Source organism: Pinus tabuliformis, chromosome Q (assembly GCF_031772625.1).
Source record: "Pinus tabuliformis cultivar Carrire ecotype Pingquan chromosome Q, CPIR1, whole genome shotgun sequence".
Lineage (NCBI taxonomy): Eukaryota > Viridiplantae > Streptophyta > Pinopsida > Pinales > Pinaceae > Pinus > Pinus tabuliformis.
The window spans coordinates 550,948,021-551,020,109 of NC_142296.1; positions in this window are offsets into that span (position 1 = coordinate 550,948,021).

Here is a 72,089-nt window from a genome sequence, read left to right on the forward strand (position 1 = left end):
TTTAATAAATTAATGAAATAATATCATTATTTAAATAATTTTCAAAAACTAGCTGTTTAATATAGCCCTTACTTAATAATATTTGTTTTTAATATATTAAAAAATTAATATTATAATTTAAACAAAATTGTTCAAATATAGTCGTTACCTGAAATTGTGTCTCTACATTGCTCTCTATTTAAACCTTTGCCATGGTCAACCTCTTCATCTGGTCTTGATGATGAACCACACTTGTTGGTTTGAAATGCGTAGCCAAAAAATTCTCCATGTGATTTCTACCAAATGACTTTGTTTAATCAATAATGATATTCTTTGATGGTGAACGGTTTTGACCTTACAAATAGAAATTTATTGAAGTGACATTGTAATCATTGAAAATGAAATACTCTTATTTGTCTCGATGTTGGATTTGTATAATTTTAATTTGTTTATTTTATTTTTATGATATTGGTATATTTATAAATCTATTCAATGAAACCATTTTTTAAAACATAGCTAATGAAATTATTGTTAACAACAACCTACACCGGTCATACAACACATATTAAATTTTTTGAGTTTTTGAAAACTCATTGTTGAGAGCAAGATCAGTCTTAGTGAACTTAAATTAATTGTACCACGGAATTGTTAATTGTTCATATATATATATATATATATATATATATATATAACAACTCATGGATATTCTTTTTATTTGTTTGACAACTTTTGAGGGTTATTTCATCGAGGGTTCATGTTATTCGAAAACATAAAATTACAATCGATAAATGAAAATTCCTTGCACGTACATGATTACCTTTACTGCTCAACTCATTTATCATGGTATTTTCTATTGCTCTTTTTTTATATGAAATCCTCGCACTGGCCCATCTAATTATATCAAGTAATTATAATTTATTATGTTTTTTTTTTTCGAGAGAAAAAACATGATGATATTATATTAAGGAAATATAATGAGCATATACATATAAAGCCATATGGAATGTATGTTAGGGATATTTAACTTTGGTATTTTGTTTAATTTACAAAGTGATTTCATGAGGTGATGGTAATCTACTCATAAATCATTTTCAAGAATTGATTAATATGTTATTGAATTAAAAAAGAATTAAAATAATCTATTCTAAGTATAAGGTTCAACTCCGTGCACATTCACACCAATACCAAAAATTTACGTTGTGGGTCAAAATAACCTCTCTTATGTGGGAAATCAATCACTCTCCAGGAAAGCATATCACCCACCCACTTTCCTAAGGGGCACAACCTAGTGTGTATGGATTCTATTTTAAATAATGATTGTATGGTGAAAACAACATAAACTAAATTAATGCATATATGCTGGTAAGTCAAAAACATGGTGGGTCCAACTAAGCTCCATGAAGCTCAACATGTTGATCATAACATTTGTGTAGGTCTTTTGTATCATCCAAACCTGTGTCTTCTACCTCTCCTACTACATAAGAAAATTTACAAATTGTTAAAAAGACCATTGTTCCCTTTCCTCTCCTGCTACATAAGGAAATTTACAAATGGTTAAAAAGACCATTGTTCCCTTTCTACGATTTGCTCATAATTTAAAAGTTCCCACTCTTCCAATGGAATTCATAGAAAAAACAAACTACCCTGACTTGGTGTTGTTATGACATATTTTTTGCAGATAGTGTTCATGCATTTTCCATGTTTTGACCACCATTTGACCTTTACTCTCTCTGTTTTCACCTAATTGTTGGTTACTTCTGACTTGTAAATTACTTTGTGCATCAGAAAAAATCGATTAGTTACCATCTTTGGGCTCTGGTTTTTATCTCCTTCCGATAGTCGCCACACTCCTTTCCAAACTTGAGGCATGCATCTTATTCTAGAAGGGAAGAAGCAGTTGAAATGGCAAAGAAAAAGTCATCGTCATTCACTACCACGGTAAAAAATGTTAAAATGGGATGAGTTCTTTGGCAATAAACAAATTGTTCAAGTATTCAAACACTTGAAATGACTGTAGGTTTGAAACTACTCAAAAATAGCATAAATGATTAATCTTTCACAGTGAAATAATTTTAGTTTCGTACCAAAAATAATATAGAAGAAAAAAAAATGAAAATATCATCTTTGTTCACTGGAAATATGCCGAGCACCTCCTCTGACTCATCAATTGGATATTCAAAGGGACCCAACTTCCTTCTTTGAATTCAAAGAAATACGAAAGTGTTAGCTGTAATAGTAATGAAACCTGCCACAACAAATACCTTCGATACATTTAGGCGGAAAATTGCCATCTCGAGCAATGTGTTTAGATAGCTCTTTTGTTCAGGGTCAGTGGTAGTCAAAACAATAGAAACAGATGAGGAAAGATGGCCAATATGTTGTCAATCTATGTAATTTTAACCTGTATTCAGACTTTCAATTCTATAAATACCTTTACCAAAAAAATGGCATATCCTTTAACTTTGTGATAACAAATATCATAATTTGAAAATTCTCCATCTCAAACATAAATTAACTTTCACATTCGTTAGAGAAGTCCATTTAGCCTCTACAAAACTTTCCAATTCAATGAACGTGTTAATTTATATTTTCATTCAAACTTTAAGAAACTTCCATTTTCATGGATTTTCTCCTCTTCTTTGAAAAATTCCACTCACTTCTTTCTTTTGCCTCCTATAACTCATGCCATTCTTTTACCAACTAAAAAGAATCCAAAGGCGTGGTATTCCCAAGTCTCTCATTGGTTAAAGAACGATCCATATTTCTCCTTTTGTAGAAAAATAAACTAAAAGGATAAAGCACACTTTCAACGATCTAACTTCTAAATGGTCTAAGCACACATTCAACCCTATAACTTCTAAATGGTCTAATCTCACCTCCAATCACGCAATCAATTCGCAATAAATGAGAAATGGCCTACTCATAAATGAAGCGTACATTCAATCGCAGAACCAAATTACAGTAAGTGAGAAATGGTCTCCTCATTTATTAATGTAGAGGACATAAATTATAAATACAATTTATCACCTCTCTGTTATGGTCCCTAATTATTTCTCAACCTGCGCTCTGATTTTGATACAATGACTATATTAACATGATTGTGCACCTGATTAGATTGCATACTCTGGTCCTATTCCATGCTACTTAATATGATTTGAATTTTAGAGAACTGCATTAAGGGTAACCTGTCATCCACGTTTTGGTCCACACATTCGGTTGAATAGTACACCACAAACATTCATGACTATAACTATTACTATACTTATTATAAATCAAACAAAAAACATGCCATCCTCTCCATGGAATATTTGCACACTATATTAACCATGGTAAGTTCTCAAGGGAGTTGTAAACAACTACTTGTGTTATGTAATTAAATTACAAAGTTAATGCTTAATGTCATCAAAATTTGAAGATATGGAAGCTCAATTAAATACCAAACTTAAGTTAGAAATTGCAATTGTTATACTAATACAAATTTAACCTGCAACTTTGATATTGTTATGAATCTTTTCTCTTTGACGTAGATGGTTAGGTTGTGGCCCATCACTGCCAAAACAAAATAAGTCAAACTTTAAACCTCTCGAACAGAAATGAAGAAACTTAAACACTCAAAGGTCCGACAACCAAACGTCACAAGAGTGAGGACATCAATGTATAATAATAATAATAATTGTTATTATTGCTTCTCTTGCAAGGATTTAAGTGTGAGTTATGTTTGGTAAGTGGAAAAGGCTAGAGCTCTTTGGGGAATCAAAAAAAAAACTCCCGCCACTAAATGGGCATCCATAATGGAAAAAGAATCGTTATCGACCAATTTCCTCATTCCTTTTCAAGACCTCTGGATCTACGAATTTAATTAACCTCTGTGATATCAAAGGCAGCTAATTTAACTCTTAATGTATTGTATTCCACATGACTACATCACTATTAACACAAGTTTTTCTTCAGATCTCAAAACTCGAGAGACAGATTTCAATCCCATCCCTCGAACTGATCACAATGGTGATAAACAAACCTAACAAAATGTCGCAGGTGTTGGGTTCATACAAAAGGGCTTTAAAGCCAATGAATATCGAAACTCTGAGTACTGGTAGCCGACTTGAATTTGGCTTTCATGCTAAATCATGTTAATGATATTCTCAAATGGGTCCTTCCACTAGTAAACCCATCACACTGAGGACAATTGACAATGATGGAAAGGGACGGGCATTCCAGAGCCGGCCCCATGACCTCTCACCCATCACAAGACTCCAAATGCCACCCGTCCTGCGATTAAATAAACATTGCAAATATAAACATCAGTCCACTGCAGCGCTTCCCACCGTCTCTTCAAGCAAATAACGCCACCAACCTATCTAAATCTTGCTTTGTCTCTTGCAAACACTAGAGATAATTAGAAGCGTGGATAAATTAGAATAGAGATGAATACATATGCTTGCTCAAGCCTGAGCACAACCTACAAGTGTATAGTCTATCTCTCTACCTGATTGATTGACTCTAGCCAACATTTAGCCAATTTTCAAGCCCTCCAAGATCCTATTTCCTTGCGTTGTTCCTTGAGGAAATTAGCCCCTATTATTTAGTAAGTTCCCTCAATTGGATTATGCAATTCCCCAGGTTTTTCCTCTGACTGCATCCACCACCTGTACACTTCGGAATAGTCTACAACTAATAGTACATTGCATTGGAATCTCCATATCAATTGGGTAACTCGAATTCTCTACATGAGTCAGTTATTTTGGGTTGATTTATTAGTTAACTGGTTGATCATTAAGTGTGGTTTAAGTTACACTTCCACAAGTTGACCTCCACTAGTTCCTCCAATAGTTAGAACTAGTTTAACTAACCATAACTCAATTTAACTGAAATAGATTGCTACAAATTAGAAATCAATCATACTGAACTAAACTCAAGATTACCCAACTTTAATTAACTAAGTTAACTGAGTGACAAGTGCCATGTCGCCTTAGTTAACTACCTCCAAGATTTCTACTGAAATGGAAATTTGAGCTTTCTCTAGTTAGACCAAGGCAGAGTCAAACTGAGATTTTCTTGTTGCATTTTCAATAGAACCTAATCCCAATTATTTTCCTACATGGTCCATCACTCCTCGTATTCCATGTGACTCCCTCAACAATGAGTCTTCTTCTCACCAATCCATCTTGGAAGTCATGAATTCACTTGCTAATCCCAAGGAGGTTGTGCCTTTTGATGCCTATATTCTCCTGTTAGATTGTGTTGTTTCTTGTACATATGTATTTTATTTTTGGTTTGTGTATGATGCGAGCAATTTTCTAGTACATCATATATGCCAAAAAATCCAAAAAATATATAAAACTCTAAAAATAAAAAATAAAAATATATGGTATTGTTTTTGGCCAATCTATTTTTAATTTATTTCATTGTGTGATTGAACCATGGGTCTAGTCCTTCTTAATGATTTCTACACAATAGGGTGGATTTTTTATTGCAGCATCCAATGGACCTTAGGTGTTTTATTCTTGAACCTGGCATGTAGGGTTATGTATTTCTCTGCCATTTTTTTACATCCTTGACCATTATTGTTATATTCATTATGTCTTAGGTTTGATCACATCCAATTATGGCACTATCCACTATGTATTTACCCGTTGTTTCTTGTACAATAGAGCCTTCATTCAAATAGATGGCCTAGTTTAGCACCACCTTGGCATGTTGGTATCCATGCTACATCTTTTTATCACTCTTGAATCCGTCCTTTTGATCCACCATGACTTTTAATCGAAGCCTCATTTCCTCCTTTTTCATCTTCTGGCTATATACCAGGAGGATTCTATCGTTACCTTTTACCTTGTGATTGCTACTACATTTAGAATCGCTTATGCATGTTGATATGCCTTGGTCTCATCTCATCATCAAAATCACACTATCATTTTCCCTTTGGCTCACTTTCACTTGGTGTTCTATCTTTCCTAGAGGGACCACTGGGATGAATGGTTTTTTTTGCCAGCCTCTTTTCTCTTCTTTGCTTAGGCCAGTTCCATCAGCTTGAAACTAGTTGCTACCTTTTATACCACTCATTTCCTTATGATGAGCTTCCTTTGTGTTGTTCTCATGCTTGTTATATGTTGAAGGGAACCGAGCATCCTTTTATCTTTTTTACAGACTTCTTAAAACCTCAAGAAAAAGCCACCTTGTATCGAGAACACAACTACCTTTTCTTCGAGCTTGTTAACACGTGAAGAAGACACCTTATCGAGTATCCTTGTATCTCCTTTTTGGGATCATCAATATTGAACGAAAAAGACACTATTGAGATTACTTTTCTTCTCTTTGATGCTCTTTAAACTATAAAGAAGATCCTAATAAATGAAAAGAGAAAAGGGGAGGGGGGATTACTTTTGTCCATTCTATTAGTGAAAATGATAGCATCAGTCACATTTCCCTTGAACATGTCTAGTTACTCTTCCATTCACTGTGGAGCATGCTTCAATGCCTCCTATTTTGTTGCACAGCATCAGATGGTGCTCATTAGTCAATGTTTCCAGGTCACTTTTGTGTCATGCCATTACAAGTTCAAAGGAAGTCTAATCCTCAATCAGACATATGCAGTCCTTGTTGACCTTCTGTGTCGACCATCCCTATCTGAATTGTATCTTATCACTTCATCCATTCACATAATCTCTTAGTATGTTCCATGTTGATTGATGGGGACTACATTAAATCCCTCCTCTGATGGATCTTCCCCTGTCGACTTCAACTCATTATCTAGGAGCATGATCTTGAAACTAGTGGTACCTTGGAGTTTGCAGATCTCTATGGTAGGATTCATCACGATAGACAATGGGTTTACCTCATTGACTCTTAATCAATCGACCCGTGAGTGTTCGATGTTAACTCATCTATTCACACTTTTTGCTAGGTACCTTGGGGTCCGTTTTCATCATTGATGGGTGCCCTTGTGTCTTTTAATAATATACCTTAATGATCGATAATCAAACAGTTTCTACCATGCACCACATCAATTCATTTATTTTCATGTTGTAGATTTGTGTTGACAGTGTTGGACCCACCAACATTTCAAGGGGATCTCCTCGATAAGAAGTCCCAATTAGACCTCATACCATTTGGTGTAGGAGTCCCAACAGTGGGTGGTATAATGCCTTGACTGCGATGTCGCACAGAGGCAAGTAAGATAACTCTGTCAGTAGCAAGGGTGTGACTGATGCCAAGAGTCAAGGAATGTGTTTGAGAGGTTCCAACACTTCGAAGGGAGAGGATGGTGAAGGTGAGTTCCAGGTTGAAAGGGATCAATCCCAACTCGGCTAGGAACACACCACACAAAGGATGTGCACAGCTTCCGGCGGAGCAGTCCACTTGGATGCGTCAGTCACAACATACAAGGCAAGATAACACGAATAACACTCACAGATCAGTCCAAGACAGGTGTGACGGTTTCTAGCCTACTTTATTCTACCCTGCCTAGCCTAGCCTTGCCTAGCCTTCCTTAACTAGCCTTACCTAGCCTAGCCTAACCTAGCTTACTCTAGCATAGACACTTGTTAGCATAAATTTGTGTAGCCTAACATACCCTACCCTAGCCTACCCTATCTTAGTCTAGCCTACACTAGCCTAGTCTAGCTTAGCCTAGCCTACACTACCCTAGTCTAGCCTATTCTAGCTTAACTTTTCTTACTCTTGCCTAGCTAGCCTACACTAGCTTAGTCTAGTCTAGCTTAGCATAACCTAGCCTACTTTAGCTTAAGTTATCCTACTCCAGTGTAGCATAGCCCAGTCTAGGCTAGAGTAGCCTAACTTAGATTACTCTAGCTTAGCCTAGTCTAGCCTAGCCTAGCCTAGCTTATCCTAGTCTACTGTAGCCTGACCTATCCTACTCTATCCTCACCTAATCTAGATTAACCTAGCCTAGGCTAGCCTACTCTAGCATATCCTAGCCTACTATAGTCTAGGCTAACCTAGCTTAACCCACTCTATCCTAGCCTACAATAGGATACCCTAAAATAGCCTACTTTACTCTAACCTACCCTACTATGGCCTAGCCTATTATAGCCTAGCCTAGCCTAATCTAGCCTACTATATCCTAGCATACCTTGGCATAACCTAGTCTAGCCTACTCTACTCGAGCTTACTTTTCCTAGCCTATCTTATCCTAAGCTAACCTACTTTAGCCTAGCCTAGCCTAACCCACATTATCCTATTCTATCATAGACTAGCCTAACCAACATGATCCTATTTTAGCTTAGCCTTCCCTACCCTACCCTAGCCCAACCCAACCTAGCTTAACCCATCTCGTTCTAGCCAAACCCAGCCTAACGCAGACTAGTCTAGCCTACTCTCACCGAGACTAGCCTAGCTTCACCTACTCTAGCCTATCCTAGCCTAACCTACTCTAGCATAACATAGCCTACTCTAGAATATCCTAGCTTAGCCTAACCTAACTTATTCTAGCATAGCTCAGCCTAGACTAGCCTAGCCTATCTTGGCCTAGCCTACTATATCCTGGCATAACCAAGCCTAGCCTACTCTATCCTACCATAGCCTAGCCTAGCCTACACTATCATGACATAGCCTAGCCTAGCCTACTCTATCCTACTCTTCCCTAAACTAGCCTAGCCTACTCCAATGTATTATAGCCTATCTTAGCTTGATCTAGGCTAGCGTGACCTAACCTAGCCTGACCTGACCTATCCTCCCTGAGCTTATCCTACACTAGCCTAATAGCCTACACTAACCTAGCCTGCCCTTTCTAGGCTAGACTAGCGTACTCTAGCCAATCCTAGCCTACACTAGCCTAGCTTAGGCTAGCTTACTTTAGTGTAGCCTAGAGTAGCCTAGCCTACACTAGCCTAGCTTAGGCTAGCTAACTTTAGCTTAGCCTAGGATAGCCTAGCCTACACTATCCTAGCCAAGCCTATCATACTTTAGCCAATCTTTTCCTTGCCTAGCTTGTTGTAGCATAGCCCAACCTACTTTACCTTAGGCTATCCTACCCTACCCTACTCCAACCTAGGCCACACTGGACTAGCCTAGCCTATCTTAATCTACTCTAGCCTTTCCTTTTCTACTCTATCTTATCCTAGCAAAGTCCACTCTAGCATGGTCTACTAAAACCTAACCTACTAAATCCTAGCTAATGTAGCCTAGCCTACTCTAGCATACTTTAGCCTAGCCAACACTAGCCTACCTAGCTTAGCCTTATCTACTATATCTAACTCTAACCTAGCCTACTGTAGCCTTGTCTATCTTAGCTTACTCTAAACTATTCTAGCCTAGCCTAACCTAACCTATTCTATCCTAATCTAACCTAGCCAAGAATAACCTAGCCTACTCTAACCTACATTAGCATAGTCTACACTAGCCTAGCCAACTCTATCCTACTCTATCGTAGCCTAACCTACCCAGCCTAGTCTAATCTACTCTAGCCAACTCTATCCTAGCATACTATAGCCTAGCCTAGCCTGGCCTAGCCTACTCTAACCTAATCTAACCTTGCCTAGCCTAGCCTACTCTAACCTACTCTAGCCTACCCTAACCTACCCTAGCCTACTCTAACCTACTTTAACCTAGCCTAGACTAGCCTAGCCAACTCTACCCTACTCTAGCCTAACCCATCTGATCCTATCCTAGCCTACTATATCCTAGCCTAGCATAGCCTAGCCTAACCTTGCCTAACCTAGCCTACTCTAACCTACTTTAGCCTAGCCTACTCTAGGTTAACCTCAACTAGCCTATTGCTACTCTAGCCTAGCCTAGCCTAACCTAGTATATCCTAGCCTAACCTACTCTAGCCTATCCAAGCCTAGCCTACTCTATCCAAGCCTAGCCTACTCCAACCTAACCTAGAATAGCCTATCCTAGGTTAGCCTCCACTAGAATAGCCTAGCCTAACCTACACTACCCTAGCTTACAATAACCTAGCCTAGCCTAACCTATGCTACCCTAGCTTATCCTAGCCTACACTACCCTAGTTTTGCCTATCCTAGCTTACTCAAGCCTTGTCAAGTCTAGTCTAGCCTAGCCTAGCCTACTCTATCCTAGCCAAGCCTAGCCTATCATATCCTAACCTACACTATCCTAGCATATCCTTGCTTACCCTAGGATAGTCTATCCTACTATATCCTAGCCTACTGTAGCCTAGCCTAAGCTACCCTAGCCAACTATATCCTACTCTCAACTAGCCCATCCTACCTTAGCCTACTCTTTCATAGCATAACTAAGCCCACTCTTTCCTAGCCTAGCCTAGCCTACTCTACCTTAGCCTATCATACTCTAGCCCATTGAATCCTAACCTAACTTAATCTATCCTAGCCTAGCATAACCTATGCTAACATAACCTAATGTAGCCTTACCTAGCCTAGACTATTCCAGTCAAGTCTAGCCTAGACTATTCCAGTCTAGTCTAGCCTAGCCTATTCTAGTCTCATCTAGCCTAGGCTAACCTAGCCTTGTCTACTCTAGCCTAGCCTAGCCTATCCTAGTGTACTTTAGCCTAGCCTAGACCTACCTACTCTAGCATATCCTAGCCTAGCCTACTCTAGGCTACCCTACTCTATCCTAGCCTAGCCAAGCCTACTCTAGCCTAACCTAACTTAGCCTACTCTAGCCTACTTTATCCTAGCCTAGCCTACTATATCCTAACCTAACATAGCCTAACCTACTCTAGGCTAGTCTACTCTAGCCTTCTCTAGCCTAGCCTACTCTACTCTAGCCTACTTTATCCTACTCTACCTTAGCCTAGTCTAGAATATCCTATCCTAACATTTTCTAACCTACTCTAGCTTCTCCTAGCCTAGCCTTTCCTACTCTATCCCACTATAGCCTTGGTTAGCCTACTCTATCCTAGCTTACTCTAGCCTAGACTATTCTAGCATAACCTACCTTATCATAGCCTAGTATATCGCAACATACCATAGCCTAGCCTACTCACATTAGCCTACTCTAGCCTTCTCTAACTTAGCCTACTCTACTCTACCCTACTCTATCCTACTCTACCCTAGCCTAGCCTACTCTACCCTATAACTTCTAAATGGTCTAAGCTCACATCCAATCACGCAATCAATTCGCAATAAATGAGAAATGGCCTACTCATAAATGAAGCGTACATTCAGTCGCACAACCAAATTACAGTAAGTGAGAAATGGTCTACTCACTCATTAATGTAGAGGACATAAATTATAAATACAATTTATCACCTCTCTGTTATGGTCCCTAATTATCTCTCAACCTGCTCTCTGATTTTGATACAATGATTGTATTAACATGATTGTGCACCTGATTAGATTGCATACTCTGGTCCTATTCCATGCTACTTAATATGATTTGAATTTTAGAGAACTGCATTAAGGGTAACCTGTCATCCACGTTTTGGTCCACACATTCGGTTGAATAGTACACCACAAACATTCATGACTATAACTATTACTATACTTATTATAAAACAAACAAAAAAACATGCCATCCTCTCCATGGAATATTTGCACACTATATTAACCATGGTAAGTTCTCAAGGGAGTTGTAAACAACTACCTGTGTTATGTAATTAAATTACAAAGTTAATGCTTAATGTCATCAAAATTTGAAGATATGGAAGCTCAATTAAATACCAAATTTAAGTTAGAAATTGCAATTGTTATACCAATACAAATTTAACCTGCAACTTTGATATTGTTCCATGAATCTTTTCTCTTTAACGTAGATGGCTAGGTTGTGGCTGGTACAATGCACCAAGTAAATTATTTGTCGAGGGTTCTTCTGGCTGGTACAATGCACTAAGTAAATAATTTCAAGGCCACCATTGTTTTCATGGATGATACATCCATCAAGACTGTCATCAATACAAAGCATCACCTCCCTCCTGTTCATTGTCTTTACGCATTAGATTTGCGAAACGACAGTCGGAGTTTGAATCCTCCCTCCTCTCCTCCCTTTCATTTGCGGCAACCTCGCAACCTCGATACGAGCACTGAAACATTTGTGCATTACGAGCCCATGCAGAGGTCGAGAGGCATAAAGACATAATATGCATCTGCACATTTAGAGCCTCTATCACTATCATAATATCGCTGGCTTTACTCTAGTATACATACGAATATAATTCAAGAATGATAATTGGAATCCCAAATTACGGTTCAAGAGCCTCACCTGCGCTCCCTCTCCCAGCTTTTGCGCTGACACATTCCCAGCTTTTACACTGACACGTTGAACAGGATTTCAAGAATGAACATTCCCGTAATTTACACGAGAAATAGACCACTATGTTTGGGAGATACCTTGCAAGATATTGAATACAAGAGGAACGTTCAAAGAAAGTAAGAAGCCAAGAAGGATCAATCAATAACTCAATATTATGGATGACATCCATTTAGTTGTAAAGGTGTAAGGACGTTAGGATCATAACTGATTTTTTGTATTTAAACTTTTGTAAAGGTGTAAGGACGTTAGGATCATAACTGATGATAATGAAATTTTTTGTATTTAAACTTTTGCGATTTTTTTGTATTTAAACTTTTGCGATCCATAATGAATAGTGGAAGTGGTTCTATTAATAATAATATTGAGTTAAATAATAATAATAATAATAAAAATAATATCACTCGACGTCGTAATAATAATAATAATAATAATAAGGTTAGTGACTCTATTTTCAATTCTGATAATTGTAATAATAATAGGATTGGTAATAAGACTCTAAGTTTGGATTTTATTGGTTGTTCTAATTTTCTTTCCTCTTCTAGTAATAGGGTTATCAATCTCTCTAGCTTTTCTTTTGATCCCCCTGTCTTTAGTCTTTCAGAGAAAGGTTTAAATTTTTCTTTTGCTCCTAGAAAGATCCCAGTCGATGATATCATCTATGACATTGAATATGGTATTAGAGACTTACTGGACGTCACTAAAGATATCATTCGTCAAGACTGTGCGGTTGTCCTTAGAAAGGCAAAGCCCCCCAAGAATAACATAAGAAAACCTGAGTTTGATGCTCTCGAATCATTAAACAATAATAAGAATATTATTTTTCTTAAAGCTGACAAAGGTGGTGATGTGGTTATTCTTGATAAAGATTATTACCGTCGTAAGATGTTGGACCACCTCCATAATAACGGGAGCTATAGGAAACTCAACAAGGATCCTCTGAAGAAGATTTCCAAAAATGTGGCTCTTTCTATAAAGGCTAGTAGCTCGGTCAGCTCGTTCAGTCATAAGCTTATTGAAAGTTGCCCTCTTACCCCTAGAATCTATGGTCTACCAAAGATTCATAAGGAAGGGGCTCCTCTGAGACCCATTGTCAACACAATACGAGGGCCAACTTATCTGCTTGCTAAATATTTAGTGCAAAAGCTTAAGCCCCTTGTTGGTCATACAGAATCCTTCATCAAGGACTCTGCATCGTTTGTTAATTGTTAAATAGTTTCAAGCTTGATCCAGATGACAAGCTTGTGAGCTTTGATGTGGTCTCTCTCTACACTATATCCCTATCAACGAGGCCATTGAAGTCATCAAGTGCATCACAGATCCTGATATGGCTTATTTAGTTGGTATTTGTCTTACTTCTACTTTCTTTTCATTCGATGGGGAATTCTATGAGCAAACTTGTGGTGTCACCATGGGTTCCCCACTCTCCCCTGTGGTAGCTAATCTATTCATGGAGGATTTTGAATCAAAGGCCTTAGCCTCTTCTCGTCTTCTGCCTAAGTTGTGGAAGAGGTTTGTGTATGACAATTTTGTCATCTGGTACCATGGTAAAGAAAAGTTGGAACTATTTTTCCTCCATCTTAACAATCAATCTAGTTCTATAAAGTTCACCATGGAATTTGAATTTAATGGTAGTATTCCCTTCCTTGACATCCTTCTCTCAAGGAATGATAATGGCTCTTTCTCTCATCAGGTATATCGTAAGAAAACTCATACGGAATAATATCTTCATGCTAATTCTCATCATTTCCCAGCTCAAAAGCTTGGAGTTGTCAACACCTTAGCAGCTAAAACTTTAAGAGTTTCTTATGAGAACCATCTCAAGGAAGAGAAAGAACATCTCCTACGTGTTTTCTTTAATAATGGGTATAGTAGACACCAATGTACTAAGGCTTTCCTCAGAGCTTAGAAAGGTCATAGTACTAAGAAAGATACCAAAGATCGATTTTGTGGTGTTCATCTTCCTTTTATCCAAGGGACCACTGACAAGATTGCAAGGATCCTAAGGAAGTATAAGGTGGCTTCAACCTTTCAGCCTTTAAATACCATACATAGCTCCCTTAGATCTGTAAAAGACCCATTGGACCCCAAGAATATGAAGGGTGTTTACGTTATCCCATGCTCTTGTGGGACTCCCTACATTAGTGAGACTGGTCACTCGATTAATCAAAGGATTTGTGAACATGCTACTGACATAAAGCATGGCAAGATCTGCTCCTCTGTTTTGACGGAGCATGCAGATAAATCTAAGCATCACATCTGCATTGAGGAGGCCCAAGTTGTTGCTAAGGTTAGTCATTTTCATCATCGAAAATTGAGGGAGGCCTTAGAAATTGAAAAAAAACCCAATAATTTGAATAGAGATGATGGTTGGAATATTAGTAGAAGTTGGGTCCCTGTCTTGTCCTCCTAGTTTGTTTGTTTTGTTTTTGTTTTTTTTTGTTTTTAATCTATGTAGGTATTGGCATCCTTTTTATAGTATTTGTTGTTGATTTATTCTTCATTAGAGTTTATTTTCTTGATCCTTCATGTTTTTATGTATTTTATCACCCTATTCGTTCTTAACTCCTTTTAGTATTTTTGTTATTTGTTTAATGGGCCTGAGCCCCATATTTTATTGTTGACCCCGTTTTATTTATTGATTATTTTTCTTTGGATATATATCTATATGTTTCTGTTTATATATATATATATATATATATATATATATATATATATATTCACTTGTGTATATTTTTGTTTTATTTTATTTATTTTTCCATTAATTATTTTTATTTTATTTTATTTTATTTCGATTAGTTATTTTATTTATCAAATGATCTTGTCTCGATTAGGGCCTTTACTCGTTTTTATAATTTTTGACTCCCCTCCTTTAAAATTTGACTTTGATTATTTATTTATTTATTTTAAAAACTAGCTTTTTAATATAGAAGCTACTTATTAATATTTATTTTTTTAATAAATTAATAAACTAATATCAAAGTTTATATATTATTTTTCAAAAACTAATAATATTTGGTTTTAATAAATTAATTTAAATATTATTTTTCAAAAACTAGTTGTTTGATATAGTCGTTACATATTAATATTTTAGTAAATTAATAAAGTAATATCATTATTTAAATATTATTTTTCAAGAACTAGTAATATTTGGTTTTAATAAATTAATTTAAATATTATTTTTCAAAAACTAGTCGTTTAATATAGCCATTGCCTGTTAATATTTTTAATAAATTAATGAAATAATATCATTATTTAAATATTTTTTCAAAAGCTAGCGGTTTAATATAGCCATTACATATTAATATTTTAATAAATTAATAAACTAATATCATTATTGAAATATTATTTTTCAAGAACTAGTAATATTTGGTTTTAATAAATTAATTTAAATACTATTTTTCAAAAACTAGCCGTTTAATATAGATGTTACCTATTAATACTTTTAATAAATTAATGAAATAATATCATTATTTAAATAATTTTCAAAAACTAGCTGTTTAATATAGCCCTTACTTAATAATATTTGTTTTTAATATATTAAAAAATTAATATTATAATTTAAACAAAATTGTTCAAATATAGTCGTTACCTGAAATTGTGTCTCTACATTGCTCTCTATTTAAACCTTTGCCATGGTCAACCTCTTCATCTGGTCTTGATGATGAACCACACATGTTGGTTTGAAATGCGTAGCCAAAAAATTCTCCATGTGATTTCTACCAAATGACTTTGTTTAATCAATAATGATATTCTTTGATGGTGAACGGTTTTGACCTTACAAATAGAAATTTATTGAAGTGACATTGTAATCATTGAAAATGAAATACTCTTATTTGTCTCGATGTTGGATTTGTATAATTTTAATTTGTTTATTTTATTTTTATGATATTGGTATATTTATAAATCTATTCAATGAAACCATTTTTTAAAACATAGCTAATGAAATTATTGTTAACAACAACCTACACCGGTCATACAACACATATTAAATTTTTTGAGTTTTTGAAAACTCATTGTTGAGAGCCAGATTAGTCTTAGTGAACTTAAATTAATTGTACCACGGAATTGTTAATTGTTCATATATATATATATATATATATAACAACTCATGGATATTCTTTTTATTTGTTTGACAACTTTTGAGGGTTATTTCATCGAGGGTTCATGTTATTCGAAAACATAAAATTACAATCGATAAATGAAAATTCCTTGCACGTACATGATTACCTTTACTGCTCAACTCATTTATCATGGTATTTTCTATTGCTCTTTTTTTATATGAAATCCTCGCACTGGCCCATCTAATTATATCAAGTAATTATAATTTATTATGTTTTTTTTTTTCGAGAGAAAAAACATGATGATATTATATTAAGGAAATATAATGAGCATATACATATAAAGCCATATGGAATGTATGTTAGGGATATTTAACTTTGGTATTTTGTTTAATTTACAAAGTGATTTCATGAGGTGATGGTAATCTACTCATAAATCATTTTCAAGAATTGATTAATATGTTATTGAATTAAAAAAGAATTAAAATAATCTATTCTAAGTATAAGGTTCAACTCCGTGCACATTCACACCAATACCAAAAATTTACGCTGTGGGTCAAAATAACCTCTCTTATGTGGGAAATCAATCACTCTCCAGGAAAGCATATCACCCACCCACTTTCCTAAGGGGCACAACCTAGTGTGTATGGATTCTATTTTAAATAATGATTGTATGGTGAAAACAACATAAACTAAATTAATGCATATATGCTGGTAAGTCAAAAACATGGTGGGTCCAACTAAGCTCCATGAAGCTCAACATGTTGATCATAACATTTGTGTAGGTCTTTTGTATCATCCAAACCTGTGTCTTCTACCTCTCCTACTACATAAGAAAATTTACAAATTGTTAAAAAGACCATTGTTCCCTTTCCTCTCCTGCTACATAAGGAAATTTACAAATGGTTAAAAAGACCATTGTTCCCTTTCTACGATTTGCTCATAATTTAAAAGTTCCCACTCTTCCAATGGAATTCATAGAAAAAACAAACTACCCTGACTTGGTGTTGTTATGACATATTTTTTGCAGATAGTGTTCATGCATTTTCCATGTTTTGACCACCATTTGACCTTTACTCTCTCTGTTTTCACCTAATTGTTGGTTACTTCTGACTTGTAAATTACTTTGTGCATCAGAAAAAATCGATTAGTTACCATCTTTGGGCTCTGGTTTTTATCTCCTTCCGATAGTCGCCACACTCCTTTCCAAACTTGAGGCATGCATCTTATTCTAGAAGGGAAGAAGCAGTTGAAATGGCAAAGAAAAAGTCATCGTCATTCACTACCACGGTAAAAAATGTTAAAATGGGATGAGTTCTTTGGCAATAAACAAATTTTTCAAGTATTCAAACACTTGAAATGACTGTAGGTTTGAAACTACTCAAAAATAGCATAAATGATTAATCTTTCACAGTGAAATAATTTTAGTTTCGTACCAAAAATAATATAGAAGAAAAAAAAATGAAAATATCATCTTTGTTCACTGGAAATATGCCGAGCACCTCCTCTGACTCATCAATTGGATATTCAAAGGGACCCAACTTCCTTCTTTGAATTCAAAGAAATACGAAAGTGTTAGCTGTAATAGTAATGAAACCTGCCACAACAAATACCTTCGATACATTTAGGCGGAAAATTGCCATCTCGAGCAATGTGTTTAGATAGCTCTTTTGTTCAGGGTCAGTGGTAGTCAAAACAATAGAAACAGATGAGGAAAGATGGCCAATATGTTGTCAATCTATGTAATTTTAACCTGTATTCAGACTTTCAATTCTATAAATACCTTTACCAAAAAAATGGCATATCCTTTAACTTTGTGATAACAAATATCATAATTTGAAAATTCTCCATCTCAAACATAAATTAACTTTCACATTCGTTAGAGAAGTCCATTTAGCCTCTACAAAACTTTCCAATTCAATGAACGTGTTAATTTATATTTTCATTCAAACTTTAAGAAACTTCCATTTTCATGGATTTTCTCCTCTTCTTTGAAAAATTCCACTCACTTCTTTCTTTTGCCTCCTATAACTCATGCCATTCTTTTACCAACTAAAAAGAATCCAAAGGCGTGGTATTCCCAAGTCTCTCATTGGTTAAAGAACGATCCATATTTCTCCTTTTGTAGAAAAATAAACTAAAAGGATAAAGCACACTTTCAACGATCTAACTTCTAAATGGTCTAAGCACACATTCAACCCTATAACTTCTAAATGGTCTAATCTCACCTCCAATCACGCAATCAATTCGCAATAAATGAGAAATGGCCTACTCATAAATGAAGCGTACATTCAATCGCAGAACCAAATTACAGTAAGTGAGAAATGGTCTCCTCATTTATTAATGTAGAGGACATAAATTATAAATACAATTTATCACCTCTCTGTTATGGTCCCTAATTATTTCTCAACCTGCGCTCTGATTTTGATACAATGACTATATTAACATGATTGTGCACCTGATTAGATTGCATACTCTGGTCCTATTCCATGCTACTTAATATGATTTGAATTTTAGAGAACTGCATTAAGGGTAACCTGTCATCCACGTTTTGGTCCACACATTCGGTTGAATAGTACACCACAAACATTCATGACTATAACTATTACTATACTTATTATAAATCAAACAAAAAACATGCCATCCTCTCCATGGAATATTTGCACACTATATTAACCATGGTAAGTTCTCAAGGGAGTTGTAAACAACTACTTGTGTTATGTAATTAAATTACAAAGTTAATGCTTAATGTCATCAAAATTTGAAGATATGGAAGCTCAATTAAATACCAAACTTAAGTTAGAAATTGCAATTGTTATACTAATACAAATTTAACCTGCAACTTTGATATTGTTATGAATCTTTTCTCTTTGACGTAGATGGTTAGGTTGTGGCCCATCACTGCCAAAACAAAATAAGTCAAACTTTAAACCTCTCGAACAGAAATGAAGAAACTTAAACACTCAAAGGTCCGACAACCAAACGTCACAAGAGTGAGGACATCAATGTATAATAATAATAATAATTGTTATTATTGCTTCTCTTGCAAGGATTTAAGTGTGAGTTATGTTTGGTAAGTGGAAAAGGCTAGAGCTCTTTGGGGAATCAAAAAAAAAACTCCCGCCACTAAATGGGCATCCATAATGGAAAAAGAATCGTTATCGACCAATTTCCTCATTCCTTTTCAAGCTTCCGTTAGTTAAGATGTCTCTCCTTTTCACAAGAAGGAAGCAAGGCAATGGAAATAAAGGAATCGGCTCATAGTTCAGGTAGTTGGGAGTTCAGGTGGTCGATAATTCAATTAGGATTCGTTGGTCGGATCGAATGAGTGAAAATATTTCAGTCGTTTAACAATTGATCAAACGGTGCCCAACTATACAGAGTGGCAGTTTAGGGGAGTTCTTCCAAAAAGAACACCTTATGGCGTAATTACAAAATTTCAAACACTCAATCATTAGGCCAATTAAGTAAACTATAAAGGTTTAATAAGTTAGTTTTTGGTAGATTTTCTATAATGTGGCATGCAATACCATATAACAATTGGAACAAATAACATTATAATGATAAATAAGGAAATATTAGGACTCTCAATTAGATATGCAAAAGAATAATATTTTCAATTATGTTTTTATGGATGAAACACACAAAACAAAATTGTTGACATTGGCCCTAGAATTATGGTTATATAATGAAATAAATGATAGGTTTTGATTTTTATTCACTATTTTATGCAATCTCTAATAAAAACAAAATAACACATTAATAAAAGTTTATTTTTAGAAACATTTCAAAGAACTCTAACCCTAATTATCCATAATTTTGGAGAGAAGAGAGAGAAAACATTTATAGAAGACAGATTGATGACCACCATCTATAAAAGTTCCTTGATATAAATAATCAATGGATTTACCTAGGGAAAACCCAATAGAGATTATCTTAACGAAGGAGGTGAGAGGGCTAAATCCTCTTCTTAGAAACCCTAGCATCTTCCTTAAGAGGAAGAGTTTAAATCTAGGAGATGAACAATTATGAACTCTCATGAAGGATTTGAGGAAAATAAATTTTCTTATCATAAGAAATCGAGATTTCAAGATAAATATAGAAACATTAACCATGGTACACATACAAAAAACTAAATCACATTAATAGCATGTAAAATATAAAAGATAAGCAACAAACTTACAAAATAGAAGATACATGAGCAGAAGAAAAATTGGGGGATTGAGGGGGTTCCATCCACTCAACCAATTTTCATCTCATAGAGAAATATTGAATAATGAAATAGGGCCTTCATTTTCCATTCGTTCATTTAAGCCAAGTTCTTGTTTTCCCCATTTTTTGGATTCCCAATGATATTGTAATCTCATATATTGTTTTTCCATTTCTAGGAACCCAGGTGAGATTTGATCAAGTGAAAATGACCATAACTTTGAATAGACTTTAGATTTGTGAGCCTTTCCTTTTTACAAATGGCCTACCCAAACATCTTTTCATACTACATTTTTTATCCTCATTATTTCATCTTACTCCTCATACCCAAAATGTCTGGCTAGACAACAGAGGTAAGGTAAATTGAAATGTTAGTATATGTAGGGAAATTGAAATATTAATATATGTAAGTGATGTAGTAAAAGGAGCACAAGGGAACCCAAAGATTCATAAGATAAATCAATACTTATGTTCCAACCATAGATTATTGAATTGAAGTAATTTTAATTGCTTTATGGTTTTTTTTAAATTGAGTTTAATGTAACAAAAAAAATAGATTATCTTTACCAATACAATTTAAGAAATAAAATATTAAATATATTAAAAAAACATATAACCATATTCTAACTCAAAAAGTTGCACATTTTACAACAGATTCTCATTCTGGTTCGAAATTACAATTTAAATCATTAGGTATATTCAAATATAACCTAACCAAATTGTAACCAAAAAGTTGGCCCATTATACTACAACCCAGGAGTGAACCAGTTCAAGGCCGGCAATATACCATTTGGCTTCCGGGACCGTACGTGATAACCTCTTGCATTTAGCTGGGGTAGCTCAACGGGTAACTCAATGCAAGAGGGAGCATGGTTGTTCAGTTTGGATCATGATTTTCTTTGCATCTGCTGAAGCGAGATAAAAACCAGCCAACCCCAAGCATCATCCCATTACTGTTTGGATCACTATTTTCTTTGCAAGTGAAGGACGCAATAAAAAGTCTTCCAATGCTATCACACGGTTATCCATCACTACCATATGGTTATCCATCACTATCACAACAACAAAGCAACGTGCCACACAACATAACGGAATTGTTCTCGAAAAAGTTGAAAAGGATGAGACTATGGCCGAAGATGACCGGACGAATTGCCCACTCAGCACGGATTTCTCTGTGAAACGGTTGTTCAAGAAAGGAGACATATATCCGTTGAAAACTTTGAACCGACTGGAGATTTTTCTTCGAAACGTTTGTTCAAGAACGGACAGATAGATAGATATCCGTTGAAAGAAACGATATATAGAAGACTGCAGAAATCTGTCAATTGGTCTTGTCCGATATTTCTATGTGGACCGATATGTTTGTGTGCTAAGTCTGTGCGTGTGGGTATGCTTGAGTCTGTATGTATGAGTGAGTCAAGTCGGTCATGGGTCATGTTATATTATGTGAGAGGCGACGAGGCAAACAATTTCCCAACTTCAGCGGAATGGTGACCGAATTGCTAAACAGTCACTGTTCTCCGACGGTAATGCCTTCTTTCTGTTGCATTCTGCTTTTGTCTACTCTCATAGACACCATCGTTTCTTTTTAGTTCATTTCTACAATTGCAATGTTTTATTTCAAATCTCATGCATTCCTTTCATTTCTCTAAAAATTATTCCAGGGATCTGTTAGATTATTTTATGGATTTGAACCTCCAACTGAAGAGCGAGCTGAGTTGAGCTGGTAAGGCATAATCAATGCTCCTTCTCGATAGCTAACAGGGATTCAATTACAGGTGCATTTCCCCTAAACTCTACTTTCAAGGCAAACCCTAGTCATTTCATTTTAGTTTTCTTTCCTGTAAATTTTTTAGCCAGTGTCAAACTGAGGCTTCCTATGTCAAACGACACCAAGATTTTTTTCTTTTAATTTTTTGAAAGCATTTTTTACTGAGAGTTATGGATTATCCCATCCTTCCATTAAATTACTAGGATAATGGATGGATAGCCATAGAGATAATGGCTATCCATACAGATGTTGAGTATGGTGACATCGCATGGACATCATTATTTTTTTGAAATCACATGGACATCATCATTTTATTTTTTCTCTGTGATTCACACACTTCATAACGAAACTTGCAAGTTTCTTGGGTCTTCTGCGTCAAAAAAAATCCTTTGCACTCCAAATCTCCATCAATGTCGCCTCATTTTCTGGTGAACAAAAAATCCTATGCACTCCAAAAAACTTGCAAGATTCTTGGGTCTTCTGCGTGAACAAAAAATCCTTTGCACTCCAAATCTCCATCAATGTCGCCTCATTTCCTGGTGAACAAAAAAATCCTATGCACTCCAAATCTCCATCAATGTCGCCTCATTCTCGGCATAAATTAGGCAGCTAGATTTCATATAGGTCATCTCACAAAGTTTATGATGATCCATAATGCTGGCCCTTGGTGTACGCGCCATGCGCTTTTGATGCGCTCTTCTTGTGAATGATTGCCTTGGCCGGACCAAATTGAAATGAAAAAAGACGCAGAGAGAGTTTAAATTTAGAACCAAAACTTCCTTCCTGGTGTTGTGGTGTTGTGGTTACAGGGAGAATAAATATTGGAACGAACCAACAAACAACTCTAAGACAACTGGCTCATCCATCTAGTTTATCTATTTTTAGGTGAGAAAATCTTTGATAAAATCAATGTTGTAATATTTGAAATAGTACGTCAAATATACTTTAATTTTTAAGTTGTTCACAATTGAACATTTCGGATTGTAGATGTCAATGGACTGTAGAGAGTATTAATAAATATGCTTTATTTTATTGACGGTCGCGAGTACTAGTAAATATGTTTTAATATTTTATTGACGGTCGCGAGTACTAGTAAATATGTTTTAATATTTAGAATTGCGTGTATTTTTTTTTGCTTTGCTTCGAATCAAATCTATGTTTTAATTTTTTTGCTTTGCTTCGAATCAAATCGATGTTTTAATTTTTTTGCTTTGCTTTGAGTGCTATCCATCGATGTAATGCATTGAAACATCATTTTAATGTGTTTTCGTATAATGAGGCGTAGTTTCAGGGTAATTGCAAGTTTTGTTTTATTTAGATTAGTTAAATTTTAGTGTAATTTTGTTTTTACATGTTTAGTTTTTATATATTTTTTTTATTAAATTCGATATTAATATATATAATTTATTTTAAATTGTTTTTTAATTGATATTATATATTTTAATTTATTGTATTCTAATGTTTTTATTAATAATATTTAGTTTAATTTATTTTTTTAATGGATTTAAAATTTAGATAATTGATATGTTATTAAGTTTTACAATATGGTATATATTTTAATTAAAATAATATAATGAAAAAATGTTTGAACTTATATAATATAAAGTGATATTGTTTTTCTATTAAAACTTATATTATAAAATCAAATAGTAATATAAATGTTTTTTAAGATTAATTTTCATCTGTGTTTTTAATGGCCCAACGACATCATGTGTGTATAAATTTCTAGAGTAGGCTAGAGTAGAGTAGAGTAGGCTAGAGTAGGCTAGAGTAGGGTAAACTAGGCTAGGCTAAGTTAGAGTAGGCTAGGCTAGGATAGGATAGAGTACGCTAAGGTAGGCTAGGCTAGGGTAAGCTAGATTAGAGTAGGCTATGCTAGGCTAGGCTAGAGTAGGCTAGAGTAGGCTAGCATAGGGTAAGCTAACCTAGCCTAGGTTATTAGGATAGAATAGACTAAGCTAGGTTAGGCTAGAGTAGACTAGGCTAGTCTAGGCTAGGCTAGTTTAGGATGGAGTAGGCTAAATTAGGCTAAAATAGGTTAGGCTAGGCTAAAGTAGGCTAAAACAGGCTAGGCTAGGCTAGGCTAGGCTAAGCTAGAGTAGGCTAGGATAAGATAGGATAAAGTAGACTAAGGTAGGCTAGGCTAGGCTAGGCTAAACTAGGCTAGTAGGCTAGAGTAGACTAGGCTAGGCAAGACTAATCTTTAGTAGGTTAGGTGAGGATAGTATAGAGTAGGCTAAGGTAGGCTAGGCAAGGCTAGGCTAAAATAGGTTAGTCTAGGCTAGAGTAAGCTAGTGGGATAGAGTATGCTAAACTAGGCTAGGCTAGAATAGTCTAGGCTAGAGTAGGATAGAGTAGGCTAAGCGTGGCTAAGGTAGGATAGAGTAGGCTAAGCTAGGCTAAAGTAGGATAGAGTAGGCTAGGCTAGAGTAGGCTAGAAAAGGGTAGGATATGATAGGCTAGGTTAGTCTAGAGTAGGAAAGAGTAGGCTAGAATAAAGTAGGCTAGGCTAGGTTAGGTTAGAGTAGGCTAGAGTAGGCTAGGCTAGGCTAAAGTAGGCTAGGCTAGGGTAGGCTAGGCTAGGCAAAAGTAGGCTAGGCTAAAGTAGGTTAGGCTAGGATAGAGTAGGCTAGGCTAGGTTAAGCTAGAGTAGACAAGGATAGGCTAAGCTAGGCTAGACTAGAGTAAGCTAGAATAGGCTAGGCTAGGCTAAGCTAGAATAGGCTAGGCTAGGCTAGGCTAGAGTAGGCTATGCTAGATTAGGTTGGGATTGAATAGGCTAAAGCGCGCTAGGCTAGGATGGAGTAGGTTAGGCTAGGCTAGGAAAGAGTAGGCTTAACTAGGCTAGGCTAGGCTAGACTAGGGAAGAGTAGGCTTAGATAGGCTAGGAAAGAGTAGGCTAGGGTATGCTAAGCTAGGCTAGACTAGGATAGAGTTTGCTAGGCTAGGAAAGAGTAGGCTAGGGTATGCTAAGCTAGGCTAAGCTAGGCTAGGCTAGACTAGGATAGAATTTGCTAGGCTAGTCTAGGCTAGGTTTAAGTAGGTTAGAGTAGCCTAGGCTAGGGAAGGCCAAGCTAGGCTATGTTATTCTAGGATAGAGTAGGATAGGATAAGATATGATAGGATAGGCTAGGCTAGAGTAGGATAGAGTTGGTTAGGCTAGTCCATAATAGGCTAGATTGGGCTAGGCTAGTGTAGCTTAGAGTAGGCTAGGATAGGATGGGTTAAGCTAGGATAGAGTAGGTTAGGCTTGGATAGAGTAGGCTAGGCATGACCAGGCTAGAGTAGACAAGGCTAGGTTAGGCTAGTGTACGATAGTAAGTTAGGCTAGGCTAGACGAGATTAGGCTAGACAAGGCATGAGTAGGCTAGGCTAGACAAGGCTAGACTAGGGATGGCTAGGCTTGGCTAGGCTAATGTAGGGCAACCTAGGCTAGGCTAGTCTAGGATAAGCTACAGTAGGCTAAGTTAGGTTAGGCTAGATTAAGCTAGGCTAGGATAGGCTAGGATGGAATAGGCTAGAGTAGGTTATGCTAGGATAGATTAGGCTAGACTAGGCTAGGCTAGGATATATTAGGTTAGACTACACTAGGATAGAGTAGGCTAGGCTAGGTTAGGCTAGAGTAGGATAGAGCTGCATAGGCTAGTCTAGGCTAATCTAGTGTAGGCTATGCTAAAGTAGGTTAGAGTAAGCTAGGTTAGGCAAGGTTAGGTGAGGCTAGGTTAGAGTAGGCTAAGCTAGGGTAGGCTAGAGTAGGCTAAGCTATGGTAGGCTAGAGTAGGCTAGGCTAGACTAGAGTAGCCTAGAGTAGGCTAGGCTAGACTAGACAAGGCTAGAATAGTCAAGGCTAGGTAAGGCTAGGCTAGGCTAGGCTAGAGTAGGCTAGGCTAGATTAGGTTAGGATTTAATAAGCTAGAGTAGGCTAGGATAGGATAGAGTAGGTTAGGCTAGGCTAGGTTAGGCTGGGTTAGGAAAGGAAAGAGTAGGCTTAGTTAGGCTAGGAAAGAGTAGGCTAGGCTAGGCTAGGTTATGCTAGAGTAGGATAGAGTTGGCTAGGCTAGTCTAGGTTAGGATAAAGTAGGTTAGAGTAGCCTAGGCAAGGAAAGGCTAGGCTAGGCTAAGCTATGATAGGATAGAGTAGACTAGGATAGCATAGGATAGGCTAGGCCGAGCTAGAGTAGCATAGAGTTGGCTAGGTTAGTCTAGAATAGGCTAGAGTAAGCTAGGTTAATGTAGCTTAGAGTAGGCTAGGATATGCTAGGTAGGCTAAGCTTGAGTAGGCTAGAGGAAACATGGCCAGGCTAGGCTAGAGTAGGATTCTAGGCTAGGTTAGACAAGGCTTGAGTAAGGTGGGCTAGACAAGACTAGGCTAGGCAAGGCTAGGTTAGGCAAGTTTAGGCTAGGCTAGGCTAGGCAAGCGTAGGCTAAGGTAGGCTACGCTAGGCTCGGCTAGGCTAGAGTAGGCTAAGCTAGGCTAGAGTAAGCTAGGAAATGATAGGTTAGGATGGAATAGGCTAGAGTATGTTAGAATAGGCTAGGTTAGGATAGGCTAGGCTAGGCTAGGATAGGATAGTGTTGGCTAGGCTAATCTAGGCTAACCTAGAGTAGGCCATGCTAAAGTAGGTTAGAGTATCCTAGGTTAGGCAAGGTTAGGTTAGGTTAGGCAAAGCTAGGCTAGCATAGGATAGGCTGGTCCAAGATAGAGTAGGTAAGGATGGGAAAGAGTAGGCTTAGTTAGGCTAGGAAAGAGTAGGCTAGGCTAGGTTGGGTTAGGCTAGCATAGGATAGAGTTGGCTAGGCTAGGCTAGGGTAGGCTAGAGTAGGATAGTCTAGGCTAGTCTAGGCTAAAGTAGGTTAGAGTAGCCTACGCTAGGAAAGGCTAGGCTAGGCTAAGATATGATAAGACAAAGTAGGCTAGGATAACATAGGATAGGCTAGGAGTAGGCTAGGAGTAGGATAGATTTGGCTAGGTTAGTTTAGAATAGGTTAGAGTAAGTTAGGCTAATGTAGCTTTGAGTAGCCTAGGATGGGCTGGGTTAGGCTATCCTAGGATAGAGTAGGCTAGAGGAAACATGGCCAGGCTAGGCTAGGGTAGGATAGTAGGCTAGGCTAGGCTAGGTTAGACAAGCCTTGAGTAAGGTAAGCTAGACAAGACTAGGGTAGGCAAGGCTAGGCTAGGGGACGCTGGCCCCAAACTATTTAACATATCTATATGGGAAAGTAGTTTGCATATCATAGAGACAGGCACATAGTCCCACGATATACATTTGAGTCACCAACATAATAAAAAGTACATAAATCTACACTATAAATGGGAGAAAGTATTATAAATGGTAGTTTTAAGAGTCTACCAACAACTTTCTAATAGATTTCAAATTTTCAGGCCAAGGAAGGAGCATTCTTAATCAATGTTGACCCATAATACCTGACACTTACCTCTTTGTGTGTTGTGGCTTCTTTGCGAAAATGCCCCCCAGAAAGCCCTGAATGTAGTTATTTCAAAACTTTTTTAGAATCTTCTCATTCCAAACAACGAAGAAAAACTCCATCAATTTTGTTTTCTAAAAAGGATGTTATTCATTACATTGAAAGGAGTTTATTTGAGTCTTAATTATTTTATTTTCCTCACATCAAAATAATGAGTAGTGTCATGCGTCGAGAAGATATTGATATCAATATACCATGAGTAATAATTATCTGGAACACATGAAATCTCATTCTAAGTTAAAAATGCTTCATCATTTGAATATAAATCATCGTCATGTGCATAAATAGTATCAACGAATAGCTTACAAATACCTTTTCCTCTAACAATTTGGGATGGTTTTGTCTCAATGTCATATTGCTGGAGAGCTATTCCCCTTCAAAAGCATAGCTCATAAATGTGATAGGGATTTCATCATTTTGATTGTTCTTTTGGGTGATAACAACAAAATATGCACTATCAGATGCAAACGTGTACATAGTGAAGTGGTTAGCAAAATTAGGACTCATTTATCAAGCCACAACAATCAATGTCCATTTCCCTCTAGATGTTGACACTAGAATTAATTAGCCCAAAAGTAATCATCATATAATAAATAGTGCTCCATATATTTTTAAAGGTAATCTTATGCTAATCTATAGGATAGACCATAACCTAGTTGTAAACTAAAAATTTGTCCAATAAAAACAACATATCAGAGCGAGAGACGTGTTGTAAAATCTACTCCATGGGTGAAACATGATAGTTGTCCTTATCTTAGGATTTATTAATATTGAAAGAATGGACATAAAGTTGAATATCACTATTTTTATTTCTTACAAGAACTAGATTTTCTAACCACTGAGTGTGTTAGATAGTAAATATTATCCTAGCTACTAGACATTTATATAATTCACTTTTAAAAGAAGGTTCAAGTTTGGGATTCAATCTTCTAAGTTTCTATTGAAAAGGAGTTGTTTAAGGTTTCATTGCAATCACATTTTGCATTACATTTTGGTTGAAAGTATTTAAATCATCATAAGTCCAAGTGAACACATGTTTTTATTCCTTAAACAGTAGGATGAAATATGACATTTCGTTTTTAGAACAATCAACCCTTAATTTTATATTTTTTGGATTGACTTTACTTCATAAATTGATAGTTTTATATGGCATAGAGGAAATATTTGTTTTAGAATTCGCAACCACTATAAAGTTTTCATGGAGATCATAAAAATTCTCTAATTGGACAATACATTTTAAACCCTAAGCATTTTATAACATTTTAGCAAGCATTTTCTAACCTTTTTTTTACGCGCTTATTAAATTCATTTACTAAAGTGTTATAAAACCTAAACCCTAATCATTTTGTAACATTTTAACAATCGTTTTGTAACCTTTTTTTAAGTGTTTATTAAAAGCCTTTACTAAAATGTTATAAACCTTAAGCCCTAAACCCTAAGCATTTTATAACATTTTAAACCCTAAAACCTAAACCCTAATCATTTTCTAACATTATAACATAAAACCCTTAAGGAGAAATCAAATTACCTTGTAAATGCCCCTAGTCGCCAAGTAAACAAGGAACAAATTCCAACACAAATTGCTCCTTCTCTGTAACCAAGGACAAGGCTTAACGTAGAATGAGAGCAATAGAGAATTTTTTTAATGAATACAAAAAAAATTAGTTTAATAAGTGAGTTATGTTAGATTAACAGATCTAGTATCGAACCTTGGAATTTAAATTGAGATAGAGTGCATAAAAGAACCCATACAAGAAATTACAATGAGTACCAAAGAAAAAGGATGGAAAAACAAGAAAGAAGCATTATAAATTGTTTCAAAGAGGTAAGTAAATACAAGAAACTATATGCATACAAATATATTAGTGAAATGCAAATGAAATACCTCTTCTTTAAGAGCGAAGGATGAACACTACTATTTATAACCAAGTTTTCCACGAAAATATCTAGCTATGAGGAAAGCACATGGCAAGTTTTGAATTGATAACCTAGATAACAATGTTGGTTTTGAACATTGCCAAGGTAGAAAATGTATGATGTGGAAAATAGATTAGTATATAATGGAATAAACCTTGCTTATAGTAGTAAGTTTAAATGTTGCTTGCTTGTAATTGACTTGGAGTCAAGGGAACCTTGAAAAAGGTAAAAAGGAACAAAGGTGATTATAGTGAGTAGAGACAATATAAGGAACTAACTCTTTAGAATGGAAAGTATATATAGGGAACAAAAACATAAACAAAGTGGTGTTATACAAGGAGATCTTGTAGTTAAATTATAACCATATTAAATGAAATTGATGTCTTTTGCAACAAACAATGTCAATGGATAATAATGTGATACATTAAATCAATAACTATATATAGCCAAAAATTGAATTCCTTGTAACGTAATGAAAATTAATAGCTTATACTAGTAGTATATGACATGGAAATGGGGTAGATAAAACAATATAGAATACTAATATTTTAGATTCATGATAAATTTTAGTAATGTTAACAAACTTTTTTTTTAGTATGAGATGGAAGTATGTTACACTTAGCTTACTCTAGCCTAGCCTAGCCGAGCCTGCTTTAGCAAAACTAAACCTATTCTAGCCTAGCCTAATTAAGTCTAGCCTATAGTAACATATCCTAGTTTATTGTAGCTTAGCCTATCCAACTCTAGCCTAACTTACTCTAGCATAATTGTTCCTAGCCTACTGTCACCTAGCTTAGCATACTCTAGCCTATCCTAGCCTATCCTAGCCTAGACAAGACTAGCTTCAAGTAGGTTGGCCTACCCTAATCTATCCTAGCTTAATTTGGCCTATCCTAGCCTCATCTATTCTAAGCTATCATGGCCTACTTTACTCTAGCCTAGCCTATTGTATCCTATTGTAGCCTAGCTTACTTTAGCCTAGCCTATTGTAGCCTACACTAGACTAGCCTACATTACACTAGCCCTAGCATAGCCTACTTTAGCCTCACCTAGCCTAGCCTAGCCTAAACTAGCCTAGTCTAGCCTAGCCTAGCTTACACTAGCCTAGTCTAGCCTACCCTAGGGTACACTAGTCTAGTCTAGCCTAGGCTAGAGTAAACTACCCTAGTCTAGCCTAACCTAGCCTATACTAGCCTAGCTAGCCTAAATTACCTTACCGTAGCCTAGACTAGCTAGCATACACTATCATGGCCTAACATACTTTACTCTACCCTACCTAACATAACTTTGCCTAGCCTTCCCTAACCTAGGCTTGCCTAGCCTAGCCTAACCTAGCCTACTCTAGCATAGACCCTTGTTACCATAAATTTGTGTAGCCTAACATACCCTACCCTAGGCTACTCTATCTTAGTCTAGCCTACTCTAGGATAGTATAGCCTAACCTATTCTACACTACCCTAGTCTAGCCCATGCTAGCTTAACTTTTCCTACTATTGCCTAGCTAGCCTACACTAGCTTAGTTTAGTCTAGCGTAGCTATCCTACTCTAGCGTATCCTAACCTACTTTACTCTAGCCTAGCCTAACCTACTTTACTCTAGCCTCCTTTGGCTAGGCTTGTTGAGCCTAGCCTAGCCTACCCTACTCTAGCCTAGACCCTTATTCTCATATCTTTATCTAGCCTTGCCTTATATAGCCTAGCCTAGTGTAGCTTTTCCTAGTGTAACCTAGCCTACTTTAGCTTAAGTTATCCTACTCCAGCGTACCATAGCCCAGCCTAGGCTAGACTAGCCTAACTTAGATTACTCTAGCCTAGCCTAGTTTAGCCTAGGCTAGCCTAACCTATCCTACTCTATCCTCACCTAATTTAGATTAGCCTAACCTAGCCTAGCCTACTCTACCATATCCTAGCCTACTATATTCTAATCTAGCCTAACTTAACCCACTCTAACCTAGCCTACAATAGGTTTCCCTAAAATAGCCTACTTTACTCTAACCTACCCTACTATGGTCTAGCCTACTATAGCCTCTAGCCTATCCTAAGCTAGCCTACTATATTCTAGCATACCTTGTAATATCCTAGTCTAGTCTACTCTACTGTAGCTTACTTCTCCTAGCGTATCCTAGCCTAAGCTAACCTACTTTAGCCTAGCCTAGCCTACTCTTGCCTAGCCTAGCCTACACTTGCCTAGCCTAGCCTACTCTTGCGTAGCTAGCCTGGACTACCTTAGCCTAGCCTACTATTGCCTAGCCTAGCCTACTATTGCCTATGCTAGCCTACTCTTGCCTAGCCTAGCCTACTCTTGCCTAGCTCGCCTGGACTACCTTAGTGTAGCCTAGCCTAGCTAGCATACACTACCATAGCCTAACCTACTTTACTTTACCCTACCTAGCCTAGCCTTGCCTAGCCTTCCCTAACCTAGCCTTGCATAGCCTAGCCTAGCCTAGCCTACTCTAACATAGACCATTGTTAGCATATATTTGTGTAGCCTAACCTACCCTACCCTAGCCTACTCTATCGTAGTCTAACCTACACTAGCCTAGTCTAACGTAGCCTAACCTACACTACCCTAGTCTAGCCTACGCTAGCTTAACTCTTCCTACTCTTACCTAGCTAGCCTCCACTAGCTTACTCTAGTATAGCCTAGATATCCTACTCTGGTGTAGCCTAACCTACTTTACTCTAGCCTGCCTTGCCTAACCTTGTCGAGCCTAGCCTACCCTACCCTACTCTAGCCTAGACCCTTATTATCATATATTTATCTAGCCTAGCCTACTCTAGCCTTGCCTTATATACCCTAGCCTAGTGTAGCTTTGTCTAGCGTAACCCAACCTACTTTAGCTTAACTTATCCTACTCCAGCGTAGCATAGCCAAGCCTAGGCTAGACTAGCCTAACTTAGATTACTCTAGCCTAGCCTAGACTAGCATAGGCTACTTTAGCCTGGCCTACTCTACTCTAGCCTTACCTATCCTACTCTATCCTGACCTAATCTAGATTAGCCTAGCCTAACCTAGCCTACTCTAGCATATCCTAGCCTACTATAGTCTACTCTAGCCTAGCCTAACCCACTCTAGCCTAGCCTACACTAGCATACCCTAAAATAGCCTACTTTACTTTAACCTACCCTACTATGATCTAGCCTACTATAGCCTAGCCTAGACTAAGCTAGCCTACTATATCCTAGCATACCTTGGCATAACCTAGTCTATCCTACTCTACTCTAACTTACTTGTCCTAGCATATGCTGGCCTAAGCTAACGTACTTTAGCCTAGCCTAGCCTAACCAACTTTATCCTATTCTATCCTAGACTAGCCTAACCAACATGATCCTATTCTAGCCTAGCCTTCCCTACCCTAGTCTAGCCCAACCCAACCTAGCTTAACCCATCTCAACCCGGCCCAACACAGACTATTCTAGCCTACTCTCACCAAGACTAGCCTAGCTTCACCTACTCTAGCCTATCCTAGCCTAACCTATTCTAGCATAACATAGCCTACTCTAGAATATCCTAGCTAGCCTAGCCTATCATGGCCTAGCCTACTATATCCTGGCATAACAAAGCCTATCCTAATCTATCCTAGCATAGCCTAGCCTAGCCTACTCTATCCTATCATACCTTAACCTAGCCTGCTCTGTCATGACATAGCCTAGCCTAGCCTACTCTATCCGAGTCCTCCCTAAACTGGCCTAGCCTACTCTAACGTATTATAGCCCGATCTAGGCCAGCATGACCTAACCTAGCTTCACCTGACCTATCCTTCCTGAGCTTATCCTACTCTAGCCTACTAGCCTACACTAACCTAGCCTGCCCTTTCTAGGCTAGACTAACGTACTTTAGCCAAGCCTAGCCTAGACTAGCCTAGCTTAGGCTAGCTTACTTTAGCATAGCCAAGATTAACCTAGCCTACACTAGCCTAGCTTAGGCTAGCTAACTTTAGCTTAGCCTAGGATAGCCTAGCCTACACTATCCTAGCCAAGCCTAGCCTACATTAGCCAATCTTTTCCTTGCCTAGTCTGTTGTAGCGCAGCCCAACCTACTTTACCTTAGGCTATCCTACCCTACCTTACTACAACCTAGGTCAGGCTGGACTAGCCTAGCTTAGCTTAATCTACTCTAGCCTTTCCTTTTCTACTCTAGCTTATCCTAGCAAAGTCCACTCTAGAATGGCCTACTACAACCTAACCTACTAAATCCTAGCTATTGTAGCCTAGCCTAACGTAGCTATCTTAGCCTTCTCTACTATATCTAACTCTAGCCTAGCCTTATCTATCATAGCTTACTCTAAAATAACCTAGCCTGACCTAGCCTATTCTAACCTAATTTGGCCTAGCCAAGCATAATCTATCATATCCTAGCCTACTCTAACCTATATTATCATAACTTACACTAGCCTAGCCCACTCTATCCTACTCTAGCCTAACTTAACTTACCTAGCCTAGTCTACTCAAATCTAGCCAATTCTATCCTATCATACTATAGCCTAGGCTAGCCTAGCCTACTCTAATCTACTCTAAACTTGCCAAGCCTAGCCTAATCTAACCTACTCTATCCTACCCTAGCCTACCCTAGAATACTCTAACCTACTTTAACATAGCCTAGGCTATCCTAGCCAACTCTACTCTACTCTAGCCTAGCCCATCCAATCATATCATAACCTACTATATCCTACCCTAGCATAGCCTAGCCTAACCTTGCCTAACCTAGCCTACTCTAACCTACTTTAGCCTAGCCTACTCTAGGTTAACCTAGACTAGCCTATTGCTACTCTAGCCTAGACTACTATTTCCTAGCCTAGCCTAGCCTAACCTAGTATATCCTAGCCTAACCTACTCTAGCCTATCCTACCCTAGCCTACTCTATCCTAGCCTATCCTACTTTAGCCTAACCTAGAATAGCCTATCCTAGGTTAGCCTCCACTAGACTAGCCTAGCCTAATCTACACTACCCTAGCTTACGCTACCCTAGCCTTGCCTAGCATATGCTACCCAAGCCTATACTAGCCTACGCTACCCTAACTTTGCCTATCCTAGCTTACTCAAGCCTTGTCAAGTCTAGCCTAGCCTAGCCTAGCCTACTCTATCCTAGCCTAGCCTAGCCTATCCTATCCTGATTCCTAACCTACACTATCCTAGCCTATATAGCCTAGGATATCCTTTCTTAGCCTAGGCTACTCTATCCTACTATAGCCTAGCCTACTCTAGCCTAGCCTAAACTATCGTAGTCAACTATATCCTACTCTAGCCTAGCCTAGCCTACCTTAGCCTACTCTTTCCTAGCATAGCTAAGCCTACTCTTTCATAGCCTAGCCTAGCCTATCCTACTCTACCTTAGCCTATCATACTCTATCCTATTGAATCCTAACCTAACTTAATCTATCCTAGCCTAGCTTAACCTATGCTAACATAGCCTAATGTAGCCTTCCCTAGCCTAGACTATCGACTGCATCCCCAAGTGTGCTCTGAACGGTGTCTTCATCTTTGCTCTCTTGGAAGCCATTGTACCTGTACTGTTGAGAGGCAAATGAATACCTACGATACCTGTAGACATGGCAACACCCACAGCAAGCAATCTATCAGTTGAAAATTGGAATGAACACGAGATCTGACTTGCAACATACCTAGCTGAATGATCATGAAGGTTGCGCAATTTCGGCCGGGAGGTCGGGAGACCGACTGCCAAGACTGCACAAGGCACAGTTTGGGCTATTGAGAGACTGACTAATTGCTGGAACTTCACAATGCATAGTTCAGTCTGGCTGCTGACTGCTGGGATTGCGCATTGCGTAATTCCGGTTGGGAAGGACTGCTGGCCCAGGGACAAATTTGCGCAATTTCTTGAGCCAAGCAGCCATTGTCCTCCATAAATGCACAAAACAGTCTTGGAGGCCAATGTTGGGCAGGAATGTGCAAATCTGGAGAGGAAGGTGAGCCTTCCTTTCCCAGTTTGCACAATGCAACCTTGGTGAAAGCAGAGCCCGGGCCAAGGTTGGCCCGACTTGCCGATGGGCAATTGAAAGCAACTAAGACAGTAAATGCATGGCAATACTAAGTGATAGCAGGAGTGATTGACAATGCATGCAAACCATGAATGAAATATTCAACAAACAGATCAACATGCATGTGGGTGTGGTAGTTCGCTAGTTGGGCAAACGTCCGTGGAAAATAGTTTCATGCATGCAACAACAATGAGATAACAACGAAAATTGAAACAGAGCTAGGACAAGCTAGAATACATGTAAATGACAACAGGCATTCAAAGAAATCAAGAAAACAACACTCACACAAGAAAATACAAAAAAAGTGACAGAAATGCAACACAAGGCATGGGAAGAGAGGTTACACCAAAACAGCTGAGCTAAATGTGTCGACTGCTCCTAGACATGATTTGGGATGTTAGAGCTACAAGGTTGATGTGAGGATTGAGCTTTACAGCGTCCGGTTGATGAGTTTTGATAACATCGAGGTTGTGATGCGCATGCCACAAATATAGGGGAAGCGACACTTGGAGGGAGGTTTCTGAATTGTTCCTTGCATGTAACCTATAACTGCTAAACATAGATCCCTGAAACAAGGGATGACTTTGCATGCTGCCTTGGGAGAAACAACCCATGCATGCAAGTTTGTTTTGCTCAGTCCCAGAGGGAACCGGTCAACTCAGCTGCACATGCAAGAGACTGCTTGATTGTTGGAGAAAAATGTGCATTTCTAGCTGGGAGTTAGGCTAGCTGCCCAAGATATTTGCACAATTTCTTGGTTGAGCAATTGACTGCTCCCTAGATTTACGCAAATCTTGGGCTAAACAGCCTGCTGTTCGGAAAATTTGTGCAAATCCTATTGGGAGGGTTGGCTGGCAGGATTTCACAATCATGGAGCCCAGCAGGCTGTCAGAGAGGATTGCGCAATTTCTGGAGGGAAGGTTGGTTTCCCTCCAAAAATGTGCAATTTTCAAGGGGAAGTTGCTCAGCCTGTAGCTGGACCAAGTCCGGGTGAGCAGCTTGTGAAGGGAAAAGATCAAACTGTGATCGACAGGCTACCTTTGAGAAAGAAAGACACTGAAGCTTGAGGACTTGACGAAGCAAGGCAAGTTGTTGTGAAGGTTGGTAGGGAGGCTCCAAAATAGGCTAAGGAAAAATTTTGGAGGGTGGTTGTAGCCGCTACAACACTTGGCAACACACTAGTAGAACTCCAGCTCTCTGAATGGACCTTGTTTGTGAAAAGCAAGTCTAACACCTCCGAAAGTATTCTTCAGCTCTCAGCTCATCTTGGCTTTACATCAGCTTGATTGTAAGATGTAGCATCTGCTAGGATCTTTGTCGATTGACACACGTTCCAAGCCAAGACAACACAGTTGTTTCAATTAGGGTTGAGGGGTATATAGGTGCACAAGCAGTATAGTCGTCAGAGTCTTAGTTTCATCTTTCGTGTTGCTCGACTACCAACAGGCCTTGACAGTACCCCAGTGGAGTCACATAGGAACACAAGCATGGCTCTGTTGCTAGCGAGCTTGGTCAGTACCCCGACGGAGTTACTTGCATCACCTCCTTGCGCAGGAAGCCTTTCTCTTCTTTCGCCTAATTCATTTTCCATTTTGAATTTTTCGACTTTTCATTTTTTTCATTTTTCACTGTGCATAGCACTTATTCATTTCAGAGACAGAAGACAGATCCCGACTTATTGAGAGCAAAAGAGGTTGCTCCAACAGAGAAGTAGTTATTGTATCTTTGACGTGCCTGTTAAGGTTTTCCCCCTCACCTTACTCTACTTGACTGAGCTGATAAGGGTTAACCCAAAAACAATCAACTAGAGAAGGTGACACTAGTTAGCGCGCAAACGTTGTGTTTTCACCAAGGTTCACTTCGAACAATACGTATTTTCCTTCGAAGTATCATGGAATAAAAGTAACAAGCTCATCATACAGAGGCAAGATGATAGATAACCAAGTAGTGATAGTCGTACAAGCCCTCTTGCACTTTACCAAGCTTGTTTCATGAGTCACACATGGTTTCTTGCAAACTAACCTACAAACCAAACAAGCGAATGAACTAACAATCAACAAAGTAAAGCAAGAGCAGAAGAAAAAAATGAAAGGGAAGCAAGCAAACAAACAAGCAAACAAAGTATGTAAGCAAACAAGCATACAAGTAAACAACTGAAAGCAAACACTACTCCTACTCCTACATTAATGGTGCATGGGCATGATCACGTGAAGTGATACTTCCAATGCAGCCAGCGGTGCATTGGTAGACCCATGTGGGTGAAGGCTTGATTCGCGACTAACCCAGTCATGCGGACCAGCATACAAGAAAGATATAATAGTGAAGGCATCCACACTTCTTGTTTCAAAGTGCCCACGGAACATAAGTGAGTGCATGTGCATGACAGGCAGTCTGTGGACTTATCATGGTGTTGTGTGACACTACATTCAAATTTGAAGCAAATGCACACTCTTGACTGAGAAATGCAAGCAAACGAAAGAAACAAAGACAACTTGCATCGCAAATGAGTGCTTGCAATGTAAGACTCCTCCAAAGCATGAGCAATGGGATTGTGCAGTTCGAGTGGAGGAAGTGTGATCTATGCATGAGATGGATCTTCAGTGCATACAAATAAGTGATGAGGAGCCTTGGGTGATTGAACGGTTTCATGATCGGAAATGAGATTGACCCCAAGAGAGCGAGGGCCTGACATAACCATCAGCTTGAGCTGAAGTGCCTCGACGGTCTTGGGGGTCTCAACTTCATCATCAGGTAGATCATCATAAACCATTGGCTTCGAAAGATCAACTGCGATAGATTCATGATCATGATAAAAAATGGAATAAAATGGATCACGACTACCACGATCAGAAAAATCAATGAATTCTTTGGCATCCTCATGATCAGATGAATCAAACAGAGGGGTAGATGAAAAGAAAACAAACTCATCCTCTGTATTTCCAGAAATCACAGATGAAGGATCAATTGGATCTTTAATCAATAACTTATCCTCTCCATTGTCGAATGATGGACTAGCATCCGATGAGTCCTGCGAGTGATCAACAAGGGGCATCCGTGGATGAAGACACACATGCAAAATAATGGATGGTAGGTTCACCGAAGAAGCTAGGAAAGAACAAAGGGGGCTCGGATGGAAGGGAGTCATCCTTTACTGAGTGTTGATGTTCAATATCCCACTCATACTCTTCATGAATGATAATGCATGTTGGTTGTGCAACACCAAATCTGTCAGTGGGTTGTTCCTCATTCACAACAAGTGAAGAGTCTGGAATGGACGAACACAAGGCATAATCATCCGGAGGAACACCTGAGTGCGAAGACAGAGGTCAAAAAAAAGAATGCATATGGGAACTTGAAGGACTCACAACCAACTCTGCACAAAAATTGAGTGGAGTGATGTTGGGAGGGTGTGAAGGATGAACAAATGTGTGAACATGATCCTCAACATCACTGGGCGATGGTGGAACTATTGAATGAGAGGGAGGCAGACAGTCTATTGAGACAGTGCTTGCTCCCACATGGGATTGCGCAGTTCCATCAATAAAGAAGGTTGAGCAAAGCTTGACACCAAGATTCCTCTTGGGATGGGCAGATTTCTTAAGACAATACTCGAACTAGTCCCAGAGATAAGCGAACTTCATTTGGCTCCTTGGAGCCTGAAACTGCAAGTCACGGAAGCGCTTGCAAAAAATCAATAATGGATTCACGCAGAGCCCTTCGTTGCTATAACAATTTTCGGTCAAGATGGTCTGGATCAAAATGATAGAATGTGTCTTCAATAAGATCACAGAAGTGCTCACATGAGTGCACGGTGTCAGTCGGTAGGTTGAGCACCCAACGAAATGGATATTTGCGAAGTGTGTATGCAAGCAGCAAACCGGCCTGTTCATTAGTAAACTCATCTTCCTCATAAATCATGGAAAGAAAGTTATGTAAGTGCTCAAGCCAGGCCACTTCGCCTTCACCATCATACGTGTGAGTGGACAAGAGATTGAAAATCTTCCCTGAGATGGAGACTTCTTCACAATTCGAGAAACACCTTAGGAAAGAAGAATGCAATACTCCATGAAAGATATGCAAAGGTTCAAAACTGGATGAGAGGACATTACTTGTCATCAGGCCCTCCTTCTAGTGCTAGAAATGTTGACGTGTTGGACCCGCCAACATGTCAAGGGGATCTCCCCAGAAAGAAGTCCCAATTATACCTTAGACCGTTTGGTGTAGGAGTCCCAGCAGTGGGTCATAAGGTAATGCCTTGACCGCGATGTCGCACAGAGGTAAGTAAGATAACTCTGTCAGTAGCAAGGGTGTGACTAATGTAGAGAGTCAAGGAATGTGTACGAGAGGTTCCAACACTTCGAAGGGAGAGGAAGGTGAAGGTGAGTTCCAGGTTGAAAGGGATCAGTCCCAACTCGGCTAGGAACACACCACACAAAGGACATGCACAACTTCCGGCAGAGCAGTCCACTCGGATGTGGCAGTCACAACATACAAGGTAAGATAACACAAAAAACACTCATGGATTAGTCCGAGACAAGTGTGACGGTTGATATACCAAGGTTCATGAGAAAGGTCTGTCTGATGTCTGGCAGAGCAGTCGACACAGATGGTGACAACATTAACAACATATGCAACACATTAACAACAAGATTCATATAATTTCATACAAAACAGTTCATATACAAGTATGTAAGTTAAACAACATATATCATTAAGGTAACCAGAACAGTCCAACTACAATAACACCATATGCATGAAAATGTGTTGGCTCTTATTATTAAAGAAGTGTAAGTCACAATCATACAATACACCATGTAAACCTGCTAGCCCCAACAATGTAACGTTACAACCACATCCACCTACTCCTCAAAAGAGATGTACTAGCTCCGTGTAGTGGAGAAGCCAAGGTGTGTTACAATATTGTCCAAGCCTTCTTCAAGATAGTCTTAGTAGAAGCTTGGTTGAACAAAAGCCCATACAATGAGTTATGAGGAACTATTTATAGCAAAGGGTGGGGTGACCCTTGACATTCCCCCTTGTGACAGTTCAATTGCCCTCATGACTCTTCACCTAGTCTATGACTGTTACATCCAACCATTGACACTTGACTTACACTTGACATAACTCAACATTACAATGCACATGTACTCATGTGAGACAACATGGCTTGAGAAAGCCTTGCAAGACATCACTGACACTCGGTCCGTTGTGGTGAGACCAACTCTTTGACATGCTTGTGATGGTGAAGCTGGTGAGCTGATGCCAAGCTTGGTTGTCCGTGATGGTGTGCATGTACCTCATGGTGACATCTTGTTGAAGTGAACCCTTGCCTCTGTTGCAACCGGTGCATTGGTTCAACCCCTTCACCTAACTCATCTGCTAACATGCACATGGTCTTATTGGGTATGGTTGAACCGGCAACACACTGATGCATAGTTTTTGTGCTGATCTTCAAGTGTGTGTTGGTGGTCATGCACATCAACTTGCCGAAGTGCATGTTCAACCCCAGTTGGACTTGCTTCTTATCTTCACCTTGGTGAGTGTGTTGAATGGGTTGGATTGCATGTGTGCACTCAACGACATGCATGCTGCTAGATCCTTTACATGTGATCAACAACACTGCTCACCATGTTTGCTCTGTGTCAGCTGTTGGGATGGATCCTTAACTTGTACTGGCACAGTTTCATCCGTGAGTGCATGTTGCACCCACTGCTGTTCATGTTCCTGCTGCAACTCATTGGACTATCTGTGCAGCTTCATGTTCCTCCTAAGTTGTTGCTTCAACACATGCAACTCCTTCTTTGTTCCATCTTTTGTCTTCGTGTGATCTTCATGTCGCATCATCACTTCATAGCTTTAGTCTCCAAAGTTTCTTTCATTATCAGTGGATCTACTTGATCTTGCAACTTTGCTACACCTCTATGTTGTCAACAACCTTCCTCTTGCATTCGTTGTGTTCACTTCATTTGCTGCATTAGGTATGTTGCCTTCATTTGATGTTCATGATGCTTCTCGCTGTGATGTTGTTGCTTGATGTCCTTTTCCACGAACAACTTGATGTCTTCATGAGTAGGCAAGCTCATATGCACTTGATCAAATGCATCCCCAAGCATGCTTTGAACGATGTCTTCATCTCTTCTCTCTTGGAATCCATTATACATGTACTACTGAGAGGCAGATGAACACCTGCTATACCAGGAGACATGGAAACACTCATAGCAAGCAATCTATCAGTCGAAAACCGAAATGAACATGAGAACTGTCTTGCAACATACCTAGGTGAATGATCATGAAGCTTGCGCAATATCGGCCAAGAGATCGGGAGACCGACTACCTGCACAAGGCACAATCCGGGTTGCTGAGAGACTGACTAACTACTGGAACTGCGCAATGCATAGTCTAGTTTGGCTGCTAACTGCTGGGATTGCGCATTGTGCAGTTCCAACTGGGAAGGACTGCTGGCCCAGGGACAGATTTGTGCAATTTCTTGAGCAAAGTAGCCATTGTCCTCCAGAAATGTGGAAAAATAGTCCTGGAGGCCAGTGTTGGGTAGGAATGCGCAAATCTAGAGAGGAAGGTGAACCTTCCTTTCCCAGTTTGCGCAATGCAGCCTTGGTGAAAGCAGAGCTCGAGCCAAGGTTTGCCCAACTTGCCGACGGGAAACTGAAAGCAAATGAGACAGTAAATTCATGGTGACACTAAGTGATAGCAGAAGTGATTGACAGTACATGCAAAACATGAATGAAACATTCAACAAACAGATCAACATGCATGTGGGTGAGGCAGTTCGCCGGTTGGGCAAACGTCTGTGCAAAACAGTTTCATGCATGTGACAACAGTGAGATAGCAACAAAAATTAAAACAGAGCTAGGACAAGCTAGAATACATGTAAATGACAACAGGCGTTCAAATAAATCAAGAAAACATCACTCACACAAGTGAATACACAAAAAGTGATAGAAATGCAACACAAGGCATGGGAAGCAAGGTTACCCCAAAGTAGCTGAGCTGAATGTGCCGACTGCTCCTAGATGTGATGTGGGATATCATAGCTACAAGGTTGATGTGAAGAATGATCTCTGCAGTGTCCGATTGATGAGTTTAGATAACATCGAGGTTGTGATGCGCATGCCACAAATCTAGGGGAAGCGACACTTGGAGGGAGGTTTCTTAATTGTTCCTTGCATGTAATCTCCAACTACTAAACATAGATCCATGAAACAAGGGATGCCTTTGCATGTTGGCTTAGGAGAGACAACCCATGCATGCAAGTGTGTTTTGCTCAGTCCCAGAGGGAACCAATCAACTCACCTACACATGCAAGACACTGCTTGACTGCTGGAGAAAAATGTGCATTTCTGGCTGGGAGTTGGGCTGGCTGCCCAAGAGATTTACGCAATTTCTGGGCCGAGTAGCTGATTGCTACCCAGATTTGTGCAAATCCTGCTAGGAGGGTTGGCTGGCAGGATTGTGCAATCTTGGAGCCCAGTAGGGTGTCAGAGAGGATTGCGCAATTTCTGGAGGGAAGGTTGGTTGCCCTCTAGAAATGCGCAATTTTCAAGGGGAAGCTTCTCAGCCTGCAACTGGACCAAGTCCGGGTGAGAAGCCTGTGAAGGGAAAAGATCAAACTGTGATCGACAAGCTGCCTTTGAGCAAGAAATACACTGAAGCTTGAGGACTTGATGAAGCAAGGCAAGCTGTTGTGAAGGTTGTAAGGGAGGCTCCAAAACAGGCTAAGGAAAAATTTTGGAGGGTGGTTGTAGCCACTACAACAATTTGTAAAATTAAGGTTGAGTAAAATACCTTGGGATAAGGACATCTCACTCTTATATGACACCCTTCCCAAGTTGTGTTGGAGTTATGTATCATTTTGTGTACTTTGAGGACTACTCTGGGGAACCTATCTTTTATGCATCCATAGTCCTGTTGATGTATATTGTGACATAGATCCACACTGTATTTTCTAGTGGCTACAATATTTTGGTTTCTCACATGGATCCACTATGTATGTCTCATTGCCATCTACTAGCATTTCATGTCATGGATCCGTTGTGTATGGTTGGTAGCCATATTCAGTTTCTCTTTATGTTAAGCTTGGGTATGCCTACCTCGAGGATGATTATCTTATGATTCATACTTGGGTATCAGTATGGCTCTGATTTGATTCCTTGGTTTCGACTCCTTCCCCACATATGTATACATGTTTTCATAATGCATTTCAATCATCACTTTCTCTTCTAACCTCATGGATTAGGGGGCATCTATTATAACCCTATTTTCCACTCCACTATAGTGAAAAAAAACCTACCTTATTTCAACTTACCTTAATTACTAACTAAAATTCACCTCCTTTCACCCTTGTTTTTAAATGTCTGGGTTTTACAAGGAAGTTATTAGATTTTATAGGGTTGAAATTACATAACTGAGTAATTTCTCATAATTATTTTGTCACAATTTCATAATTATGAAATAATAATTAGTTCATAATTGAGAGTACGGTTCTTAGTGAGATGGGGAAAACTTATAATTGAGCATAAAACTTGTGCATGACTTGTAATTTCTTGGTTCACATGCCATCAAGTCCATCCATGAGTTATATCCACCCAATTCACATGGCATTAAGCCTAACTTATCATGGCATTAAGTGTCTAGATAGATCCTCTTAAGTTAAAAAAACCCTATACAATGACACCCTCTTAGGCGAGATAGATAGATAAAGTATTTCTTAGTTATGCATGTGGAGTTCTACCATATTTTCCTTAGACATGAGATTAGCCCAGTCCATAGATAAGCCAAGGAGAGGGAGATACCAAGGATCTGTTGGCATTATGATACATGTGTTGTACTTGATGGAAACCCTATTGTAGCAGAACATACGTAACTAGATGAATCTACGTAACTAGATGAATCTACAGGAGAGATATAAGATGTGACAGAATGCTTGGTAGTTCAAAGGAATAATTTCAGAAGTAATATGGAAAATTACAGTGTAATAGGTCTATTAAGAAGTAACAAGACATTGGTATAGAAGAACAGGAAGATGGAACTTAGGTCTACTGATTAGAATAAAGAATGTAAAGGAAAAGGTTGATGTAAAGTAGTTTAAGAAGTATATGCAGGTCCACTTAGTCAAAACAATGTATACACGCTGGTCCACAGAAAAAAAAGAGCATATATGTATACACGCACTCTCTCAGGAGGAAAAGCGCGTACATGTTGGAAAACCAAGGTTTTGGTCCGAGGTATTTGGTCCAAGGTATTTTGGTCCGAGGTATTTGGTCTGAGGTATTGACCCTAGGTATTTGGTCCAAGGTATTGGTCCTAAGTGGTTTTGGTCCGAGGTATTGACAAAGGATCTAAGTATATAAGGAGGAGAAGATCAAAGGGCTAAGTGCACAAGTAATGAATATCTTATGAAGTGTTATATCAAAAGAAAATATGCATGTTATGGGTTTCTGATGCTTTGCTTGATCTAGACTAAATATGCACCTAAGCATTTGATGATGGATGAGATCTAATGATGGATCAAGATCATAATGACTTATCATTATGTGATCTGATAATGGATGGGCTAGATCTGATTGCTAACACATGTTTTATCCTTTATATGTGATGATCTGGGTATGTCTGAAGTCGGGAATTGCAGCGAAGTTATAAGTAAGTATTTGTAGATCTATACGCTGGTTCACTTTGGTGAAGATGCGTATACACGCTGGTTCGTCTCTTCCAAGTAGCGTATGCAAAAGAAAATCTTGATGTTCAAGGATGACTGATCTATCAGATTAGTGATGTTGTTTTACTGTTGTCTGTCAATGAAGTCTTCTTAGATCTGAACGTAAAACTGAATGCATAAGGAGGTTGGTATTTGATTGATTGATTTTATAAGTGAGAATAAGTGATCTCTGTTGTTGCCTGTGTAAAGCTCTATAAGTTGATAGTAGATGTTCAGTATATTTCTGGTTGGTACAGACTTGATTCAAAAGTTTATATTTGTAGTAGTTTTGAAGGTATACGCAGGTTTTATTAATGGAAGTAGCATATACACGCAATTTGGGTTTAGCCAAGTAGCGTATACATTCTGATGCATGGTTTTTGAGGTTACAGCTGGTTCTGAATGATGATGCAGTGTTCTGGGTTCAGATCTGTGTACTGGTTATAATGATCTGTCTGTTCCAGTTGATTGGTTGAATTTGATTAAGTTTGAATGAATGGTTGATTCAGTTGTGTCAGAGGTTCAGTGATTGTTTGATTCAGTTGTTCAGTGATTGTTTTATGTCAGAGGTTTCAGTGATTGATTGATTCAGAGATTGATGATTGGGTTTCAGTTATATCAAAGATTGATGATTGAGTTTCAGTGATTGGTTGATGCAGATGTATTTGATGGATGTATTGCAGTGGTGATTGAATTTGAGCTTCAATGTTACTAATGGGTCCAGTGTGAAAATTTGATGAAATGTGGCCTACATATAGTGTTGTTGTGTACTAGGAGCATCCAGTGTGAAAATTTATGAAACGTGGTCCCTGGAGGATACTGAGGGTTGGAGCCTTTAGTGAGGAAGTCGAATCTTCCTGCCAATAGTGGCTGGTGATTTGATCAGGGGGTTGGAGCTCCCTTCTAGTAGTAGCTAGAGAATGAGTGAAGGTTGTAGCCTTCTGTAGGTTGAAGCCTACGTACTAGTAAATATATCGACTAGTACAAGAACTAGGGGGTTGTAGCTCCCTTCCAGAAGAAGCTGGAGAACGAGAGAAGGTTGTAGCCTTTTGCAGGTGGGTGCCTATGTACTAGTAGGATTCTGCACCAGTACAAGATTGTAAACATATTTTCTTATTATTAAAAGAAGACAAAGACGATAGTAGCAGGTGGTTTTCACCCACATTGGGTTTCCACCTTAAATATTGGTGTTCATATGTGTCACTTATGTGTGATGGTTTATTCTGTTATTACTGCGCATGGTTACTATTTAATGTTTAATAAAGTACTGATGCACTGATTAAAGATCAACATATGATGAATTAACTGAATCATAAGTTCACTGGATATATGCTGGTTACCTTAAGAACAATTGCATGCACATGTAAGTTCCCTTCACTGAAGTAGTGTATATAAATCTGATTATGGAAATGAAAAAGTTATTGATTTGTAAATACTAATTCACCCCCCCTCTCAATATTATTTCCAACAATTGGTATCAGAGTAGGTCCTTTGGAAAAAGCTTGATCACTTGAAGGAGATCCTAGTAACAATGGGAAAGAAGCTAAAGAAGAAAGCACCTCAAAAGAAGAAGACATCTCAAAGGAACTATGACAGTGGGAGAGACGATTGGCCTTTATGTGGAAGCAACTCTTCAGATTCAGAATCACCTCAGAATGAAGATGAACAAGCAAAAGAACTATCAGGTACGAATTTTTTGTCCTCTAGTGATACATTTCTCTGTTCATTTGAAGATAATGAAAGTGATAGTGAAACAACTGAATTTGCTCTTATGGGTGAAAGAGAAAGAAATCAAATAGAGTCAGAATTTAAAAATCTCACAGACAAAATTAGAGATCAAAAATATCTAATTGATAAAAGGGAATGTGCCTACAAAGAAGAAGTTACTAGGTTAAAATCCCAGTTGGAGGAAGGAAACAAAATAAAGAAGCAGTACAAAGAAAAGGAAGATCAAATTCAAAGGCTGCGGGATGAAGTGACATCATTGAGAAATGAGGTGAATGAAAAGGAAACAACAACCAAGGAACTTATAGAAAGAACCAGCGACTGTGATGGTCTTGAAGCTGTGGTTGTTTCTCTAAAACAAGATCTCAAAAATTCAAATAAGCAGAATGAAGAACTACTCCAAGCATTTGAAGAACAAGAAAATGAAGTTCTCGAATTAAGGCAACAAGTGGAAGAAGGAAGAAAAGCTGAAGAAATCATGAAGAAGCATTATCTTGAAAAGGAAGAGCAATATCAAGTTGAGGTAAATATCCTAAAAGCAAGATGCAAAAGTAGAATGGTTCAAGCTAATAACCATCACACAAAAAGATCATCAACTTCCAGGTACTTTAAGGGATATTGTTTTTCTTGCAATACATTTGGTCACAAAGCCATTGACTGCATTACATGGAATATGAAACATATAAGATGTTATTCTTGTAACAAGTTTGGGCATATATCCAAAGAATGCAAGAGAAAATTTTGGCCAACATACCAAAAGGAACAAACAACATCACACTCCAAGGTATGGAAGAAGAAGGAAGTACAGTCAGAAATATGTGGCATAGCTCAGTATACATATAAAATAGACTCAGGAGGAACTAAAATTATGAAATTTCAGTGCTCTAATTCTCATACGCAGTTATAATGAAGACAAGTCACGTATATACGCGAGTTAGAAGCTGCATAGTCACGTATATGTTGGTTTGATGAAGAAGTAGTGGGACAAACTCAGGAAAAGGGGTCTGATATGGTTCAGTCAATTATCAATTATCTTTTCTGTTCTAATTGATGATGATTACAGTCTGTTGATAATATATAGAAGTGATTTTGACCCTCATAAGTTGTTGATGATGATGCCTTGATGATCCTTATCGATATATGCAATGATTAGATCTGACAGTGAACAGTTGGCACAAGTTCAGGGGGAGAATATGCTATGCTTCTAATAATGCATTGTTGGCATTATGATTAGAAGTCTTTGGTACTTATGTTATTGAAGTATTTAAATGATACATCATGCTACGCTGTAGTCATGAGTTTCCTATGATGAAATCTCAAATGATACTTATATTGCTTGAGCCACATAATTGTTATTCAGATCAGATTTATGGATGATTGTGGATAACCTTTTTGATGATGCATACAGTACATATATGTTGCTTACATGGTGATCTTCATAAGGACAAGGAGAAGTACAAAGCTTGAGTACACAACTTCATTATTTGACAATGAGTCACTCATTTCTTTTATGTTGTTGTCATCATGCCTTCAAAGATGCATAAAGTTCATATGGTGCAGTTATGATGCAGGATTCCTATAGTTCTTGGCTCTCACATGGTTGAGGATTGTTGTTGTTGTTAGTATCAAGAAAGCTTGACAAATGACTATGAGCTAATGGTTTTCTAGCTACATATTGCTATCTCTTTGATGGATACACATTATGCTGGATACATGGATGATTACTTAAGTTGCATATTGATAAATATTGTTGGTTGGCCAAGAGAATGGTGTTGTTACAGGTTCCATGAAGACATATCTATTTGGAGACATGGCTTACTTAGTCATATAATGATGATGACTTCTTACTTTATGATGATAGGTTTGATACTCACATATGTTGATTATCATGGTTGATGCTTATCATATATGGGATGCTTCCTAGTGATGAATATATTGAGGGTTCTTGTGGAAATATCATGTAGTTCTTGATGATGATGTTATGATCATAGATTATGACTATGGTGTTTTCACATACATATGATATGATGTGAATGTTTTTGTGTTACTGCTTGGAGATATGACATATGCTTAGTTGATTCATGGAAGGTTATGATAAGGCTCTTTCTACTAAGGAAACGAAGCAAGTTGATCTTGATGAGATCAAGAGGATGAGTTGATATCTATATATGACATACTTTGTCACAGGTTGATGATATTTACTTTGTCATATCTTCGGAACTAATGATGGACATATACAGGTTGCGGGTTTGGATGTTGCTGACAGATGCTTATGGTGCAGATCATATATGGTGTATGATAGTTGTTGATGACTATCATGGTCTTGTTTAGATCTTTGGTCTTTGTTATAAATGTCATGTATATCACTCGATGAAAAGGTCATATAAAGGCCCATGATGTAATAATATGTCTCTGTCTGTCGTAGTCTTTTTAATGAGTCCTTTTTGGTCATAGGATGTAATTTGTACCCCCACTATGCATGGGAAGGATGATGTAATAATTGTTATATTTCAGTCATGTATAAACAATTGGTATATCCCCACTTGGTTGGGTGGATGAGTCAAATTTGGTATATCCCCATTTGGTTGGGAGATTGATGTATGTATGAGTCATTGGTGATAGGAAGGTCAAACTCACATAGTTGAGATATAGAGTCATGTTATTCTTTTGGAAAATATTTGTGTAGACTCTGCATGTGCTTAGGGGGAGCATGGATGGTTTAGTGCATTGCATCATGTACAAAGGGGGAGTTTAATCAGAGAATTCAGCATGTGCCTAGGGGGAGCATGATCAATGTTTATATTCAGCTATTCAGATATGACAATATTCATATCAAAGGGGGAGAATATCTTGGTCCACCCTTTGCCCTTGATGTCAAAGGGGGAGAGTATTTTGTTGTTGCTTGTTATCTCTAACAGTTTCTACAATGTGCAGTAATCAACACCAACATGGTTGCTATCAAGTCCAAAGGGGGAGATTGTTGGCATTATGATACATGTGTTTTACTTGATGGCAACCCACTTGTAGCAGAAAAACTCACTTATATATGGTAACTAGATGAATCTACATAACTAGATGAATCTACAGGAGAGATATCAGATGTGACAGTATGCATGTCAGTTCAAGGGAATCATTTCAGAAGTAATATGGAAAATTACAGTGTAACAAGTCTATTCAGAACTAATAGGACATTGGTATAGAAGAACAAGAAGATGGAACTTAAGTCTATTGATCAGAATAAAGAATGTAAAGGAAAAGGTTTATGTAAAGCAATTTAAGAAGTATATGCAGGTCCACTTAGTCAAAACAATGTATACACGCTAGTCCACAAAACAAAAAGAGCGTATATGTATACACGCACTCTCTCAGGAGGAAAAATGTGTACATGTTGGAAAACCAAGGTTTTGGTCCGAGGTATTTGGTCCAAGGTATTTTGGTCCAAGGTATTTGGTCCGAGGTATTGACCCTAGGTATTTGTCCAAGGTATTTGGTCAAAGGTATTGACCCTAAGTATTTGGTCCAAGGTATTGGTCCTAAGTGGTTTTGGTCTGAGGTATTGACAAAGGATCTAAGTTCACAAGTAATGAATATCTTATGAAGTGTTATATCAAAATAAAATATGCATGTTATGGGTTTCTGATGCTTTGCTTGATCTAGACTAAATATGCACTTGAGCATTTGATGATGGATGAGATCTAATGATGGATCAAGATCATAATGAAATATCATTATGTGATCTGATAATGGATGGGCTAGATCTAATTGCTAACACATGTTTTATCCTTTATATGTGATGATCTGGTTATGTCTGAAGTCGGGAATTGCAACAAAATTATAAGTAAGTATTTACAGATCTATACGCTAGTTCGCTTTGGTGAAGATGTGTATACACGCTGCTTCATCTCTTCCAAGTAGCGTATACAAAAGAAAAGCTTGATGTTCAAGGATGACTGATCTATCAGATCAGTGATGTTGTTTTACTGTTGTCTGCCAATGAAGTCTTCTTAGATTTGAACATAAAACTGAATGCATAAGGAGGCTGGTATTTGATTGATTGATTTTATAAGTGAGAAGAAGTGATCTTTGTTATTGCCTGTGTAAAGCTTTGTAAGTTGACAGTAGATGTTCAGTGTATTTCTGGTTGGTACATACTTGATTCAGAAGTTTATATTTGCAGTAGTTTTGAAGGTATACGCGGGTTTTATTAATGGAAGTAGCGTATACACACAGTTTGGGTTTAGCCAAGTAGCATACACATTTTGATGCATGGTTTTTGAGGTTATAGCTGGTTCTGAAGGATGATGCAGTGTTCTAGGTTCAGATGTGTACTGGTTATAGTGATCTATCTGTTCCAGTTGATTGGTTGAATTTAATTAAGTTTGAATGAATGGTTGATTCAGTTGTGTCAGAGGTTCAGTGATTGTTTTATGTTAGAGGTTTCAATGATTGATTGATTCAGAGATTGATGATTGGGTTTCAGTTATATCATAGATTGATGATTGAGTTTCAGTGATTGGTTGATGCAGATGTATTTGATGGATGTATCGCAGTGGTGATTGAATTTGAGCTTCAATGTTACTAATGGGTCCAATGTGAAAATTTGATGAAATGTGGCCTACATATAGTGTTTTTGTGTACCAGGAGCATCCAGTGTGAAAATTTATGAAACGTGGTCCCTGGAGGATACTGAGGGTTGGAGCCTTTAGTGAGGAAGTCGAAGCTTCCTGCCAATAGTGGTTGGTGATTTGATCAGGGGGTTGGAGCTCCCTTCCAGTAGCAGCTGGAGAACGAGTGAAGGTTGTAGCCTTCTGTAGGTTGAAGCCTACGTACTAGTAAATATATTGACTAGTACAAGAACTAGGGGGTTGTAGCTCCCTTCCAGAAGAAGTTGGAGAATGAGAGAAGGTTGTAGCCTTATGCAGGGGGGTTCCTGTGTACTGGTATGAGTATGAACCAGTACAAGATTGTAAACCTATTTTCTTATTATTAAAATAAGACAGAGACGACAACAGTAGGTGGTTTTCACCCACATTAGGTTTCCACCTTAAATCTTGGTGTTCATGTGTGTTGCTTATGTGTGATGGTTTATTCTGTTATTACTGCGTAATGGTTACTGTTTAATGTTTAATAAAGTACTGATGCACTGATTAAAGATCATCATATGATGAATTAACTGAATCATAAGTTCATTGGATATACGTTGGTTACCTTAAGAACAATTGCGTGCACACGCAAGTTTCCTTCACTAAAGTAGCGTATATAAATCTGATTATGGAAATGAAAAAGTTATTGATTTGTAAATACTGATTCACCCCCCCTCTCAGTGTTATTGCAACAGGATCGAAGAGGAGACCTTACTTTCTGAAGGTATATCACATATTGTACTTTTGATTAATATGAACGCAAATTTATTTCCCTTCCATTGTCTTGTTTCTGATATGGATAACTTTATCATGTCTATATATTAAGTTTACTTGCTAAACTAATCTACCTTCCACGAAGGAAAGCATCATCTTTGTATGTTCATTATTGTGTAGGAAAATAGGTATAGTAGTTGTGGGACATTCGAGTAGGAGAAAGATCTTCAACATCCAAGGATATACAAAATCTACATCAATCTATGGGGGTTTAGGTACACACTTCTTCCTTGTTTGTCTCTATTATGTATGTGGATGGCAGTAGCATAACTTTTTTAAGATTGGAATAGAACATTCACACACCATCTGTTAGATCTAAGGGAAAAATATTTTGAACAACAACTCCTTGCCTCTAAATGATTTCTTGAGGTAATAATAACTATAAGGGGGCTTTTCCCATCCTTTCGAATAGGCATAAAATTATACTTGAACTTTGCATTATCACTATTATATGATGAAGCCCTCTTTACTTTGTGAAGCCTTTTGAGACTCAAAAACCAAGTTCACCCCATTATGGTATAGGGCATGTATCCTCTTTTCCATTAAACATAAAATGCCCAATGCCCAACTTGTGCCCTCATTGGCTATTTTGTCTACCACACAATTGTTTTGATGTAATACATGATAAAACAGAGGGAATTGAGATTTAGGTAGGAGGTATCTAATTCTTTTAATAATATTTTTCAATAGTCTTAGATAATCACCAAACTGAATACATTATGAGCATGGGAAAAAGTGTAACAACCCCACGATAAAGCTCCATGTAATAAAGTTAATAAAGGTAAATAATAACCAAGGTCATGGGACACATATTCCACGATGAATGTTGGGAAAAAACATAGTGACGGGGAACACTTGTGATTAATTAATGGCTATGGAAATTGGCAAAGGAAATGGCAAAGGATTTGGAAAGGCATGATGCATTTATTGACATTTTATTTATGAAAATAATGGAAAATAGGAGAAAATGAATATGAAATGTCACAAAATTACATGTGGGAAAATTGAAAGAAAAATAAAGAAATTGAAGAAAATGGAGGCCCCAATGATAAAAAGGCTTATGAGGATCAGTTCACAACCTTTTGCTAGTTTTAGCTTGGGGATCTCTCTTTATTCTCTCTCTCTCATTATTTCACACTTAGAGTTTTCTTGGAGCACTCTTGGAGCATTGTAGCATACTTGGGATTTGGAGCAAGAAGGCAAAGGAAGAGTAGGAAAGCACAAGGGAACATCGGAATCAACAACTCATTAGGGTATTTTTGAGGTCTAAAATGAGCCTCCTAAGGAAAATATACAATCAAATTCATTTTATGAGAACCAGTCACATTTTAAGGGATGACATCATCTTTAATGGTTGAGGTGGCATTACTTGAGTTAAAGGTACTTACTTGTCACATTCTCAATGGTGGATAAAAACTCATGGTTAACGATGATAGTGTTGTAAGTACTTTTAAAGTCATAAAGTAAAGTACTCATAATAAAAGTTCTTTCACACTTTTTGAATAAAATATTATTATAGTCATTTCATATTTTTTGAAATAAACAATGCATACACAATCTTCATGTCTTTACACACTTTTCAATAAATATTATAATTGTATATTTTCATATATTTGTTTATAAATTATATACTCATCTCATTTTATTTAATATTACACTTTCAAATTAATTATAATTTAATATAATTAATGATCCTCTAAATCTTTTTTATGAATGAGGCCTCTATTTTCTTCATTTTCCATTATTTTCCTTCATTTTCCTCCTCACATGCAACCTGTGACCTTTCGCCTCCTTTTTCTCCTAATTTCCATTATTTTCATAAATAAATGTGCCAAAATGTCTTTGCCAATTTCCTTAGCCATAAACAACCAAATGAACACCCCCTAGAATGTCTTGCCCAACATTCAACTTGGAATAAATGTCCCATTCATCCGTGGTTATTATTTTTAACTTTATTACATGGAATTTTCACCAGGATTGTTACATAGTAGGGATCCAATCAAGTCTGTGTTCAAGTATTTGCATTTGTATCATTATTCGGTTGTTATCATTTAGTTCTGAAGGTGTCATTTAGTTATGGGAAATGAACTGGTCTTTGGGCTTGAAAAAATGGCTTAAATCCCAGGGACACGGGCACAACATTGGGCAAAAAAGTACCTGGATGTAGGCATACCCATGCTGTGGGAGCGTCCAAAGCCCCCTAGACGCATGCATGTCCATATCAAGGGAGTGTTAGATAGTCTAATGGTCTAAAAACTCAGTGGGACCCAGGGGTTGGTAACCTAAGAGGTTGGGATGGTTCCTGGGAGTCATGTTGTTGATGTGGAAAGTCTGTATGGTGTGTTTTCGTTGGTTCCACTTCCTTAAGGTGACTTAGGAGGTCGAATCATATCATAGTAACTTCTCGTCACATGTTTACCCTGGTTGGTCAATTACTTGGGTATATGTGGGAGGAGGGTGTTACGGAGTGGAATTAGAGCAGGTTGCGCTCTCTTTGGGTCATATATGATACCGCAGAGTGGTATTAGAGCATGGTTCACCCCTCAGACTGGATGGGTTGTGTGTTGGTCATGCATTCATGTCAATTTCGTATGTGTTCCTTATGCTTGTATTCCATGTGCTTGTTGCATTTTCATGGTGTTGATCATGGTTGTATTGATGTCGCCATGCGAAGGTTGATGGTGTTGTTGTGGGATGTGTCGTCATGAATGTATGTTTGTATATGCATGTCGGTGTCTATATGTTGTTATCCATGCATTTTCATGGTGAAGGTTGTTGTGCATTGTGAAGTCATTGTATGCATTAGGTCATCATGATTATATTGGTATGTTATGATGCTAATGTGTTGGCTGAGATATAGTAGGAGATGCAGATCATTAAAGTGAAGTTGCAACAATGGACTTCGAGGTAAGAGCAGATCATCATAAGGGTTGTCTGGTGAGCATGCAGGTATGTTGGTTAATGTTTGTTATAAGCATTAAGGTTACTGATATGATTTTCATTCTATTATTATTATGGTTACATGTATGATAAATGATAGTTGATTAATGTAGTCATATGCACATGTGTCAGATAGTCAGGAATGATAGTAACCTGTGGTTATATGCATTGTTGTTGTTGTTTTATGATAGTTAGCTTGATGATTAGGACAATTGCATTTAAGATCTCGATGTTATATGTATCATACTAAGCTAGATTGGTCTATGCAAATGTTTAGGGTTATGACATTTAGGTATGAGTTAATATGTTGTGATATTGTCATACTAATCTAGATTGATTGTGCAAATGTGATTTATGTATGAATGATAATTATTTGTGAGTTTATGATGTGAACATGTTAGGTAGTGACTATTATGGATATCATGACCTTATTTATGTTTGAGTTTATATGTTGTGAAGTTATATCACGCTAATCTAAATTGATTGTGCAGACAAGATAGCCTCCCATGAGATACATTAAGGTATGAGTTTTCTTATGTCGTCTATTTGGTGTTTGAATTTTTTACTATGTCGTTTATCTGGTGTTTGAGTGTTTGGTTTCTATTATGTCATCTATCTGTTGTCTCAATGTTTGATTACTTGAATGCTATGAGTATGTGTCTATAAGATTTCTTTCCAAAATGATATTGTTATAAGATGGTTTTACTAAAACATATGTGTTGAGATAGTTGATATGTACTTGAGTGTAAGTAGGTGATAGTTGTAGGATTATGTGATCCGAATTGGATCCATAAAGAACTGTCAAAGAACCATGACTGTATCAGGTTGGGACAAACTTCTAAGAATTCCAAAACAGTGATCAAAAACACCCTGAACCAGTGGCAATGGCAGCCAACGTGGAATGACAAGGACCTCGGACGAAGCACGCTGATCGAGGCCCATGGAGACTACGCGGGAGGCCAAATTAGCCCCTGGGAGCCTCGGATCGGGAAACAGAGGTGGAATTTAATCGTGCATCGTTGGGCGAAAAGGGATGAAATGGAGTAGCCCTGAGCACTCAGACGCATGGGGAGCCGGAGAACCGAGGGCGAAAAGGCGAAAAGCGCTACTGGACAAAGGCGGGACCCGCGCTCTGGAAACCGACAATATTGATCGGGGCACCTTCAAACAGCAAGCGGTTTTGGATGGAAGCGGAGCGACCCCACTCAACGATTGACCCGTGGCAAGTGGAGGTGAGAGAAAACCGTTGTTGATCGCGCGCTAACGGGTCGAGCAAGTCAACCGCGCGAAACGTGCGTATGGCGTCAGATCTAGAGGCCCCAGATCGGACGACTAAGATCGAACCCGATGGGGGAAGCAGACTTGACGAAGGAATGAGTCGCGATTTAGAAGGATTTGAGGTTCGTTTGACTGCCACAGTGGAGAAAGACTCACTCCACGATGTAACCGAAGAAATGAACTAACGAGGTAGGCTGGCACCGTTTAGCTGATGATGACAGCCAGGGACCTCCAAGCGCAGGTGTGGAAGGTGATTCGACAAAGGCGGAAGAGGAACCAAAAAGACATGGGAACGAATGGCCTCAAAGCCATGAACAGAGACAGAATACACAATTAGTCAGTTAGAGACAGAGAGGGACAGAGAACCCCAAGAGACAGAGAGACCAGAACCCCGAGAGGAGGACAGTACACAGAGAAAGAAGACAGTGAAGCAAAAGCAAAAGAGGATAGAGGGCCAAGCTGACCAGAGGCAGCGTCGAGCACCAGAGAGCTTGAGAGATTCAAGCCATCTAAGAGAGGATCTGTCCAGACTGAGCACCACATTGGGCTCTCTCCATTGTAGACCAGAAGATCACAAAGCTGGTAGGCAAACAGAGTCTGTGCACTCCAGTGGCTGGGGAATCCAAGAAACCACCCTACCAAGAAAATCTACTTCAGGTGACTCATATTGAGTCCCTGCATTATAATTTCTCTGCTTAAGACATAATAAAACAAGGCCACCACTGAAAGCTGGACCGGAGATGTAGCCCTGGAGGATAGGGTGAACTCCTTATTAAATTCTTGTGTTCTTGTATTTGCTTACTGTATTTCTCTGTTTTCTTTCCATTTAAATGTCTATGTATTGGTAATTTGATCGATCCGTTGCTTAAATAACACAGAACACACACCAACACATGAGTCTGTAATACCTTTATTCAATAAATCTTTAACTAAGGTCACTCATAGGGTGATTATCAGATCAAGTGGTATCAGAGCTTTAGGCTGTAAGGTTAGACAAGCTTGTGTTGGTTTAGCTATTGAATGCTCACTAGATCAAAGCTCAAATTAGGAGAAGGAGAGTTGGTGGAAACTAATCCTAAAATTGGGAGAGTCTATCCTCGAAAGACAATGTCAGAGGAAGGTTCTGTGGGGCCAGACCCTCAATTCATAGAAAGTTTCCTAGCTATAAAGTCTATGGTAGAAGAAATGTATAGGGACTTTAGAAAGCATAAGGTTGAAGACTCCTTAGGTTCTAAACAAGATAAAGAAGAAGATGAGTCTCACTTCCATGACCACTCCAAAGGAAAAGGGAAAGAGGAAAGCTTTCTCACACCTCCTAATAGCCTTGTGCATAATAAGAAAGCATCTTTGATCAAGCTAGATGTTAAGTTTGATTTGCCTATATATGATGGAGAGCTAGAAGCTGAAAAGTTAGACAGTTGGATTATAAAAATTGATGTGTATTGTAGGGTACAGAACATAGACTCAGACAAGAGTAAGATTCAACTGGCAAGCCTACGCCTAGGAGGCACTGCCTTGGTTTGGTGGGAAGGCAGAACCCAAGCTGATATGAAAAGACATGGTAAGACCATCTCTGTCTGGAGTGAATTTGTTGCTGCAATCAAGAAGCAGTTCTATCCATTGGCCTACATGCAACAAGCCATGATGAGTTGGCAAACTCTTTGACAGTTGAAAGGGAAAAGTGTGCAAGGGTATACTCAAGAATTTAGAAAGAGAGCATTGATGTTGGGTATCTCATTAGACTCACCAGAGACTCTTGTGAAGTACATTGGTGGTCTACACAGCGACATGAGGCATACCATCCTCATGTTTAATCCCACTAGTATAGATGAGGTATCTGTATAAGCTACTCATCTAGAAGCTAGAGGAAAGAATGGAAATCCAGAAGTTGGGGGACCATCCCAACCCACTGTAAGAAAGAGCAAGGAGAAAAGAAAGCAGAAGTGGAAAGCAAGGAACGCTAACACTGCACAGAAAAACAAAGCTTCATGCACTTACTGTAAAAAGGATGGGCATGATGATGAGCATTGTTGGATTCTGCATCCAGAGCTGAGACCTAAGAAGTCCGAGGGCAAGACGAAGAAGACTGTTGTAGCTATTCAAAAAGATTTGGGATCAGAATCAGGAGATGAAACAACTATTGCAGCCATAGGTATAAAAGGTAAGAATTCTGAAGCATCTACTAGTAATTCTGCTCAATCTGTTATTGATGAAGAAAATGAGAGAAAAAGACATGAGCTTTTCCATAGTCGAGTTGTTTCCAAAAATCAAAAGATTGATACTTTGTTTGATAGTGGCTCACAAGTAAATCTAATTTTTGAAGCAATTGTAAAGAAATTGGGATTAGCAACTACACCTCACAAGAAACCATACCCATTAGGATGGTTGAATGATAAAGAACAGCTACAAGTGACTAGACAGTGCAAACTCAAGTTTTCTTTTGGGTCAGCATTTGTAGATGAGATTGAGTTAGACATAATTCCTTTAGATATATGTGGAATTGTTTTAGGAAGTCCTTACTTGTATGATAGAAAGGTTATTTTCTATAGAGCTAAGAACAAGTATCTATTTGTAAAAGATGGAATCGAATACTTTGTAAAAGCTCATAAGCTCAAGAATAATTATACTCTCATAAACTCAGGGCAAATGAAAAGACTGATTTAATTCATGCAAACAATTCTTACTGATGGTTGTAAAGGAAAAGAAACCTGATAAAACCAATGTATTTGAGGGTTGTAATGTTGAACAGCAAGCTGATATAGAAAAGGTTGTTTCAGAGTATGGTGTCTTATTTCAAGAACCTAAAGGTCTGCCACCCAAAAAAGGAATAGTACATGATATTATTTTGCAGCAAGATGTTCCATTGCCTAACATTGGGATGTACAGGTTGTCTACTTTAGAGAATGTTGAAATTAAGAAGCAGGTGCAGGAGTTGCTTGAGAAAGGGTTCATCAGGCCTAGCACATCACCATGTGGGTCACCAATCGTTTTGGTGAGAAAGAAATATGGCTCATGGAGAATGTGCATTGATTACCGAGCACTAAATAAGATAACAATAAAAAATCGTTATCCCCTTCCTCGCATAGCTGATCTTTAGATCAATTAAAGGAAGTTGTTTATTTCACCAAGCTGGATTTGCACAGTGGATACCATCAGGTCAGAGTTGCAGAGCAAGATGCATGGAAGATTGCTTTTAAAACAAAGCAGGGATTGTATGAATTGTTGGTTATGCCTTTTGGCTTGACCAACGCTCCTGCTACTTTCATGAGATTAATGAATGATGTACATAGACCTTTTCTTGATGATTTTGTTATTGTGTATCTGGATGACATTCTGATTTTTAGTAAAACGTGGGAAGAAAATTTAAAGCATGTTAAGAAGACATTAGATGTTTTGAAAAGAGAAAAATTTTATGTTAAACTCTCAAAATGTGAATTTGGCAAAACATCTCTAAACTACTTGGGTCATATAGTAGGGGGAGGTGAATTGAAAATAGATCCCTCTAAAGTGGCAGTCATTGTGAACTGGCCTAAACCTAGGTCTGCTACAGAAGTGAGAAGCTTCTTAGGAGCAGCACAATATTGGAGGAAGTTCATTTCTAACTTTTCCTCAATTGCAACTCCCTTACATGCTTTAACAGGATTGAATAAGGTGTTTCAGTGGGGAGGCAAACATCAGAAATCCTTCGACACCTTGAAAGAAAAGATTAGTACAGCACTTGTACTAGCACTACCAGATCTACAAAGACCATTTGAAATCCAAACTGATGCCAGTGACTATGCCATGGGAGCAGTGTTGACACAGCACGATAAACCCATATGTTATCATTTTGAGACTTTTAATCTTGCAGTAGTTAACTATCCTACATATGATAAAGAATTGTATGCATTAGTTCAGAGTGTGAAAAAGTGGAAACATTACTTAATGGGAAAAGAGACAGTAATACATATTGATCATCAACCACTTCAATATCTACACTCCCAAACTAAGTTGCAGCAATCAAGACATTACAGATGAATGGGTTTTCTACAACAGTTTCATTTGGTCATCAGATATCAAAAGGGCATACATAACAAGGTTGCAGACATGTTATCTAGACCCATTATAAATGCATCTACCATACTTAAGCATAATTCTATGCTACATGAAAGCTACATTGAACAATATGCTCAGGATATGGACTTTAAATATGTATATGCAACTTTGAGTCAAGGCAAAAAAAGTAGAAGAATTGGACTACCACATGAAGGACCGACTCTTATATCATAGTGGGAAACTCTGCATTCCACAAACTGAGAGGGTAAAGATAATTAGGGAAGCACACACTTCTCTGATATCAAGTCACTTTGGGGTAAGTAAAATAGTTGCACAGCTGCAAAGGTTCTACTATTGGCCGAAAATGAATGAGACAGTTTCTAGATATGTAAGAGGGTGTGTTATGTGTGCTAAAAGCAAGCCCAGCAATAGAAAACTAGGCTTGTACACTCCATTGTCAGTTCCTTCTCACCCTTGGGAAAGTGTTTCCATGGATTTTGTTGGAGGACTGCCTAAATCTAGGAAAGGTCATGATTATCTATATGTTGTTGTGGATAGGTTCAGCAAAATGTGCATTTTGATACCTTGTAATAAACAGATTACAGCTGAACAGACTGCAAAATTGTTCTTTGAACATGTATGCGTTCATTTTGGATTACCCACTTCCATTGTATTTGATCGAGACACCCAATTTGTGGGGAAGTTTTGGTCAAGTATGTGGGAACTGATGGACACCAAACCGAAGCAAAGCACAGCTTTTCATCCACAAACAGATGGCTAGACAGAAGTAGTTAATAGGACAGTGATCCAGTTACTAAGAGGATATTGCAGCAAACATCCTAAGCTTTGGGATGAACACTTGTGTTATGTGCAGCATGCTTACAACAGAGCAAAGCACTCTTCTACACAGAGATCTCCTTTTGAGAACTATTTTGGTTTCACACCAAGGTCTCCTTTGGATTTTGTCTTTGGTAAAGATACCATGGTTGATGGACACAGTGATGTGGACAGGGCTACTCAAGCAGTACAGGAATAGCTGGAAAAGAACCAAGCTAAGTATAATGTTAGGCATGATAAGCATCGGATGGAGCATAGTTTTCAAGTTGGTGACCAAGTCTAGCTGTATATCAGCAAGGACAGAATGCAAGGTAAAGGTAAAAAGCTAAAGCCTATCAGGTATGGACCCTTTAGGATACTTGAGAAGATTGGTCTACCAACTTACATGCACATCTACTCAGTTGTAAATGCAGATTGCTTGAGATTGTTTGAACCTTCAATGATTGAGGACCCTGAAGAGAAAAGTCAATTGCCTTCTATTGATGACCTGCTACCTGAATATCTTAATGAATTGCAGGAAGACACGGTGTTGGACAGGAAGGTAAGGATGACGCGCAGGGGAGATGTGGAGTACCTCAGGATTGGGCTCAAAGGTTCAAAGCCAAGCAGTGCAAAGTGGATTGAGATTAGACAAGTGAGAAAGCAGTACCCTCACTTAGTTGATGCTTGAAAACCAACTTTTGGTGGTCCAAAAGCTTTTCCAGTGAGAATGTTGTGATCCAAATTGGATCCATAAAGAACTGTCAAAGAACCATGACTGTATCAGGTCAGGACAAACTTCTGAGAATTCCAAAAAACAGCAATCAAAAACACCCTGAACCAGTGGCAATGGTAGCCAATGTGGAACGACGAGGACCTTGGTCAAAGTGCATTGACCGAGGCCCATGGAGACTGTGTGGGAGGCCGAATTAGCCCCTGGGAGCCCCGGATGAAACAGAGGTGGAATTTGATGCGCGATCACTGGGCGAAAAGGGCCGAAATGGAGTAACCCTGAGCACTCGGACGCATGGGGAGCCGGAGAACCGCGGGAAAAAAGGCGAAAGCGCTATCGGACAAAGGCGGGACCCGCACTTTGGAAACCGACGGTATTGATCGTGGCGCTGTCAAACGGTAAGCGGTTTTTCATGGAAGCGGAGCGATCCCACTCAACGATCGATGCATGGCAAGTGGAGGTGAGAGAAAACCACCGTTGATCACGCGCTAACGGTCAAGCAAGTCAACCACGCAAAACGTGTGTATGGCGTCGGATCTTGAGGCCCCTGATTGGTGGAATCGACGAAGGAATGAGCCACGATTTAGAAGGATTTGAGATCCGTTTGACTGCCACGATGGCGAAAGAATCACTCCACGAATGTAACAGAAGAAATGAACCGACGAGGCAGGCTAGCGCCGTTTACAGGAGGACATGTGGCCACTCCCTAAGATCTGATGATGATGCTGAGCCAAGGAACTCCAAGCGCAACTACAGAAGGTGATTCGACGGAGGCGGAAGAGGAACCAAACAGACATGGGAATGAATGGCCTCAAATCCATGAACAGAGACAGAATACACAGTTAGTCAGTCAGAGACAGAGAGGGATAGAGAACCCCAAGAGATAGAGAGACTAGAACCCCAAGAAGAGGACGGTACACAGAGAAAGAAGACAGTGAAGCAAAAGCATAAGAGGACAGAGGGCCGAGCTGACCAGAGGCAGCGTCGAGCACCAGAGAGCTTGAGAGATTCAAGCCATCCAAGAGAGGATTTGTCCAGACTGAGCACCACATTGGGCTCTCTCCATTGTAGACCAGAAGGTCACAGAGCTAGTAGGCAAACAGAGTCTGTGCACTCCAGTGGCTTGGAGAATCCAAGAAACCACCCTGCCAAGAAAATCTGCTTCAGGTGACTCATATTGAGTCCCTGCATTGTAATTTCTCTGCTTAAGACACAATAAAACAAGGCCACCACTAAAAGCCGAACCGGAGATGTAGCCCTAGAGGATAGGGTGAACTCCTTATTAAATTCTTGTGTTCTTGTATTTTCTTATTGTATTTCTCTACTATCTTTCCATTTAAATGTCTGTGTATTGGCAATATGATCGATCCGTTGTTTAAATAACACAAAATACACACCAGCACATGAGTCTGTAATACCTTTATTCAATAAATCTTTAACTGAGGTCACTCATAGGGTGATTATCAGATCATTATGTATTATGACTGATGAATGTGAGTTGATTGTTGATTATGACATGGTTGTTAGACTTGGTAAAGGTTGAATTCAAGTTAATATAGATGATGTCTTGATCTTTGGACTGTGACACTGACATGTGTGAGCAGTTGCAGGGCAACATGCTTGGTATTAGCTTGACAAGTTAATAGTTGATGTGTTTATATCAATAACAGTTGGGTGATGTGATAGTACATAGTATGACTTAGTTGTAGCAAGGTAAAGATAAAAGAAAGGAATTGGGTGAGAATCCCTTTGGCTATGTTTGGAAACCCTAATTCCAAATGAATGAGTGCTTTGCATACAGGAAGTCTTCTTAACCTTGAATTTGTCTAACATTATGAGGATATGTGTTATATTCATTAATATGTATTTGACAGGTATAACAAATGGTTCTAGTTATGGCTAGATTCGTCAAAGGATTGGAGTCCCTTGAGAGATGGTGTGGATGTGTTCAGTTGCAATCAATGTGATTGGCACATCAAAGTAAGGTAACTGGTGTATTGTTATGTTTATGTATGCACTAACAATTATGTGTTTATGGAAATATGATGCAGGGTGATTGCATGGATAAAGGGACTGCCATGAAATTCTGAAGAAGGCTCAGTTTGGGCTTTCCTTTGGAAGTATTGGGAACCCATGGGGATTGATTCATGGTGTTTTTTGAGATTCTTGTGATTTCTATTCTTTGTGCTTTGTTTGTGCTTGATTTGCAGCTTTGTTTATCTTTGGTGTATGGCCATACCGCTTTGTTTGGAGTATTGTATTGTTATTGGTTTTCATGGTGTTCTTCTTGTTTGTATTTTTTCTTGCCTTTTATGTCTTGAGGGTCTTGGGAATTGATTGGGAAAGAGGAACGTTAGTGGAGCTCGGGGAGAGTTGAATGAAATCCAGTAGACAATGTAAGACTCAGATGAAGTCAATGCATGTATAAGGGCAATTGAAGGCAAGAGTATGACATCTAGTTGGATTGGTTGGGTTGATTGGTGTAAATGGACAGTGGAAGCACTGTCATTAGAAATGTAGCAGGAAAGGTGAAGCAAATGGATCTAAGGCGTCAGATGCCTTGGCTATGTTGGGAACGATTGTTCTCACTGTTATGCATGGTGTGCACAAATAAACGGAGTTGTCTTAACCTTGTGATCTAGCTGGATATTGGTGGGCAACCACTTATTCCACTTGGACCCCCACCATTGTTTCTTTCAGTTTTTCATTTTCCTTAATTGAAGCATGGTTTACTATTTTTGGTAGTTTTTCGGGTCCTGAACTTCCGGAGCCGTTTTGAGGCCCTAAACTACGTTTTTTTGGAAAATCACCGGTGGTGCATGCGAGTTCTTGACTTGGTATTCATTATTAATAGTTGTAGTCCTTAGATAGATCTTTCTAATGAGGTATCATACGCGTTAAACGAAGATCGTATGCCAAAGTTACGACCCCGAGAAGTTGATGTACCAATTTACCCCAACGGGGCCCATAGTTTGGTGTTTCATCTCCTGGGGTTAGGCTTTTGGATGTCTGTGGTTTTCCATTGCTTCTCAATAATAAATAGGCCTTTAAGCCTCATTGTAACATATTTCAAAGGCATGTATCCGCCACATCTCTTCTTAGAGATAAGCTACCATCGCCCGAGCTAGTCTTATTTCCATTCTGTTTGTAAGCATATTTCAGTATTTGATATTAATGAAATGAAGTGTTATTTCTGCTACATATTTGTATTTATGGTTATATCTGTAATTTGTTGTGTTCCTGTTTAAATTCGGATCAGTGGTATTAGAGCGGTCTACTCTTTCTCTGTTTTTATTTACATGTCCCCAACGAGGTCGGGATATAAGGAGTTAGGGCTTGAACTGGTTGAACTTTTGCAAGACTAGCCTCGCAATCCTAACGGCCTCCCATGGGGGAAGAAAATAAAGACGAGGGAGTAGGAGATCCCATCAAAATATTGCTCAAGGATGCCCTCGAGAAACAAAGAAACGTGATGATGGATACCTTTGCCCATATCCTTCAATGGTTGACCATCGGCGGCGCATCCACATCCAGCTGCCACTCTAGAGGCACCACTCCTTTTAAGGTACAAGTAAACTTTGACATTCCCATATTTGAGGGCCAAATAGATGCAAATGCCATAGATAAATTGTTAAATTTGCTAGAAGGATATTTTTTTGTTCATGATTTTTCCAGCCGAGAAAATATTACTTTCACTCTTCTCAAAGTTGCCCCCCATGTCAAGGACTGGTGGGAAACCTACTGTGAGCAGAAGGATGAAAGTACACCCTCATTGTTTTCAGCCGCACCCACTTGGAATTCGTTTCGAGATAAAATAAAGGAGCAATACTACCCTGTCAGAAGCTATGAGGATAAATACATAAATTGGACCACGTTATGGTAGGGAAGGGACCAAGACGTGTTGGAGTTTACCGATGGTTTTCATACCCTTCGCACAAAGTTGGGTATCAAGGATTTTGAGAAACATTTGGTTCTCAAGTACCGTGGCTGCCTACATAGGTATATCCAGGATGAGATGGATTTCCTGGACATCTCCTCACTTGGCACGGCATAATGATATGCTGTCAAGATTGAGTAGAAGCTTAAATAGAAAAAGCGATACTTTGGATCTGTGAATCTGAAGCAAGGGAAAGGTGCCCCCAAATCGCAGAACAAAGGACAAATCCAAGGCGGGACGGCCCAGGAAAACCCGCCAAAGCCGCAAGAAAAGAACAACATCGTGAAGCCGAAGAAGGACACGGGAAAGTGGTGTGAGTTCCATAAGAGCTCCACTCACAAAACAAGTGAGTGTCGGGCCAAGCAGTCACTAGTGGTCGAGCTAAAGGCTTCTAAATCAGATGCATGTTCTGACTCTGAGTCAAAACTCGACAATGGGAATGACAAAGGGAAGCAGATTATCGATGTGAAGCCCAATGCCACCATTGCACCTATGAAGATTCAGAAGGAGGAACTCGAATATCCAAAGGAGGAGGAGTGCCTCTTCTACTCCCAAATGTGGGTAAAGGGTTCCCCGCTACAGTTCATTGTCGACAGTGGGAGCCAAAAGAACCTCATCTCAGTAGAGGTCGTGAAGCAGTTGGGCTTACTGACCACAGCACACCCACAACCATACATCATCGAGTGGCTTCACAAAGGACAGGAGCTTCGCATCAGCCAACAGTGTCGCCTTCCATACAGCATCAAGCCCTTCACAGATGAGGTATTATGTGATGTTGCTCCTCTTGATGTTTGTGATGTATTATTAGGCCAACCATACTTGTGGAAGTGACATGTTGTGTATGATTCAAGGCATCATGTTGTTATTGTTACCTTGGGAAATAAGTTGTACAGGATACTAAAGGTAGCACTGCCTACTGTCATCTCTTTGGTTATTGTAAAACAATGTAGTAATCTCATTTCCAAAACCGGGAAATTTTTTTTCTTGATGATATTCCCTAAGGGAAAGATGAAGATGATGGCCACGACCTCTAGACAGGGCCCCTCTGCACGACAACAAAAAATGGACAAGGTCGTGGAGGATTACGAGGACATCTTCACCTCCCCCACAAGGGTGCCTCTGCACTGTCAGGTCAAGCACTCCATCAATCTAACCCCAAGTGCATCATTTCCCAATGGACCAATCTATCGACGTTATTTTCTAGATAACGACGAAATCAAGAGGAAGATTCAGGAGCTATTGTAGAAAGGTCACATCCGACCGAGTTCATCACCCTATGGGAGCCTGATCGTATTGTTACAAAAGAAGGATGGGACTTGGAGACTCTGTATTGACTATCGGGCACTGAACAAAATCATTGTTCGGAATAGGTACTTGATCCCATGGATTGATGACCTTCTGGACCAACTCAATGGGGACAAATATTTTAGCAAGATCAACTTGAAGTCTAGATATCACCAGGTACCAATCGAACCCTCTGATGTGTGGAAGACTGCCTTCGAAGCCAAGGAGGGCCTTTTTGAATGGTTGGTTATGCCTTTTAGGTTGACAAATTCTCTTGAAACCTTCATGAACCATGAGGCTAATGGATGACATCTTGCATCCATTCACCAACTCATTTGTAGTGGTATACTTGGATGACATCCTGATCTTCAGCCAAAGTTGGGAAGAGCACCTCCACCACATTCAACAGGTTCTCCAAACACTGTAGCAACACAAGCTGTGTGCAAATTTGGAGAAATGCACTTTTGGCATGACCCAGGTTCAGTATTTGGGATACATTATTAATGAATGGAAGGTGCATGTGGATCTAGCCAAGATCTAATTCATTCGGGATTGGCCAACCCCAACCACTCTGACAGAGCTCCGAAACTTTTCGGGTCTTACCAATTTCTACCGCAAGTTCGTGTTGGGTTTCTCTCATATCACTTGGCCCTTGAGTCAAGTCACCAAGGGAGGAGTGAAAGCAAAATTATTCTGGTCTGAATCTCAACAGAAGGCGTTCGTAGAGTTGAAACGTCGCCTCTGCTCTGCACCAGTGCTCACATTACTAGACTTGCAACAACCATTTGAGATCGAGACAAATGCCTCTGACTATGCTATTGTGGCAATCCTTACTCAACAGGGGCATTCGGTGGCATATCACAGTGAGACACTTTCATACACAGTCTATAAGTATCCCACTTATGACAAAGAGATGTATTTCATTATGCAGGATTGTCGACAATGGAAGCATTACATTTTGGGGAAGGAAACAGTCATCCACATAGAGCACTGACCCCTGCAGTTCATACAGACGCAAGGGAAGTTGCATAATGATCGCCATCAGAAGTGGTCCACATACCTACAATAGTTCCATTTGAATATCAAGTACAATAAGGGCATCACCAATAATGTTGCACACTGCCTCATCCAACCACCGATCATGGCGTTAATCACTGTGCTCAACTCTTATGGGCACAAGACTTCTGATTGGCCACTACTCTACAAAATCAACCCAGAATTCGGCCACACATACCAAACGCTCTTAGAGGGTTAGCAAGTTCTAGGTTTTCACCTCCAAGATGCACTGTTATGCCACCTGGGACACCTTTGTGTTCCTTCAAGCGAGTGTGCCAATATGATTTGGGAAGGGCACAACAGTCGGTCATTGGGCATTTCGGGGTTGAGAAAATTGTGGCAATACTGCAAAAGTATTTCTGTTGGCCGAATCTTCAACAAGATGTCGGGAAGTACACCAGATCTTGCACTGTCTGTGCCATTTCCAAACCAACCATCAAGAAGCAAGGCCTCTATACTCCGCTTCCTACCCTTAGTCAACCTTGGGAATCCATCTCCATTGATTACATGTCGGGCCTTCCTTCTACTAAGCATGGCAACGATTGTGTTTTCTTGGTCATCAACAGATTCTCAAAGATGGAAATTATAGCGGCCTGCAAGAAGAATGTCATAGTAGAAGCCACTGCTAAACTCTTCTTTGAACAAGTGTGGGTACACTTTGGTATCCCACAGTCTATCATCTCATATCGAGACAGTGGGTTCCCCAATACATTTTGGTCCAATCTCTGGTCGATGCTAGACACCAATCTCACTAAGTCCATAGCTTTCCACCCCAAAATGATGGCCAAACAAAGGTCGTCAACATGATGATCGTACACATTATGCGCATGTACAACTCAAAGCATCCACACACATGGGATGAGAGTCTCCCCTATGTCCAACACAACTATAATGTAGCTCTCCATAACTCGACTGGCCACAACCCTTTTTAGGTGGGCTTGGGATTCTAGCCACTATGTCCCATTGATGTGGTCGTACCATTTGTAGCTACGCATGCAGATTCGCCTCATCTCCAATCTGAAGCCAACAAGGAAAACATCTTCATTGAGCACATTCAGCACATCCTCCAATAGTTCCACGACATTCTAGAGAAATCAAATGCCAAGTACAAGCAACAACATGATCAACATCGGGTGCCACACAAGTTTCAGTTGGGCGACATAGTCTGGTTGCATTTGCAAAAGGAACGCCTTACCAGAGCCTATCATAAACTCAGACCACTCTGATATGGTCCTTATACCATTACCAAGGTTGTGGGAGACAATTCATTTGAGCACAACATTCCCCCATTCCTTGGCCTGCACCTAGTGTTCAATGTGGACCGCCTTCGACCATACTTCCCACCCTTGTTGGACACATCAAACGTTGCAGAACATCTCACACCTACATGGTTAAATCCAGACTGCATGGAACAGACTACAACTGATTGGATCATGGACACATAGATCAAGAACACCCAACAGCAAAAAATCCAACTATATCGAGTTGTCAAATCAGGCCAACTCCTTCACCAGGGCAAGTGGCTCACTAGGGACCAAGTTCAGCAGAAGTTTCCTCATCTCATGGAGGAACTCAATGCAATGGGGACCATTGCTTCCTAGTGGGGGAGGAATGATCCAAGTGGATATTGATGGCCAGCCGCCTATTCCACTTGGACCCCCACCATTGTTTCTTTCAATTTTTCAGTTTACTTAATTGTAGCACAGTTTACTATTTTTGGCAATTTTTCTGATTCTGAACTTCTGGAACCATTTTGAGGCCCTAAACGACATTTTTTTGGGAAAATCATTGGTGGTGAATATGAGTTTTTTACTAGGTATTTTCCATTAGTAGTTGTATTCCTCGGATAGATATTTCTAACAATGTATCATACGCATCAAACAGAGATCATATGCCAAAGTTACAACCCCAGGAAGTTGATGTACCAATTTACCCCAATAGAGCCCATAGTTTGTAATTTCATCTCCTAGGGTTAGGTTTTTGGATGTTTGGGGTTTTCCATTGCTTCTCAATAATAAATAGGCCCTCAAGCCTCATTGTAATACAATTCATAGGCATGTAGTCACCACATCTCTTCTTAGAGATAAGCTACCATCGCCTAAGCTAGTCTTATTTCCATTATATTTGTAAGCATATTTTAGTATTTGATATTAATGAAATGAAGTGTTATTTCTGCTGCATCTTTGTATTTATGGTTATATTTGTAATTTTTTGTGTTCCTGTTTAAATTTGGATCACCTTGACCTTATGTTATCTCGTAATTATGTTATGATCATGATTATGTTGATGTTTATATATGTATACATGTATGTATGTATGTCATGTTTGACAGGGTTGTCATGGATCATGGTTGTTTAATGCTAATGTTTATACATATGTATGTGTGTATGTATGTCATTGTCTGATATGATCATGATTGTTTTATGATAATGTTTATATATATGTATCTATGTCACTGGTCGATAGGGTTTTCATCGATCATTCTTGTGGAGGAATGATTGCTTATGCATGTTAGTGGCATGATGAGGCTCCTAGTCTTATGGGGAATCACGTGGGGAGAGTAGTCATGACAAATATACGAGTTCAATATCAAGTGGTTATGAATTGATATTGTATGCTTGTATTATGCCTATGTTTATGTTATAACAGGTAACTCTGAGGGATACATCAGCTGAATGAAAGCAATGAGATCTTAGGCATGCTAGGATAAGCATGGATGGCGGAGAGACACTAGAAGCAAGGTTTATTGGTAGAGACAGTGTGGTTTTGGATGTGTGGTACTACTACTGTGCATATGTTGTACATGTTTCATCTTTGATTTTGTGTGCATGCGGTGTTTTGTATATATAGTGTGTGTACATGTTTTTTATGTAATGTTATGTATAGGGTGGTATTGATAGTGTTGTGTGAATGTTTCATATGCAGTGTTGTGTACATAGGGTGCTATGTACATGTTGTATATGCAGTGCTATGTACATATGGTGTTGTGTGCATGTTGTCCATATGGTGTTATGTACGTACGATGTTGTGTGCATGATTCTACAAGTGGTGTTGTAGCACGTGGTGCGTGTCCATGTTGTACATATGGTGTTGTGTGCAGCTGGTGTTGTGTACATGTCATGCATATGGTGTTGTGTACATGTGGTGTCGTGTACATGTCGTGCATATGGTGTTGTGTACGTCTGTCGTTGTGTACACGTTGTACAAGTGGTAAGATGTACAGGTGGCGTTGTGTACACACTGTGCATGTGGTGTCGTGTACATGTGATGTTGTGTATAGGTTGTGTAGGTGGCGTTGTGTATAGGTGGTACTTTGCACATGTGGTACTGGTGTGCATGTGGTATTGTGCACATATCATACATGTTGTGTTGCGGGCATGCGGTACTATGTATGTGCATTATGTAGTCGTGTAATCATGACATGTGTATTGCATTGTGTTGTACACCGGGTGTAGGTGTATGTATTATAATGTGTTGTACATCAGGGGTAGGTGTGTGTATTGTGTTTTGGTGTACAACTTATGTAGGAGTATGTATTGTGT